We start from the raw sequence: 71,887 nt of genomic DNA on the forward strand, positions 1-71,887 counted from the left end.
GACACACGAATGAGCCCTGAACATCCACGAAGTGAGAGAAGCCAATCTCTAAAGATCACGTATGGTACAATGCCCCTCCTAAGATGTCCAGAATCGGCCACTCCTTAGATACATAAAGTAGAGGGGCGGCTGCCTAGGGCAAGTGGGTTTGGGGAGAGATGGAGAATGATGGCTAATGAGTAAGAGGTTTCTCTTTGGGGCGATGAGAATGTTATAACACTGACTGCAGTGATGGTTGCCCAACTCTGAGAATACAGTAAAAATCTGACATTTGGGATCTATGCCTCAGCATATGCTTCATAACTGAGACTCGTTTTAAGAACGCCTGATTCACTGAATTGTCAAATCCAAGTGAAAGTTAACCGATTTCAAAGCTCTAAATTAACACTTTCGGAATGACGGTTACGATAAATGATCAATAAGCTTTGGCCCCGCTCTCCGCCTCTGGTGCCCCCGGCCCTGTCCCGGGGAGCGCCGGTGTCGGCGTGGGGAGAATCCCTGCTTGCCTCGCAGAAGGGCGCTCCGCGAGCCGTTTTGGGCCCTCCCGGCTTCCGCCTTCCGCGCGGTCACGTGCCCCGGCTCACGTGACCGGCGCTCCTGTCATTCCGCCGCTGCCGCTCCGGCTTCCTCCAGCCTGTGCCGCCCTCAACGTCTCCTCGGTGCGGGACCACTCCCGCCGCCGCCGCCCAGGCCTCCGGACCGGGAGGACCCCCGACTCGGCTGTGACTCGGCTCCCGGACCGTCGCGTCCTCCTGCCTCCTTTGGGTGCGTCGGGGGGTCCCGCGGTTCGCAGGGTGAGGCTGCTCTCGGGTCGTTCCGGCTGCGGCCCCGGCTCTGCGAGCCTGCGGTTTCTCCGCGTCCCTGCCGCGCGCTGGCTTCCTCCTCTGCCCAGGCGCCCCCGGCCCTCCTCCAGCCCTCCTCCAGCCCCGGGTTCCCGGGTGTCTTTCCTTCCTGGTCTCAGCGGCGTTTGCGGAACCGCAGAGCCTCCCCCGCAGGGAAGGGCAGGATAGAGCGTGGACGGGCGAGAGGTGCTTTCCCCGGGTCGGGGCCGCGGCTGTGGCCGGCGTGGGGTTCGGGTTGTTCAGGGCCTAGGTGACCGCCCGCCCGCAGGCACCGTCGCCCGCCGCGGGAGGGCCAGCCGAGGCTGGGCCCGCTCGATTCCGCGGTCCCAGTTTGGCCCGAGCGGAGCCTGTTTATACTTGGGCCCGGCCGGTCCGCAGTGCCTGTTTGTTTAGACAGCAAATCCTCAGATGTAGAGATTCCTTCCAGACTGACTTAAGGTCGTTGGGACCCTGGAGAAGAATTTGGGTTGTGGTTTTAGCTTGTTTTTGGTCATAACTAACTGTGAGCTTTTATTTTGTAAACTGGATCTTATATTTTGTGTCGTGATACAATCAGGCTTAAGCTTTTATCTTTAAGTTTAGGAGTCAGAATTACTTAAAAGCCCATTATTGTGCATTCATATCATCAGATCAGTCTCCCATTGTTGACTGAGCCTAAAATGTAATCTCTGTTTCAAAAAATTATCTCAATATTGATTTTGAAACTGCTATTAATTTTGATTGAAAAAAGAAAGCTCTGCCTTCTAAGATCTTACATTCCCACTTTGAATCTCTTAATTTGAATAACGTTATAAAAAGACATGTAGGTTTTTCATGTCACTTCAAAATGGTACTTAGTAAATGTAAAGAAAATAGTTGGTTCTATCTATATTATGCAAGTTCTTATTTTTAAGTTGATCTCAACCGAGTATCAGAGAAAGCAGTGGCACCCCACTCCAGTACTCTTGCATGGAAAATCCCATGGATGGAGGAGCCTGGTGGGCTGCAGTCCATGGGGTCGAACAGAGTCAGACAGGACTGAAGTGACTTAGCAGCAGCAGCAGCAACTATATAGATTTAAAATACTTTATCTTGTATGCCTATTCTAGTAAGTATGATTTCTGAATTTAATATCTTATGAAAGTGAAAGTCGCTCAATCCTATCTGACTTTTTGTGACCCCCATGGATTATACAGTCCATGGAATCCTCCAGGCTAGAATACTGGGGTGGGTAGCCTTTCCCTTCTCCAGGGCATCTTCCCAACCCAGGGATAAAACCCAGGTCTTGCGTATTGCAGGCGGATTCTTTACCATCTGAGCCACAAGGGAAGCCCAATATCTTATGATTACTTTTAAAATGTTACTGCGGTATTAGTGCCAACAAATGGAAAACATTTCCTGGAAAAGTGAAAACCTATAGAGAACACTTTTATGGAGTAGTGCATAACTGGACAAGATTTGAAATATAATGATGTTAATGTTCAGGCTTTTTAATGTTTGTGATGAATGCTCCTAGAGATTATGGTGATAATGATGCTATTGATGATAATAGTAGCAGTTGTTAAAAAACAATCACACCTTGTATTCTGGTTTTGCCTTGCATGCAAATTGAAGATCGGTAGAACAGTCAAGATCATAAGTTTAGATGACCAAGATGGATATCCGGGGCGCTGTGGATGCTGCTGTTCCCACCAACATCATTGCCGCCAAGGCTGCGGAAGTCCGTGCGAACAAAGTGAACTGGCAGTCCTACCTCCAGTAAGTGCTGGTTCGCTGTGAATCAGGGCTGTCATGTGCCTGTGCTTTGTCCTTCTTCATGGTCATGCTTCTGTGAGAGGAACACTGGAAAAAGCCTAACAAATATGGAAGAAAACACTTCCTCCTTAGAACTGTTAGCTGTCACCCAGCTTAGTGTGATGGAAACAGCTTGGGGCTCCAGTGGGTAGGCTGTGCTGCTCACAGTGCTTAAAAAATTTTTTTTATTAAAAATATAAGTACTTATTTTTGGCTGTGCTTGGTCTTTATCGCTTTGCTTGGGCTTTCTCCTGTTGTGTCCAGCAGGGGCTACTCTAGTTGCAGCGCACCGGCTTCTCATTGCAGTGGCTTCTCTTGTTATGGAACATGGGCTGCAGAGTGTGAGGGCTCAGAAGATGTGGTGCACGGACTTAGCTGCCTCACGTCATGTGGGATCTTCCTGGGCCAGGGATCAAACTGGGGTCCCCTGCATTGGCAGGTGGATTCTTTATCACTGCATCATCAGGGAAGCCTCTCATAAAGGTTTTAATTTGTCAACTGACTTGAAAAGGACTTTTGTTAAAAGTTTTTGCTTAGGTGTTAGGTAGAACTGCCTTTTAGATTCATAGTCTGACCAGGTGAAAGGAGTAAATGTGCAGTCAGATGTGCGCTTGACAGAACTGCAGGGTCAGAGGGGTGTGGAGGAGGGTGGAATTGGAAGCAGGAAGCCCACTGGGCTGTGGCCATGGGGCTGAGCCACCCCCGAGGGGCATAGAGGAAGGTGTGATTGGAAGCCAGAAGCCTGCTGCGCTGTGGCCATGGGATTGAGCCCCCCGAGAGGCAGGTAACTAGGGAGCAGAGTGAGGTCAGGAGGAAGAATTGTCAGGACTGCCTGACTGGGCTGGCTGTCACAGAAGGGGCCAGAGCTGCTGACCTGTTGGGTTGGCTTGGGTGGGGACAGGCTGAGACCTGGCTAGTGCCCAGAGGTGGTATTTTATCGAGTTTCGGGGGACCAGGCCTGTGCTGACCACCTCATGTGAATTGTTTCATCTTCAGTCCAGCCCTTTAAAGACAATGTGGTTCTTGTTCACATCTTGTGGGTCAGTGAGCTCAGATCCTGGGAGGCCCCTGACCAGGAGGTGGTGCAGCTAAACTCTGAAGACAGGTCTGTGGGTGCTGGGCCTGGGGTCAGTGCTCGCAGAGAGAGGAGAGAAGCAAGCATTCTGTATCACTAGCTCATAGGGACCCTTCAGTCCTTACTGAACAGAAACCCCATTCTTTCTTTCTAGGGGGCAGATGATTTCTTCTGAAGACTGCGAGTTCATTCAAAGATTTGAGATGAAAAGAAGTCCTGAGGAGAAGCAGGAGATGCTTCAGACTGAAGGCAGTCAGGTGATCGGTACAGAGAGCAGACCACGAGCCCTGCCCTGGGTTGTTAGACATTCTAGAGATTTTCTCAGTGATTCTTTGACATTCCTCTTAAGCAAATGTCATAGTTTTACTAAAAATTCTCTTTTGTTGGAAGGCATTTGAGTGATTTCTAGTTTTCTTTGTTAATTTTGGAAAAAATGTCATACTGAGTGTGTATATGTTCCTCCGTCCTTTCCAGCATTTTCTGAAACTTTTGTTTTTTTGAAATAGGGTACATTGCTGGCGTGGAAATTCCTGTTTCAAAGTATACAGTATTTTTAAAGTTGCTTAACTTTTTTTTTTTTGTTAAGAAAATTCTTTGTCTACTTTGTATTCTCACTAGAACAACATCTAACTCTGCCACCCATCAGAATTTCTGAATTGGGGCCCTGAAGGGCTGAAGGATCTGGTGCACAGGCTAGCCCAAATGTACAATCCTGGGAAGTGTGGGAGGAGGCATGTTATGAGTGCCAGTCTTGTTGAATTCTAGAGCGATCGTGACTCAGTTATTAAATTGTAGGATGGAAACTTCTGATTGCAGCACCTGAACTGAATTTTTGTACTTTTACTGTTTTGGTATTCTGCTTCCTCATAAATGCATAAGCCTTCCCAAAAGACCAAAAAAATCCAAACATCAAAACAAAATTTAAAATTAGATTGTCTATGTAACTTCTTCTTTATGGTATCAAGCGTTGATGATGGCTAGGTCTATCTATTTTAAAATAGTAAACATTTGACATGATTAGAAATTATAAAAAATCTGATGTGAGTATGGCCCTCCTGTACTTGGTCACATATGTGTGAAAGGATGCATTTTCTATAATTGCATCCTCATTTAGGCAAGAGAATAATATTTTACTGAAATTCCATTAGAGCATTGTGTCTGCAGTTGAAAACAGTGATTAATGTTCATGTTCTCTCTCTTTTTTTTTTTTTTAAGTGTGCCAAGACATTTATAAATCTGATGACTCATATTTCCAAAGAGCAGACAGTTCAGTACATACTCACCCTGGTGGATGATACGCTGCAGGTGGGTGTCTTCCTTAGCAGACATGTTCAGTCCTTACCTTGTGTTTTCCCAGGAGTAGCATTTCTGTAAGGTTTCACTTAAGCACTTGTTTGCTTTCAGGGTGTGATGGTGTGTTTTTCTTCACCGTGGGAGTTGTCATTTGCTTATCGTGGTGAAGATGGGGCTGTCCCCACACTGGCCGTTGTGGTTTTCAGGATTTTGGGGGACTGGTGTGTCTTTTTTCCGCATTTCCTCTGAGTTCTGTGCTGAACACGGCAGTGCTTGATGTACCCCCACAGGCTTTCTGGATGCTCTGCGTACTCACAGATGACACGGCTTCTTCTCCTTCAGTCTTTCTACAGATTTCAGCATCCTTGTGTCCTGGACCCGTGCCGGGTACTGGGAGCTCAGTGATGACTGTAGGCAAGGTGTTTGCCCTCAGAAGCACGGTGTGTTTGGAGAATATTTTGCTCATCATTTGGGACCTTTCCAGTGGCTTACAGTTTCTATTTAGTGCTCTGTTGTCCCTCAACACAGAGACTCCCTTATTCACAGTATTGTATTTTTATACCCAAGTATAATCTAGGTTTAGATTGTTGGCATCCAGAGTAATCCTTTTTGAAACAGGCCAACCGGCTACAAAATCCATGGCCTGTCGATGTTAATGATGACCTACTTGGACTTACAGTTTTTTGATGAAGTCATTACCATGACTATTTCAGTTCTAGACTCTAATGATGTGTTACTGAAGGAGATAGTTTTCTACTCTTCAAAAACATAACTGGTATTATAAACCAAAATGAAAATCCTTGGGGATTTCCCTGGTGGTCCAGTGTCTCCCAGTGCAGGGGGCATGGAGTCTATCCCTGGTCAGGGAACTAAAATCCCAAATGCTGCAACTAAGACCTAGTGCGGCCAAGTGAATACATATTAAAAAAACCACAGTGTATATATTTATTTTGGCCCTATTGTGCAACATGTGGGTTCCTAGTTCTCCAACAAATGTTCTGACCTGACTACCCTGTGTCGGAAGCACAGGATCTTAACTACTGAGTCACCAGGGAAGTCTCAAAACCATTGCATTTAAAAAGATTTATTGATCTGAGAATTAGAATGAGTGTTGATGTGTTTATTTGCGTCATTGCCAAATACTGCTTCTTAACCACTGTATTCACTTAGTGAATCAGGTAGTGGATTTCAGCCATCGATACACAGAGAACATTTCAGTGAGAGGTAGAGCTTGTATTATTTGAACTGAGAAACTAAGAATTAATTGTTCCTCAGATCTGTCTGCTGGTATGTGCTGGTTTTTGCTGTCTACACCTGCCCTGATTTTTCTAACACAACACGCTAGGAGTAACCATGAACATTCGAGATTTCTTAAATTCCCTGTTTCCCCTGCCTGCCTGGAAATAGCTTGAGGTGCTTCCCGTGGATCCTTCCATCTAGACCTAAACTGGCATCTTTCTGCCTCCTCCCGACTTTGTTTGTGTGGATGGAGGGCGAAGGTGTCCGGACAGCAGTGGGAGGGGCAGGTCAGGAGCGGGGCAGGCTGAGGAGAAGTGCAGGCATCTGTTAGCATGGCTTACTACAGTTAAATTAATCATAATACATTAGAGGTGATTTTTATTTAACGATAACTACCCCTGTCCCCGTCACCACCCCCTGCTCCACTGTAGTAATAATGGGGGGACAGATCTCATACAGACTGGAAAAAAACACACTGATTGAGGGAACGGAGAACGAAAGGCTGAGAAGCGGTGCATAATTGTCATGTTCTTTGACAAAATGCATTCTGATCAGTGATTGTTCTTTCTAAGGAAAATCACCAGCGTGTTAGCATTTTCTTTGACTATGCTAAACGTAGCAAGAACACCGCCTGGTCCTACTTCCTGCCGATGCTGAATCGCCAGGATCTCTTTACTGTTCATATGGTGAGTTTTGAATTGATCACGTTTCTGATTTCAGGAAGAACATCAGTTATGATTAGGTGACCTCCCAGTTGCCAGAGGAGTGGCTGCTCTGACGCTGATTTTTCAGAGCTCCATTTCCTTACTGGTGGTTAGTGACAGGGGTGTTGGGGGTGGGGGTGGGGGCCTTGGGAATGGGGCTGGGTGCTCAGAGGAGGCGGGATTGCCCTGATACAGTTCAGATTTTGCAGAGCATTCCATGAGTTTATTGACATAAAAGCCTGGAATTTTGAAACACTGACTTGCTTATAAAAAGTACTCAAAGAATGAAGCAGTATTTTATACTGCCTTTTTCTCCCTGTCTATATCTGTCAATCTCCAGGTTTATTGATGTGTAACTGGCAAAACTGTAAGATACTTGAAGTATACATGATGATTTGATGAACATATAATGCCTATTTAATAAAAAAATTCATGATTTGTTTTATAGCTTGAAGAAAATTGAGAAGTTTTTGATTGAGGAGAAAAGAGTATTTGTTTCCATTGCAAGAAATGACTATTTCATACCTAGGATATATTTTGTATCAAGATATAGATAAAGTGTGAGACTTGCAGGGGTTTGAATGAGTGAGGTGGTGCTGGCATTGTGTTGTGGAGATGGCTCAGGACTCTGGCAAGTGGTTTGGTGAGAGTCTCTAAGGACTTTGGTGTTCTTTTGATCTTTGCTGGTCTTGTAATGAATCCCAGTCTTACTTTTAAAACTCAGAATAAGGTAGGGAATGTCCTGAAATTCTTAACATACAACTGATTTTGGTTCACTTTAATGGAAATATTTAAAACTACATTTGACCTTATTAAAATATTTTAAAAAATGAAATATAATTTGTTATGTTGGGACAAGTTGAGAGCTAAAAGAAGTCATGCTACAAAATGGTTATAAGTCCTGCTTTTTAGGGTTGATGTTGTGATTTTTAGAATAATATTCAAATGCAGTTCTTGTTTTTCAGGCAGCAAGAATTATTGCCAAGTTAGCAGCTTGGGGAAAAGAACTGATGGAAGGCAGCGACTTGAATTACTATTTCAATTGGATAAAGACTCAACTGAGTTCACAGGTAAGAGACACTCCTCTTAGTATTCTTAAACGAATGTAGCGTCTGGTTCTCTAAAGCTACTTAAGATATTTATGTGAAGTTGCAGAAACTCTGTGTTAAACTAGAGCCATCTTGAACTCTTTGACTCAGCCATGCTGCTCACAGGTCTGATAGGGGCTTTACCTTTTCTCTCTCTGACTGGCTTCCACTCAGACCTTCCTGTCTCTTCTGCCACTCGGGATTTTCCCATCTTGCATTTCTGCAAGTGGGGAGGATTGCCCTTCCCAGAAGGCGGCTGCCAAGGTCACATGGATTGGAGGATTGGAAGGACTCACACAGCTTCAAAAGACACACTCTGGGTGGCCTGGGGCTGCTGTCTCTAGCTTGAGATGCTGTCTCACGCAGCAGCTGCCTCTCTGGATCCACCATGTCCTCCTGGGATTGAGTTTACAGCCACAGGGAAACAGGTGGCCTGCTTGCAGGTTGTCTTGCTGCTGTCAGGCCTCTTGAACCTCGCTGCTCTGTGAAGGAAGACAGCTCACGGGTGTGACAGCTGGCAGATGACAAGTTGTCCCTTTTGTCTCCCTGGTTCCCTGGAGCAGGACAGGTGACTGGACACTTCCAGGGGCTGAGCTGAGGGTTTCTTTCCTTTTGGGGGTCCAGTGAGCAAGTGTGAGGTGGTAGGGCACTTGGAGGGAGTAGCCTCAAGGGAGCAGTGAGCCGAACTGGGTGGGGAGGAGATCCATGGAAGGACAGGTAGGAGGCAGGGTCGTGTGTGTGGCGGTGTGGGTGACAGCAAGGGTGAGGCCAGGAGAACCATTGCTGGTAGGTGTGGTGGTGACAGTGTTAGATCACAAATAAAGGTCTACTTGAAATAATGTTTTGGAAAGGTGTCATTTAGACTTTAGGTGGCCTTATGATCTTAATAGAGTTTAATTTGAAGCATGAGAGAGACACCATGACATTTTGCTTGGATTTATTTTTTGTCTTATCCTCCCTTGCCTTCGTTTGGGTGGGGCAGGGGGCGGGTGGAGCCTCATAGTCTTTTCTGTTTGGACAGGGAGATTCTGAAGTGTCTTGAACAAAATCAGTTATTTTCTCTGTCAACAGCATACATTTTTACAGGTTTTGGGCTTAAATTTTAGAAGTATTTTTATACGAGCCACAAGTTTGCAGATTTTATAGAATTGTTGAGGGATTTCAAAAAGAAGATATTTAGAAAGTAAAAAATAGCTATGTGAAGACAAGGTTTAAAATTCATGAGTGTGTACCATTTGGGATGAGAATGTTTAATTACATAGGTAACCCCTCATTCCCATTTCTCCCCCTATTCTGAGGTTAGTTTTCCCTTTGAGCAGACATCATCTTGCTTTGGGGTCAGCTGTGAGGCTGTGTGGTAGCCAGACTCTTAAAACCAGAGTGGGTAGCAGAGATTGCTTGCTGCTGTATGCTTCCAGCACGCTGGGTCATTTCAGCTTAGACTTCTCCTCATGGGAGTAACGTTTGTGTTGTGCCTCACAGGTGATCTGTCCCTGTTAGCACCATTAGCTGCGGTTGTAACCATGGCCAGTGGTTGGGGGGATATTCCTCTAGTCCCTAGTTCAGTTCAGTTCAGTCACTCAGTTGTGTCTGACTCTTTGCGACCCCATGAATTGCAGCACGCCAGGCCTCCCTGTCCATCACCAACTCCCGGAGTTCACTCAGACTCACATGCATCGAGTCGGTTTTGCCATCCAGCCATCTCATCGTCTGTCGTCCCCTTTCCCTCCTGCCCCCAATCCCTCCCAGCATCAGAGTCTTTTCCAATGAGTCAACTCTTCCCATGAGGTGGCCAAAGTACTGGAGTTTCAGCTTTAGCATCATTCCTTCCAAAGAACATCCGGGGCTGATCTCCTTTAGAATGGACTGGTTGGATCTCCTTGCAGTCCAAGGGACTCTCGAGTCTTCTCCAACACCACAGTTCAAAAGTATCAATTCTTCAGTGCTCAGCTTTCTTCACAGTCAAACTCTCACATCCGTATATGACCACTGGAAAAACCATAGCCTTGACTAGATGGACCTTTGTTGGCAAAGTAATGTCTCTGCTTTTGAATATGCTATCTAGCTTGGTCATAACTTTTCTTCCAAGAAGCAAGCATCTTTTAATTTCATGGCTGCAGTCACCATCTGCAGTGATTTTGGAGCCCCCCAAAATAAAGTCTGACACTGTTTCCCTATCTATTTGCCATGAAGTGATAGGACCAGATGCCATGATCTTCGTTTTCTGAATGTTGAGCTTTAAGCCAACTTTTTCACTCTCCTCTTTCACTTTCATCAAGAGGGTTTTTAGTTTCTCTTCACTTTCTGCCATAAGGGTGGTATCATCTGCATATCTGAGGTTATTGACATTTCTCCTGGCAGTCTTGATTCCAGCTTGTGCTTCATCCAGCCCAGTGTTTCTCATGATGTATTCTGCATAAAAGTTAAATAAGCAGGGTGACAATATACAGCCTTGATGTACTCCTTTTCCTATTTGGAACCAGTCTGTTGTTCTATGTCCAGTTCTAACTGTTGCTTCCTGACCTGCATATAGGTTTCTCAAGAGGCAGGTCAGGTGGTCTGGTATTCCCATCTCTTTCAGAATTTTCCACAGTTCATTGTGATCCACACAGTCAAAGGCTTTGGCATAGTCAATAAAGCAGAAATAGATGTTTTTCTGGAACTCTCTTGGTTTTTCGATGATCCAGCGGATGTTGGCAATTTGATCTCTAGTCCCTAGTAGAAGAAGGTATTTCGGTGTTTGGAACAATTTTCATCAGACCCGAGCTTGTTGGTGTGAGGTGAATGTTCTTAGAGACCTTTCTGTGTCTTTCCAGCATGCTGGCTCTGTCTTTTTTAATTGCCAAGTCTCTGGCCTTGCTCAGGTCTAGCTTCTCTGCTTTGCACATCGTGTTCCAGGAAGAGTTTTCAGCCCCATGTGCTCTGAGTCTGGTCACTGCTTCCACTGGGCTGGCTGCTGCCTCTTGCTGTGGGTAGACACTCCTCCCCCAGCCTTTGGTCAGGAGTCAATTACAGCCCTCTTGTCTGAGGAATGAAGTATTGACTTGTTCGGGATTTTTTTTCTTCTTTGCTTAAATGCCATGTGATAACACTGTCTCTGAAGGTCTCTTTTTCTGTATCATAAGCATTTTCTCTCTCATAAAAAAGGACTACACTTTCATGATTCTAATAAAAATAAACTTTTAAAAGTCTGAATTAGGTGCAAATTTGAATATTTTGTTTTTCGACTTCACAGTGACATTTAGGAGCCTTCTTTCTGATAGTTTGAGCATTAATTATACTTGTGTTATAGCGGCTCATGCCTAGCACTTAGTCAGTAATAGTTGTTGAATAAAACAAAAGAAAAATTTCCTTGCAGAAATTCATTATCAATTTTCTCTTGCATACTTAGCTTCTGGCTTTCTACTTTAAATTTCCTTTGCCCATTCCTGTTTAACTTGTGAGGTTCTGATTGTCATTATAGCGTGTTAGCCTTGCTGTGGATAGCCTCATCTTTGAGTCCCGCATAGTATCTTTCCATCATCAGACACTTGTTTTGAAAGCTTCAAAGCAGAACACAGTGTAGATAGTTGGGCTTAAGATGTTGTCTTATTGGAAAAACAGTTCAGGCAGTAAATCCTGAGACTTGGAAATTTTGCACCAGCTTCACTTAAACAATTTAGCTGGAACTTAGTATGTAGTTTATTATTTTAAGATAATTTAGGATAACTTACTGATTAAGATATCTGGAAGAATGTAACAATGTTTAGAATATTTCATGTATCCCCATGCTTTTTATTAGTTGATGATACTCCATTAAATAGGACTAGGAAAATAATGATAAAATTAGTAAGCTGATAAAGTAGGATAAGATTAAAAACAAAACTAAGTAATGAGTTATTTATTTCATAATAGAAACTGCGTGGTAGCGGTGTCGCTGCTGAAACAGGAACAGTCTCTTCAAGCGATGTAAGTACACTCCCTCTTCATTCACTGGCCTCCTCACGCCCCAAGCATAAGTTACTTTGAGCCATAGACAGTTAGCATCCCCTGGATGTAAGTCCACGGATTTGGTGCCGCCTCCACTTTGGTTAGTGGAGTCTTGAACACTGTGCATGAGCCTTCCTAGGCTGTGGGGTCACGTTCTGCTGTCTCTGGATGTGTGACGCCCTCTTCCTGTTGCGTTCCCCTTCAGGCGGCTGTATCTCGGGCCTGAGAGTCAGAGCGACTCGAGTGAGTTCACCAGAGCTGCTGTCTTCAGACCCTAATGTCCGACAGATCCATGAGCCCCGTGTCAGGCAGCTGGAGACAGTTCAGTTCCCTGCTAGTCCGAAGACCCACTATTTGCCCTTGTTGCTCAGGATTTTCTGGAGGCCTATGGTGGGGGCAGATCCCCCCTTTTCAGGCCAGACATGCCCCACGTTTCTGTAGAGCCCAAAGGTTAAATGTTAAAACTATAATCATATCTCCCCAAATTCCTTTCCTGGTTAGAATAATCATCCCTGGTTGGGAATGGTTTGATTTCACTGTATTCAGAAGAGTTCAAGAATTGGCAATAAATGTGGATAAGTAGGAGCTGGCACAGTAAGTGCCAGTTGAGAGAGAGGTGGGGAAAGAGTTAAAAATATAGAAGAGTTGTGTCTACATTCCCACCTGCCTGTGATAGGCCTCAGCCAAGTTCAGGGGGAGCCACATGGGATCCGTGTTCATAATCTGCAGCAAACACCCCATATGTGTGCTCGCAGACTAGGGAGGGCAACAGAATCCATTTCAGAGCCAAGAGGGGTGCTTCTCTTGGGGTGTGGGTGGAGGGACTTGACCTCTTAACCCTAGGTTGGGTGTGTTAGGCCAGAAATCAGCACAAGCCTTCTGCGGTGGAATCAGAACAAGGTGTAGAACCAGGTGAGCAGTTTGGGGGCTGGGTGGGGAAGGAGGAGGTAGGCTCCAAGTCTAGATGCTCAACCACAAGCAGACGTTTAAGTTAGGAATCTTTTTCTTATATGACTTGAGTTTTTTCCTATCAGTTTGAAATTTTGAAAAATTGTTTGGAAAATCATCTGGTTAGATTTATTTGTCAAATTTTTTAAAGGTGTTTTGAATGACACATGTCTATAAACTGAAGTGGTTGTTAAAGGGTCTGGAAGCTATTTAGGCTTCCTCAGTGACTGAGCTCTGGTCACATGACATCCCTTTCTTGCTCTGTTCTGTCACGTGGAACACATGATCCTGTTGACCTGGTGGTGGTCAGTCAAAGTGGGTTGTCTGGTGAACCTGACACGTACATCCCAGCAAAGTTAGTAGCATCGAGGGTGATTCTGGGTGGAGAGAGAATGGCCTTTGATGTCCAGTCTCTTCCCTTTAGTGTCCTGCGCACCTGAACATACTCCGTCTCTTCCTGAAGGGTCCTGCTTCTTCAGAAGGCTCTCCACTTGGAAAGCAGATGAGAGAGGGGTGTTAACACTCCTTTGACGGTTTCATTTTAGTAGGGGGATCGGAATTGGTAACTGGTATTGATGGAGCTCCTACTATATGCCTGGCACTGTTTCAGTCACCCGGCATTTACATCTCCTTGAATATTCACAGCTCGTCTTTGATGTGGGTCTTACCATAAGCCACATTTCAGGGATGAGCAGTGAGGCCGCTGAAAAGGCACACTGGCTTGCCTGAGGTCATCCACTTGCCCATGGTCATCTGGTCATGGCAAAACCGCCATGGAGACAGTGTCCTTCCCAAGAGGGGTTCTAAGACCTGTGGACTGAACCTGGAGCTTTAGACATTCTCCAAGTTGCCTCACCTACTCAGACTTTTAAAAAATAGCCATGTTACATCTTAAAATCCGTTTAGGGTTTCAGGCAGTGTACAAATGGGGTTGGGTAAACTGCGTTCCCTACTGCTGCCACTTGATGTCAGTATAAGACAAGCAGGGCACAGCTCTGCACTGCAATATGAGAAGCAGGATGCCTCAGTCTTGGCTTCTGAAATGGCACAGAAGTGACATCCCAAATTATGAGTGGACCCGTGTAGACATTTTTATTTAAATTATGTTCAATAGATGAACTTTGCTTAAAATGCATATGTTGTTTTTACCTGAATGGGAAGATCATGAATGACTTCAGATTTCTCGTACTTAGGCTGACTGATGTTCTACTGTCATTCAGCTCTTTGCTGACTCCTGCATGTGGATTATTAGTTTTCGGTTTTTTCAAGGAAATCGTATAGCCTTGGCATTGATTGCTGTGCTGATGCCCTGACAGAAAGAGGAACCCTGTGATATCTCCCAGCCTTTGGAGGAGTTAGAAGAGTCTGGACATCCTTTTCCCTTTGTCCAGCTTCTTCCATGCCTGTGTGCAAGGGAGCAAGGGGACTGCCTGCTCCCTGTCTGGCCATGTCCTTTTCTCTGGCCATCTCTGCTGTAGACCCAGCTCAGCCCTGGTTATTGCTGGATGGACGTAGTTTCATTGGCAATAAGTAACACAGTCAAGTTGCCAGGTTCTCTTGTCACTTATTCTGTCTTGCCATTTAATATTTTGGAGCAGGTCTGTCCAGTGGAACTTGTCATGATGATGGAAGTGTTGTTCTTCATATTCTCATTGTCTACTCTGGGAGCCCCTCGCACACATGGCTCCTGAGCCCAGAAATGTGGCAAGTGTGAGTGAGCAGATCAGCTTTCCATTTTATGCAGGCTTTTTGGTTGCTTTGTTTGCAACTTTATCAAAGTATGTTTCTCATATTATATAGTCCTTCCACTTGCAATTCAGATTTTCATATTTTTACGGGGTTGTACAACCATTGCCACAATCTCGTTTTGTAGCATTTTCAATACCCCAGGAAGAAAACGTGTTCTCATCAACAGTCACCCCCATCCTAACCCCCTGCCTGCCTCTGGCAAGCATTCACCTGCTTTCTGTCTCTGGACTTGCATCTTACAGCCATTTCATGTGAGTGAGTCATGTGATACATGGTTATCTGTGACAGGCTTCTCTCACCTAAAAGTGTAATGTTTTTAGTAACAGCATTTTAGAATGAAAGGGGAAAAGAAACCTTAGCATTTTTGACTTTTGGCCAAATTCCTTAAATTGTATTTTCTGGCGGTTCCACTAGTTTTATAGCTTTGATTCTATTTTAAATTTAAGGCTATGTTTTTTTTTTTTTTTTATAAATTTATTTATTTCACTTTTGGCTGTGCTGGGTCTTCGCTGCTGTACAAGGGCTCTCTCTTGCTGTGTGTGCAGGCTCCTCGTTGCGGTGCCTCTTGTTGCAGAGCACGGGCCCTAGGGTGCAGGCTTCAGTAGTTGTGGTGTACAGGTTTAGTGGCTGTACAGGATGAGGGATCTTCCCTGACCAGGGATTGAACCCGCGTCCCTTGCATTGGCAGGTGGATTCTTAACCATTGGGTCGCCAAGAAAGCCCAGCTGTGTTTTTAATTTAAGACTTTTTCAGTCTTTCAGAGGAGGTGGCAAACTTTCATGATTTGCTTCTTTAACGTCTGTCGATGAGTTTGTCAGAAGTGCTGCCCAGTAGCAGATGTGAGTGAGCTGCGTTAGACACCTGGATAGGGCAGGCTTATTATTAACTGCAGTCCCCTCTCTCTGGTGACTTGTCAAGTCTGTGAGGACCTCAAGAAGTTCACGACCAATTATGTGTCTTTGTGCAGGTTTCCAGAGCATTACTATTTACCAGAAGCACTTCCTGGATCATTTTCATTGTTGAATTGCCTTTTATTTTCTTGTCATAAAATTAGTATGTTTTAAACATTGAGGATCATTAAAGTATATGCAAAGAATGAGTGTTACAAAAAGGAGAACAGATAAGAAGCTATCAATTTTGCTATTCTGATCAGATGTTTGGAAGGATTGTGTATATTCTAGCAATGCAAAAGGAAATTAAATGGTAAAGTATTTCAGTGCCAGGCTTTCCTTTACATAACGTTTGTTACCATGGCTATATATTATCATAATAAGGTAACCTAATATTGTATTTCAAATATGTTCTTGGAATTGCATACAAAGCTGTCATTTATAAAGTAAATCATATTTTCTGAAGTCCACAATAATTTTTCCCTACAATAAAGGATCCCAGTAGTCATGTAATTAAATTACGTGACTAAGCAAATTAGATTGGAAGCAGTACTTGAAGGAGATTTATAAATTTGTAAATTAATAGTGAAATTACTTTTTTGGTAAGACTTAAATCTAAGATGAAATTATTTTAATTTAGGTATTAATTTAATATTGGTATTTTATGAATGTTGACTGGAGAGTCTCTCTTAATAACCCAACTTCAAGAGAATTCTTGTGCTGCGTGTGTTTTAGTTCCTGAATATGAGGTAATTTTAGTGATGATGTACATTGTAATGTTTTGTGTTTAATGGAAACTGATGTCAGTTTAGATTTGAGTAGCAGAGGTTTGTTGTTTCTTAATTTGGTGGGCTGGTATTGCTTTCTTGTATTGATGAGACAACAATTTTGAAGAGTTTCAGTGATATGCCAGAGATAATTTAGCAAAACTTCTGATTGCTAAAGCCTCTCTCCCTCTTTGCCTCCTTTCCTTTCTTTGGTCACATTTTTTTCATGTCATAACTTTTTGGGGAGGAAAAAACGACCCTTTCCTTTTTCTGGGTTATTTTGACTGGTCAGAGAATTAAATTGATATGAGACAGAGGAACAGGAGAAAATCAAATTTAATTACATATATACAGGGTTATGTCATTGTACATGGCTTTTGGTAGATGTAACCACTCATGCCTGGAGCACTTGATTTTTGGAATGGAGTTGCCAGGGCACAGGGTACATGTGAATTTAGATCCAGCAGTCCAGTCACTTTTCTAAACCAGTTTGCACATCCGTCAGCAAAGGGAGACGGTTCCAATTTCCTCCTGACACTAACATTGTCCTGCATTACTCTCTAAAGTGAATGTCGTGATAGAAGCAAAAACTACACGTGCACACTTGTGTGTGTGTGAGGTGTCCACACTGACTTTTAAGCTCTATGAGAAAAGATTGTTTCCTAGTCATGAAACATTGAGTGCTTTGGGGGTGGGCTAATCACCAGTCCTGGAGGATTTCATTTACAGCTGGCTTCTGGGGTTTATTTTGGTTGGTTGTGTGCTTGATAGGTTCAGCTCTGTGCTTCACTGATGCCACCAGACACACGTGTGTTTCCAATATCTCTAGACAGCTGTTCTTCTCTGCACTGCAGACTTTTTCTTTTTTTTAAGTGCCCACGATTGCAAAATTTAGAGGAATATTATCTTTTAGTTTGCACTTAAATCCCTGCGTTAGGGAGACGGGTGTTGAAAAGTAGTCTGTAAACACTGTAGCAGCTCTAGTGTAACTTCTGGCACAATGTCTCTGCAGTTCCTATGTGTATCTTTTGTTGCCTTCCTGCTTTATCATTCCTCGCTCCTTGAATTATTTTTAATTCTCCAGAATATGGATCTGAGGGCCCCTCTTGAATTCTGCCAGTTGCACCATAATGTAGGAGAATTCCATTGTCAGCCATATTGGAGAGTGTATTTGATGATCTTCTCTTAAATGTATTGCGAAGTCAAGTTGCTTTTTCTCTACCAGGGAGGCTTGTGCACATTGTAGCTGGATCTTTGCTTAGCCTGTCACATGTTAGCTAGTGAGATTATCCCACACCCTACGGGATGTGCCCTGTTATTCCCCCACTTTATTGGTGGGAAGCTCACTCAGGGACCCGAGACTTGGAGGTGGCCAAGTATGGCAGGCTGGTCCCAGAGCCTTTGTTCTTAACTGCGATACTCTGTTACTGCCTTTCTTTCCTGGTGGAGGAGTAGATGTGTGAGCCCGTGGGTCAGTTCATCTGGAGAGAGGAGGGGCTGGAGTTCTGGGAGGTAACTGGAGGTGGAGATCTGGTCCTCAATGGGGAAAGTAACTGTTGGACCTGGCACTTGAAGGTCACTGCTGACCCTAGCAGTTGCCATGTAGGTGGGGTGGTAAGATGGAAGAGAAGTAAGAACCTGGTGATGGACCTTTCACGAAACCGTCATGTATTAGGAGGAAGAGAGATGCAGAGGTTGGTACTGCATTTAGGGATAACGTGAAGGTGAGAAAGATAGGGTATATTTAGGTGGTGAGTAGAGGAAACCAACAGACACTGGAGCTACATGTTGCGCTGTGAGAGAGGAGTGGGCTGCAGGCCTCCTGGGGCTGCGGGGCCTGGACAGCAAGTACTGCCAGCCTCTGCTGGACGAGAGGCATGTGGGAATGGACGTAGGTATAGTGCCATGTAGGGTGTGGTGTTGGCAGCTGAGCGGCTCTCTGGCTGCTGAAATGAGGGAGGAAGGCAGGGCAGGAGGGTGGGGGTGATGGTAGAGGTGAGAGCATGGGCATGGCTCTGGGGGGCATGGGCGTGGCTCTGGGGAGGGTGTGGGTGATGGTAGAGGTGAGAGCATGGGTGTGGCTCTGGGGAGGGTGTGGGTGATGGTAGAGGTGAGAGCATGGGCGTGGCTCTGGGGAGGGTGTGGGTGATGGTAGAGATGAGAGCTTGGGTGTGGCTCTGGGGAGGGTGTGGGTGATGGTAGAGGTGAGAGCATGGGTGTGGCTCTGGGGAGGGTGTGGGTGTGGCTCTGGGGAGGGTGGGGGTGATGGTAGAGGTAGAGCTTGGGCGTGGCTCTGGGGAGGGCTGAGAGCAGCCTGAGCACCAGGTGGTGGTGCAGGTCTCCAGCAGGGCCTGGATTGTGTCTGTGTGGGAGCAGAGGCGATGACTCACTGCAATGATTGAAGGCTGATTACTCTCTTTAAAAATAAGTCATTGAATAATTTTATACATGACACTAAATAGGATGATGTGAGAGAAAGCTAAGGAAGTGATATAGTTTCCTTTGTTTAACTGAAGGCGGTTATTCAGTTGTCTGTCAGCATTTCGTTCACTGAAAATAATTTCTGAGCTGGTGTTGGACTGCCTCGTGGTGCATCACAGGAGAGAGTGCGGTTTTAGAAGCAACATCTTTTATCTGCTCGTTTATGTGTGAATGCTGAAGCTGTAACTAGCAACAGAGAAGCCATTTTAAAAATGTGTCGTGTATTGCAGTATAGAATGGTAAATGGACCCGGAAAAAGACAGCGAACCAAGAAATTTTTGTGTTGAGATTGATGATAAGTGGAAAAGGAGAGTGTGCCCTAGGCTGCCTTTTTGTTCATTATTGGAGAAAGCTTGCCCAGACTCTTTCTCTCAACAAGAAAGACGGAATTCTGCTTTCGTGAAGGGCTACTTACCTGCTGACCTTATTGGAAAAATACATACATATTTTCTCCCATTATGGAAGATTGTTTTAGAACTGAAAATTTAGGTCATTAATTTTTGCTAACATTTTGAGTTTTTAGGCAACTTATGTTAGTACTATTAGATATATTGTGCTTTGGGTAACTATGTTCACTACTTTCTAGGTAAAACCTAAGATAACCTTTCCCTGATGAGTTTTGATTATTCTACCAAATATACTTATATCATTGTGTTTCCGTGTTTGAGTGCCTGGAATTTCTTTGACGTGTCAGCTTTTAACAAGCTTAGTTTAAATTGAAACGTAGAGCTTCAATAGCATCATGTGTGTTAGGTTTCGTGTATTTATATGACATCCACTGTCCTCTCCTTTCTTTTTTCTTTCCGTTAGCATGCTCTTTAAGGCCAGAGTCTGAAATTTGCCCTTGTTCCTTCATTTTTTACAGATGTAAAGCTCATGGTAAATATTTAGGGAGAAGCCCAGGCCAGATGTCACAACAGCTTTTCTAAGATGGAGGTGCCTGCAACTTCTTGGGGATTATTTACTCATATTTATTTCAAGCTTCAGATTTAACCTCAGTTTCTCTAAGAAACTGCCGCTGAACTGATAGTTTTAAAAAGTCATAATCTTTGTCACATGTTTAATTAGGTTTTATATGCTATATAGTTTTTTTTATTTTTTATTGAGTTTCTATGAAATGTCTGAACTCTGTGCTGTATGAACTACTTTACTTAATCCTAAGAGTACCCTTTCAGAGTGCTTAGCAGTGTCATCCTTACTAAGGATGGTTCAGCAACCAGCTTCATATCATTCAGATATGGGCCCATCTCAGAGACTACACTTCTGTCTTTTTCATTTTATTGTTGATCTTTGATATTTATATAATTATGAAGAGCAGTATTGTCTGTATCATGCCTCTCTTCAGGGGTAAGTGAAACACTGCAGGATAATAAGCTGTTTATCAAACCATATCAAAGACATAATTACTGTGTTCCTTGATTTCCCTGATTAGATGTAGGCTTGAACCATGTAGGCTTAATTTCACAAAAGAATTCAGCTTCATTTCTAAGAGTCAGAGAGGAAAGTGAAAAGGAGAATTGACTTTTGAAAAAACAAGAGACTTTTGGATGTTCTGATATTACCATCAGAAACCCTAGTAAACAAATTCTAGACCCTGGCATCTGTGCAACCTGGTGACCTGAGGTGCTTTCTCCCACGCAGAGTTCCCAGTATGTGCAGTGCGTGGCCGGGTGTCTGCAGCTGATGCTCCGAGTCAATGAGTACCGCTTCGCCTGGGTGGAGGCAGATGGGGTGAACTGGTGAGCCCTCACTTGCCATGTGGGGTAACGTTTAATCACTGAAATGAAGGTGTTTTTTAAAAAAAAATTTTTTTTTCAAATGTCTTGTGTGATGTTTTTCCCCAGGAAACATGCTGGAGACTCAGGGCCCCTGGTTTTCATTGTTAGTGTGTCAGGTTGGTGCTCGCCACCTTGCCCGAAGCAACATTCCAGACTCCAGAGGGAAAGCAGGCCTTCAGCATAGACATAGCATCTTGTTTGTGTACACAGTTTAGTCCCTGGTGCCTCAGTGGTAAATAGTCCTCCTGCCAATGAAGGAGATACAGGTTCGATCCCTGGGTCAGGAAGATCCCCTGGAGGAGGAAATGGCAACCCACTCCAGTCTTCTTGCCTGGGAAGTCTGACAGACAGAGGAGCCTGGCGGACTACAGTCCATGGGGTCACAAAAGAGACACAAGTTAGCAACTGAACAACAACAACAACATCTTCTAGGCAAAGTTCTATTTCTGTGTAGGGGGCTGATCACCAGTCATGTTCCCAGAGGCCAGCCAGGGGCCTGGTGTGCAGGCAACCCACTTCTTAGGACAGCTGTCTCACGTGTTAGCTCTCCTCCGCACAGAAACCTGAAGGGGACTACGCAGGTGGTGTTTCTGGTCTGTTTATCTTCTTCAAAGTGATGTGAAATTTGGGGCAGTGCAATAAGAAAGGATAATTATTCATTTTACTATTATATCATCTTCTAGGTGATTTCATCATCCATTTTTTAAAAATAACTTTTGTCTTTACTATTTTTTTTATCATACTCGAGAATAATGAGTGATTAATGATAAAATAAGATCTAGGATGGTGAAATAGTGTGATTCTTCAAATTATAGTTAACAAACTCACAGTATCAGTTCAGTTCAGTTCAGTTGCTCAGTCGTGTCTGACTCTTTGCAACCCCATGAATCGCAGCACGCCAGGCCTCCCTGTCCATCACCAACTCCTGGAGTTCACTCAAACTCATGTCCATCGAGTTGGTGATGCCATCCAGCCATCTCATCCTCTGTCGTCCCCTTTTCCTCCTGCCCCCAACCCCTCCCAGTATATCTTAGGTTATAAATGGGTCCAATAGGCCTATATTGTAACTGTAAGATATATTGAAAGAAAGAAAGAAAGAAAGTGAAGTCGCTCAGTAGTGTCCGACTCTTTGCGATCCCATAGACTGTAGTCTACCAGGCTTCTCTGTCCATGAGATTTTCTAGGCAAGAGTACTGGAGTGGGTTGCCATTTCCTTCTTCAGGGGATCTTTCTGACCCAGGGATCAAACCCAGGTCTCCTGCATTGCAGGTGGACAATTTACCCTCTGAGCCACTAGGGAAGCCCAAGATATATTGAATTTTATCCTATTAAACAAAAAGTGCATTTTCTTTTTGTTCTTTGAAAGACCTGTAAGAAAGAATAAAAGTTATGAAACAGCTGTTTCTAAAAATAGTTATAATTGCTCAAAAGAAAAACTCAAACACCTAAAGTTTGGTCTAGTGGACCCTAACAGCACACAGAGAGGCTAACCAGATGCTCTTTTCTAGTTATTGGTACTAGTATTTTGGAGTATGGTAATGTCAAAGCCTTTGACTGTGTGGATTACAATAAACTGTGGAAAATTCTTCAAGAGATGGGACTACCAGACCACCTAACCTGCCTCCTGAGAAATCTGTTTGCAGGTCAAGGAGCAACAGTTAGAACTGGACATGGAACAACAGACTGGTCCCAAATCAGGAAAGGAGTACGTGAAGGCTGTATATTGTCATCCTCCTTATTTAACTTATATGCAGGGTACATCGTGAGAAACGCTGCGCTAGATGAAGCACAAGCTGGAATCAAGATTGCCAGGAGAAATATCAATAACCTCAGATATGCAGATGACATCACCCTTAAGAAGAACTAAAGAACCTCTTGATGAACGTGAAAGAGGAGAGTGAAAAAGTTGGCTTTAAACTCAACATTCAGAAAACTGAGATCATGGCATCTGGTCCCATCCCTTCATGGCAAATATATGGGGAAATAGTGGAAACAGTGACAGACTTAATTTTCTTGGGCTCCAAAATCACTGCAGATGGTGACTGCAGTGATTAAATTAAAAGATGCTTGCTCCTTGGAAGAAAAACTATGACCCATCTAGACAGTATATTAAAAAGCGGAGACATTATTTTGCCAACAAAGGTCCATCTAGTCAAGGCTATGGTTTTTCCAGTAGTCATATATGGATATGAGAGTTGGAATCTACAGAAAGCTGAGTGCCGAAGAATTGATGCTTTTGAGCTGTGGTGTTGGAGAAGACTCTTGAGAGTCCCTTGGACTGCAAGGAGATCCAACCAGTCCATCCTAAAGGAGATCAGTCCTGAGTATTCATTCGAAGGACTGATGTTGAAGCTCAAAACTCCAATACTTTGGCCACCTAATGTGAAAAACTGACTCATTTGAAAAGACCCTGATGCTGGGAAGGATTGATGGTGGGAGAAGAAGGGGACAACAGAAGATGAGATGGTTGGATGGCATCACTAACTTGATGGACATGAATTTGAGTAAACTCCGGGAGTTGGTAATGGACAGGGAAGCCTGGCATGTTGTAGTCCTTGGGGTCTCAGAGTCAGACATGACTGCGACTGAAATGAACTGAACCAGTGTTAACTATTCAGTTTAGCAATAAGAAAGGGCATAAATAGAATCTAGAATATGTCATGTCCAACCTACACTCTTTGGTATGGTAATACCCACCAACAAGGTTAGTTGTAATCAAATTAATGCAGAGACTTTTAAGTTGAGAACAAGCATTAATAAAGGTAGAATATGTTAACTTGCTGAGAGTGGGACACTTTAGAAAAGTCATTAAATTTTTTCATTTTTTAAAGAAAGAAAACATGTACTTTTACTCTGCCATTTCTTTTGTTTAGGATTGAAGATTTTCTTTTTTTCCTTTTTGGTGCTCCTCAGATCACAAGCAGGGATCCTGGGAAGAGAAAAAATTGTGAGCATAGCCTGCTTGAGGAGAGTGGAAGGGGACTGTGGTTTAAGAGCCCAGGACCTGTTTTCTCTGTGTAGTTTCCTTTTCAGTTACATGAATGGCACACACTATTTTTGAAAGTTTATGTGCCTGTATAAGACCAAGAATACACTCTTATATTACTGGAAAGTCTGGAGGTCAGCGCTGACTTTTTAACTACTGGAGCTAAAGCGGGCGGGCTTCCGCTGAAGTAATTGCTTCCCCTCACCCCCCATGGCCCATTAAACTGCCCTTTGTGAACATTTGTACTATGACATTTGAAGTATTTTTAAAGTATATAGTAATATAAAGTAGCATATAAGTGAAAGGTAAGATTAAAAAGGAAATTGTGTGCTGAGGTGCAAGGGTCACGTTCTGAATGCTGGTCAGGCCCTCCTGCTGTTCACTGTGTGAATGCGCGCCCTGGAGCAAGGGGGCAGCATCCTGAGACTCCAGCAGTGTGGACTGGCCCTTTGAGAGCAGGGGTCTGGCTCGCTCCCTCCTGCAGGCAGAAAGGAGACGACATGATTCTGAGAGACTGGCGCACTGGGGCAGAAAGAGCAGTCAGTTATTTCTACTTCCGGTTGCACTGTCCTATTACTAAAAGTCCTCTCCACCTGTGTTCCTTTCAGCATCATGGGCGTTCTGAGTAACAAGTGTGGCTTTCAGCTCCAGTATCAGATGATCTTTTCTGTGTGGCTCCTGGCTTTCAGCCCGCAGATGTGTGAACACCTGAGGCGCTACAACATCATCCCTGTCCTGTCCGACATCCTGCAGGAGTCGGTCAAAGAGAAGGTGACAAGGATCATCCTCGCGGCGTTCCGTGTAAGCATTTTGTGGGGAATGTGTCCTGTGGGGTGTGTGTGTGTTCTGTGGGGTTGTGTATATGTGGTGTTCTGGTGTGTGTGTGTTCTGTGAGGTGTGTGTATGTAGGGTGTGTTCTGTGGGGTGTGTGTGTGGTGTTCTGTAGTGTATGCTGTGTGTGTGGTGTGCGTGGAGTGTGTTCAGTGGGGTGTGTATTTTCTATGGGGTGTGTGTGTGTGGGATGTGTATGGTGTTCTGTAGAGTGTGATGTGTGTGTGGTGTGCGTGTGGTATATTCAGTGGTGTTCTGTGGTGTGTGTGTGTGGTGTGTTCTGTGTAATTGTGTGTGTGTGTGGTGTGTTCTGTTGGGGGTGTGTGTGATGTGTGTGTGTGAGAGGCATTTTTTGTGCAGCCTGAGGCCTTTCAGCAGGTGCAAATGTTGCTTGTTCTCCCAGTGGTCATGGAGCTATGGATTCTTGGTGAGCTTAGACTGAAATATCACAGATTGTATTTATGGCAGGAGAGGGGTCCAGGGAGGAAGCTGTCTATATGGATGATATGTGAGGATTGCAGACGCTTGTTGGGAGTGTGATAGTGCTATATTCAGGTGGCCTTGTTTTCCAGGAGGCTATTTGAGGTTCTTTTTTCTGTCCTGGGCCCTTCTTTTAGAATGGAGTTGTATTTCTGATCCTGGGTCTGCTGACCAGCAGTCATTTCTAAGACAGCTTTAGAGATCAATAGTTACTTTGAGCAGTGATTTGTCCTCTTAGGATGTTAGGATTTTGGCCATGACCTCAGTCAGCAATCTTCCCTTAAACAGACCGGGAAGTTGAGGGTGCGGGGGGCAATGCTGGACTCTGCAGAAGTCACAACGTTCAAAAAGTCACAGGAAGTGTACAGCCAGACTGAGATTCTTTGTTTTCTTTGGCCCTGATTTGGGAGCACTCCAGATTGTTGATCAGCTTTTTATGGACGTCTTAGAAGTAGGCTAATGTAGCTCTTTTCTAGTTTTCCTTTCGACGTGGTGTGTTAGCAAGAGTGTTGGCTCTGGAGTGGACAGACCTGGAGTGAGTCCCAGCATGGCTGGATGGGAGGGTGGTATGAGCTCTCAGAGCTGATTCCTCCGTCTATAGAAAGTGTTGAGTGAAACTTAACTCACTTCAGCATTGGGTAAGGATTCAGTGAAGTAACAGACAAAGGGCCTGGCAATAGTAAATATACAGGAAATAATTCTCTTCCTCCCTTTCTGTCCATAAAAGCACAAAATAATAACCATCTGCCTCTTTAACCCCCACCTCTATGAATTGTATTCTAGGTTAATGTGGCACCTAGGCAGAGGTCAAGAGCTATTCTGTTAGATTTAGAAGAGGCAGCACAAATGTTTTACTAATATTTAGCAAGATTTAACAGTCTTATTTAAATTTTATTTGCAGATTTATATTTTTTTACCCACACACAATGCATGGAACTTTATGTTAATTTTTGGGCTTCTGTTGTCCAATTTGAATTTCAGAGTATTTAAAATAGACCCAATCTATTGACAAGTATATTAGTTTTTTAGACTCCCCTTACTAAAGTGGAACAATATAGTCATTGTATGGTTAGACTAAAGACTGAATATCAGAAAAACATCCTTAGACATCCAAAACTTTGATGTACGTAACCGAGTTAAAATTGAGCCATTAATAAGGACATAGTAAAGCCATTTGATTTAGACCATCAAAGAGGTGAAAAAAATGACAATGGCATGTTCTTTTTTTTGTTTTTATCATTCTCAAATTCCTATAACCTTTAATAAAGATTTCACTGATGAGGTTGTTTGAGGATCATCTAATTATACATTTCTCCACACATCCTGAGGAAGAAAATTTTTATGCTGAAGACTTTAGGAAGCTTGCTGAGCTGCTGTGAGCTGAAGAAATATAGCAGCTGTTTTTTTTTTTTTTTTTCCTTCATTTGGCTGGGTGAAATTTTATTTTTGAAAATGTCAGTCTCACTTATTCATAGCAGGTGCTGAACTCCAGGTCTCCATAAATGTTATTCCATCGGATAACTTGATATGTCAGTCTTTTGTTCCTAAAATAAATTAGAATGTTCTGAGGCTTGTGACTGAGAAAGACACTCGGGGCTGTATTTGTTTTCTAGAGTTCTTCATCTGTTGTGAATTTCTTTCTCTTTTTTGGCTCTCCTTAGTCCAGACCCTACCTAATATGTCAGATAATAAGATAAATTATATTTTATGACTGCATGAAAGCTTGGGAAGAAATACCACCCAGTTGAATTTGGATTTATATTAGCTGTGTTAACTATGATGTTTAATTCACACCCACATACGTATGCACACACACAGACACAGACAGGCACAGCCTTGCATATTCTCTACAGATAGTTCACAGTCATAACCCCTTCAGAGAGGCCCTCTGTTCTGTTTCATTGGTCTGTGTATCTGTTTTATGCTAGTGCCATCCTGTTTTGATCACTATAGCCTTGTGATTTAGTTTGAAATCAGGAAGTGTGACCTTTCCAGCTTTGTTCTTCTTTCTCAAGATTGCTGTGGACATTTGGAGGCTTTTGTGTTTCCAACCAGATTTCAGGATTGTTTTTCTGTTTCTGTGAAAAACATCATTAGAGTTCTGGTAGGGATGAATCTTACTGATTGTCATAGGCTAAGCCAAAGCTTCTCTGCATTTATTTAGCATAATTGTTAGAAATGTAACATCCTTGCAGAAATAAAGAAGATTAAAATTTTGGTACAGTTGATTTAGAATTGTTGTTGCAGGATTTGTGTGGGAGCATGGGGGAGGGGATTAGACAGCCCTTCCTTGCCAACTTTGTTGAAGTGGCTTTCTTGAGAGCTTGTTTGTCCTTATTCCAGACCTGAGCATGGGCATGATCCTTGCTTAGAAACATTGGTTAATTCAGTGAACAGTTTATCTTTAGAAATACTTAGATTCTTTTGCTGCTTTCGTAAGTACTCCTAAAAACAGAAAATTGCTTCTGATAATTGTTGAAGCAATATTGCTGTCCTGTGTGCACTGATAGGTTGATGTGGGGGAGAGAAAGGTCACCGATTAAGAACTAGGGGATACTGAGAAAGCAGTCTTTCTTAGCATCCTACGGGCTTTGTGTGGCTGATGAACAGAGCGTTCATAGTGGTGCCCCCAGGAGCAGGGCTGTGACCAAAGATGGGGATGGCCCTGTTGTTAATGTGTGCAGGGTTTTGAGGCTTGTCTGGGGGAATAATTTAAAATGTTTAGTGAGCCAGTAGAGAAAGAAGGAATCAGAAGAATGCTCCTGAGGTGGGACAGGTGCTCAGGAAGAAGTCAGAGTTTGTGACGCAGGCATCCACTTAAGGTGATGGGTACCCTCAGAACAGGTGGAGGAGAGAGGGTGGGAAGGCAGGTGCAGACAACATCACATAACAGGTTACATCATTTCTCATCGTGTCTCCGTCTAACCCAGAACTTCTTAGAGAAGTCAACTGAACGAGAAACTCGCCAAGAGTATGCCCTGGCGATGATTCAGTGCAAAGTCCTGAAACAGCTGGAGAACTTGGAGCAGCAGAAGTACGACGATGAAGACATCAGTGAGGATATAAAGTTCCTCTTGGAGAAACTCGGTGAGAGTGTCCAGGATCTCAGGTGTGCTGTCCTCTTTGATTCTCATGGGCTGGGTATCCTGGGCTGTTGCCTGGCCTCGTATTTTAAGGAAGTCTCAGTTTGTTACTAACTGCGAACTCAGAAGATCATGCTAAAACATGGTGTCTTTTGTTGAAAACTGAGGGACGTGGAAACACTGGCTCATCACCGTGGGGACTATTGGTCAGAGCTGTGTGTGCTCTCTCCTCTTCTGGGGGAGAACCCACCAATCTCTGTTGTCTGAAATCCCAGCCACTGTTCTCCCTCAGGTTGTGGATGCCACCCTCGGAGAATCTGCCGGTTTAGAATCCTTTTTTAAGTAGCAGTCATTTCATTTATGGAGGAGGTTTGCTCATATAGGGAAAGAATATTTTTTTCGTGCTTTTTTTTAAAGTTTCTGTTGCTTTATTGTTTCTATTAAAAAATTATGCAAGTGATGTACATGCAGTAGAAAGAAAAATCCCTCCCTTATTACAGTCCAGAAGGGACTCCAGGTCACTTCCCCATCTTCCCCACCTCATCCACCTATGCTCTGATTTCTAAACACCTTCTAGCCCCCACCCCCAACACACAAATGCAAATGGGTTCCACATATTCTTCTGGTCTTCGTTCTTTTTTGTGTAATAATAGTTTGACAGTTTTCCCCATTAACCCATGCATTCTTTGTTTTTCAAGTACTGACACATTCTGGAAAGAGAGTTATATACTAAGAAGAGTTGGGGTTTGGGGTTTGAATTATTAGGCTACTTTGTCCACGTGTGGCCTTGAACAAGTTTCTTGACATTTTGAAGTCTCAGTTTTCCTTTTGATAAAATAGTGATAAAGGTTCTAATCTTATAGGATTTAACGTGAGGTGTCCAGCACATGCCTTCAGTGTAATGTGTGCTCTGGGAATGTATTTACTGAATAACTCAGTGCAGTCCATAGTCTGAAGGCCCAAATGCCTGTGTTGAGGTGGGAGCTGTCACCTGCATCAGTGGTTTATACAGAGTTTTATAAAAGAAAGCCAAATGAGTTTTCTCTTTGTAGTATAATAGGCCAGCCATGGGCTTGCAGTTTATATAAATTCCATTTTATTATGTTTATTTTTAAAAATTATCATTAGTTCTTCTGTAATAATGATTTGAGATCCTTTTAAAAAATAAATAAGATTAATAATAGCTTTCTAAATTATTTAATCCATGCTAGCCAATTTTTACTACTTACTGATTCTTCTGACTGAAAGCCACAGTCACAGAAAACTAACCCATCTAATCACATGGACCACACAGCCTTGTCTAACTTAGTGAAACTATGAGCCATGCCGTGTAGGGCCACCCAAGACGGGTGGGTCATGGTGAAGAGTTCTGACAAAATGTGGTCCACTGGAGAAGGGAATGGCACACCACTTCAGTATTCTTGTCTTGAGAACCCTATGAACAGTATGAAAAGGCAAAAACATAGGACACTGAAAGATGAACTCCCCAGGTCGATAGGTGCCCAGTATGTTACTGGAGATCAGTGGAGAAATAACTCCAGAAAGAATGAAGAGACGGAGCCAAAGAGAAAACAACAATCCCATGGACAGGAGCCTGGTGGGCTATAGTCCATAGGGTCTGAAAGAGTCAGGCACAACTGAAGCAACTTAGCACATAGGCATAGTGAATAATTTTTGAATTAAAATGCATTTCAATTTGTTCCATGTACAGAGGTTTTGTTTCTATTATTAATCTATAGTGGGCTAATTCAATTAGTGGATTATCTCTACATTGTTGGTAATCACAGTTAAAAATATTGTCCTGAGGTATGTGTTCTTATTTTTGTAGTGCCATTTCATAGTTTGACAGTTAAAGTATAATAGAATATACTACTTTATTTTATGTTAAAGTAATACACTGTTTACATAAATGTATCCTACCATATTGAGTGGTCTGTTAAATACAGTATTTTAAGTGGCATGGTAGAAACAATGCTAAATTATCAGATATTTCAGTGACATATATTCATGTGTATATTAGAGTAAAGATTTTGGAAACAAGTGCTCCTTTTAACATCTCATGACGAGCATTCAAATTTGACAGAAACGTTGGACCTCAGTGCTCTGAATCAGTTTCCTGTGGCTTACTGAAGATGATTTAAGCTGTTTAAACTTTGTTTAGGGATAATATGTAGAGGATGCTCAGTCTCTATAGTTCAGTCATTAGTGAAGATGTGCTACGTTTTTTACATTTTGGAGTATCTCTCAGAGATTTATAAACTTGAATTTTTTCAAAATTTTTATAGCTCATTTGATGAATACAGTTCAGAACTTAAGTCTGGAAGGTTGGAGTGGAGTCCTGTGCACAAATCTGAGAAATTTTGGAGAGAGAATGCTGCGAGGTTAAATGAAAAGAATTATGAGCTCTTGAAGTAAGTTTCACATTCAGTTAATTCCAGTTTACATGCTAAATAAACTCCGTCATTCCACATACTCATGGACATATTTTTGTCTTTCTTTAAGTTTTTAGATAGTCCATGGTTTTAACATATATTTTCTTGCTTACTAATGTGGTTGAATACCTTTTCATATGCTTATTGGCCATTTGGGTTATCGTTTTTCCCGGGAGAAATGCCCGTTCAGGTTTTGTTGTTGTTCGTTTGTTTCCCCATTTTGTAGGAATTCTGTAAGTATTCTAAACATGTTCTGTGTGATGTGGAAGTGTTTCACTGCCCTGAAATCTCCCCGTGTGCCCCCTGCAGCTTTCCCTCCCACTCTCCCCCTGATACTGTGGGACTCGCGGGCAGTGGACATTACGAATCTGAAAGTGACCTGTTATGCGTGTTTAAAAGGTCTGAAGGCTGCTAACTTATGTACAATAAATGATGTGCAGTGTACTGTGTGTAGTAGTGAACTTGTAGAAAATACGGTTATATTTGTAAATGTACATTTTTGAGAAAGTATCAGTATTATACCTGTGTTCTCTTGTGCTCTAGAAAAGAATCAGAAATCAGTCTCCCTTTGAATTAAATTTATTTCAGAATTTTGACCAAACTTCTGGAGGTGTCCGATGATCCCCAAGTCTTAGCTGTTGCGGCCCATGACGTTGGGGAGTATGTGCGCCATTACCCACGAGGCAAACGGTAAGGGAGGAACCTGGTTACCTCAGGGATGGTCAGCAAGGGTCCTAACTCACACACTTCTGTAAAGTAGAGTCATTCAGCTGGGAGCTGATGGAGTAAGTGGAATCAAGGTGACCATAATGCTAGGAATCATGGTAAATGATAAGCCTAATTAAAAATGAGTGGTATAAGAATAGAAGCACATGTGTGGAACACAACTGTGCCTTAGCCAGTAGAGAGCTCTCTAGAAAATTCACGTTCAGGATTTTCTTTGGTTTATATGATGTAATTTAAAAGCCATTTCATGAGTACTGGTGATTTTTTGATTATTACTGTTATTTGTTATAATATTGAATTGTTATTGAACTGAGTAGGATGAATGAATGTGATGGAAGAAGTTCTTTTGGGGGGAAAATAATCACATCAGCTTCCTATCCTTCAGTCCCCACATCAGTACCACAAATGGGGGTTCCTTGTCCTCTGGCAGGAAAGAATTTGCTAGATTCAACGACTGAGTTACTATAATGTAGTTGATAGAGGACTGAGCTGATGTGTTAGGTAAGGTGGTGTTCTAATCCATAGTACCTGGCATGGGACAAGCACTCATAAAAACTGGATATAATTTTACTACACGTTTCTTTTTTCTCAATACAGTACATTAAAAAAAAAAAAAAACCATGTTCTAAAAGTAACATACAAGGTCTCCAGGTGAAGTCTCTCTGTCATCCCAACCTGTGAGCTCCTCTCTAGGTTGTCTTGCACCACCAGCAGCCTCACTGCACTGAGGCATCCCAGCCACTGACTGTGTGGTGGTGTTGGCCACCAGGCACCCACACTGCTTGCCTGGACTTTAGACACCCACTGGCTCTTTGCAGGGCCCTGCCCTGGCAGACAAACAGGGACCTTTCTTCCATTTGAGATGCAATAACTATTTACACTTTGCTTTTGTGTCTGTAGTAACTGGATTTTTCAGGGTGTTGCAGGGGGGCAGCAACAGCGGTGTGATTGTCAGTCCTCTTGGTGCTTTTGTCAAGAGGAATCTCTCATCTCTTTTACTGCCCAGCAGGTCATAATGGCATACTCCATCATTGCAGAAAAGGGCAGATATCTTAATAAATCGAGTCTTTCTCAGGAAATTAACATGGCTCCTATGAAGTGTTTTTTTTTTTTTTTATGAGGTGTTTTTTAACCTCGTGTTCACTGCCGCCTGCTTCTGAGCCTGCATCTGGCTCCCAGAATGGCAGCCACTGGGCTTATTATTGATCTGATATTACTTCAGCTGTTAGGTTGTATGCAGTATACTAATTTTTAAGCAAGCCACAAATGCTGGTAATAAAGAACTTAATATTCAGCTGCCTGGAACACTATAATCTAGATTACCCTAGCAGTCCAAATTGAGCATATTTGCCCACATGAGGAAATGAGGATAACAATTGGATTTATCATTAGGAGTTCAAGAGAAAATGTAGGAATGCTTCAAATCTGTGATTTGGGAGATATGATATTTAAAAAAGATATGTGTTGTTAACTTACCAGTATGGTAACTTCTCTTTGTGAAACTCCTGGGTGGCTGGGGGCTGGGGCTCTCTGTGACTAACAGCAGGCATTGGAAAGTCAACTGCCACATGTTCACTGTGCGGCTTCTGTCCTGCAGGGTCATCGAACAGCTGGGTGGGAAGCAGCTGGTGATGAACCACATGCACCACGAGGACCAGCAGGTGCGCTACAACGCCCTCCTGGCTGTACAGAAGCTCATGGTGCACAACTGGTAGGTGTCCCCTGGCCCCCTCGTCCCCATCCACATGTTCTTATGGAAACGCTTTCATGAGTGCTGGTTTTTAGAAGCAGTGATTTAGATTAATACCTAGAAGTAGATTTTAGCCATTCAGAGCAGTGATGTGGTAGTTTAGGAAACAGCTGCATTAATGTTCTCAAAAAATGCATATGCAAAGTACTTTGTTGTTCAGTCGATGTCTGTTGAGTTGGTGATGCCATCCAACCGTCCCATCCTCTGTCAGGTTCAGTAGGGTTGCTGAAGTATAATTCTTGTCTTGTTAATAAAAATTTCATTTGAATAGTTATTTCTCTTGAAAAGTTTATTGTTCAGTGTTTTCATTTTTTAAATGTGCATTTATGATGTGAAAAAAAGCTGAGTATGGCGTAGGATAACTAGAATGTTCCCTTTGGCAGTGGAGAAAATTTTTTGGTTGAGAATTTTATTGTTCAAATGATCATGCATTAAAGATGAAACATTTAAAATTTGAAAACTTTGCCTTGAATTTAGGAATTTGATTTAGTTTCACAGTAAATTTTTTGATGTAGGATTACAAAAGGAAAAGTAAATTTTTTTAGGGCCAGTGACTGGTGTATTTGCTCTTTATTATTGACTAGCCAATTAGATAATATGCATCCTTTCTCTCCCTTTTCTCTAGTTACGTGCTAAAATATTTTAGCTTTAGTGTTTTAATTATGATAGATCCTCTTTAGTGGAGAAGCTTAGCCTGAGCATTTCCTGTACTTTCTTTATTAAAAGAGTTTTCATATGAAGATTAGAATCCAGTTAGAAAGAATTCTAACTGTGGATTACACAGTTGATTAGACTGTAGCGTTTGTTGTGACAGACACATTTCTATGGCACTTTGTGCCAGAGGATGTAAACTGTTCCAGTAATAGCAAGTTATTCAACATCAAATTGGTGTGAGACCAAATAGAATGTCATTTGGAAGGAAAACCTTTGGCAGCATTATTTCCAAATGTAAAAGGATTTTGAATCAGTATTTTTATGCAGGTAACCAAGCTGGTAAAGCCTACTGCTCTACTTTCCTAAAATAGAGGCTTTTTAACTAAACCATGGTACTGGTGTTTAGAAGATGTTTCACTCCAAATAAAACCTGAAAACATAATTGATTTGGTTTCCTCTGAGCATTTAGTTTATCTTGGTTTCATGAAAACAAAATTTTAGAAGTGGTGTATTTTAGTATAACACAGTAACAGAAATATTGAAAATAATTAAAATACAGCTATGGGTAAAATACGAGTCTGTCTGAATGGCGGCAGCAGCAGCGTTTCCTGACAGGATCGAGCATGTTTTCTCTGTTACTGCTTTGCTCTGAGGCCCGGTTTCCAGATTTCCAGCACTCTCCAGGTTTACTGTTTGACTTTTCTACCATAAATCATTTTTAGGTTTTTGGTGTTTCATTATTCCCAAGATTTCTGTTGATTAGACTAAATCATAATTGTGGATTTAGTAAAGTTAGAATTTCTTTTTTACTGCGGAGAATGGTTTTTTGGTTTTTAGTCTAAAATTACATTATGAGTATAAACTAGAAACTTAGGAAATCATGGACCTGGATTATCTCTGGTTCTCAATTCGGATTCTGCTCTGAGGCATCCAGTTCACTTTTCTTGTTGATGCAAAGATGGATTTACCCCTGGTTTATGGAAAATGGAGTGTAGAGTTTTACAGTATCATGTGAAAATACTGCTCACTTCTTTGTCAAGAGTTTATGACTGATTTCTGGATTATTTCTGTGACTTGCAGGACATAGAATAGCCAGCATTTCCCCCTCCACTGGACACCTGTGTGTATGGAATAATGGGTTACATGTAGCCCCAACTGATGTGGGTGGGGTGTCAGGGGTAGAATGGAGGGAGGGGACAGTAGGCACACACTGGGGTCCCTGTAGTTCAGGGAGCCTTGAATGGTCCAGTCCCAGCCATGGCCCTGCTGAGTGGATGTGCAGGCTCTGGCCTTCTCGTCCCCACATGCATTTCCTGGTATATCCCTCGTTCTTTTGAACAAGACTGGATTTTTATATTCATGAATTTGGCAAAATATAAACAATGACAACTTAGTCTAGAGAACTTTTGTATAGACCCTCAGCTTCTGCATTAATAATCTAACGTCATACAATGTCATCGTTTCTCTCCTACAGAATGATTTTAAATGTAATCAGCCTCTAATTCAGAAGCAGCCATATGTGCATATGGACAGCTCAGGACTTCAGGAAAGAAACACTGAATTTTGTAGGTAGAGGATCTTGTGTAGAACTTTCTCTTTGTTTCTAGATTCTTTTTCAACCTATTTTCAAGCAGAATAATAAGTTAAGAGTGTTAGACTCTCTAGTTCTTTTATGTGTAGGTAAATAATATAACAGAGAGACCTCACAAAGCCAAGGGTGTGGGTGATGCTGCTTTTATTCTTCAATCTTTACATCTGACTGGGGTATTTTAGTTATTCTGTAAGTACATAGCCATAAATGAAGTGATTAAAAGAGTTACTTATGAACAGAATTGAAGGGAAAAACCCCTTAGTAAGTTTTAATTTCTTAGCCTTAACAATCATGTTACTATAACAGTCCATGTGATTTTATTTTATTTTTAAAAAATAAATTTATTCATTTTAATTGGAGGCTAATTACTTTATAATATTGCAGTGGTTTCACCATACATTGACATGAATCAACCATTGGTGTACATGTGTTCCCCATAACATAAGACATTTCTGAATTTAACATGTTCCAAAATTAATTTAGAAAATTGTGGTCTGTCTTGGGCTGCTGGAATTTTCCACATTATTCTTATGACATTTTTAGTGGAGGAATTCTCAGGTAAGACTATTTATTACATTCTAAATATAATTCAAGTAAAAGGAGTCTACAATAAGCCCTGAATATGGACTTTGCTCCCATTCTGTCCCCTTAATAAGAGTGCTTGTAGCGGCATATGACATGTTGCATAACTAGATTTGTATGTGCTGTGGTCATTTCAGGTGTATTTGCATTGTACTAATTGCTTTTGGTTATAACTACTTGATCTGGAACCAGCATTTAAAGTGAAAAGGAGGGAATTCTGGTTCTGGTTCTACAGGTATGGAGCTTTAAGTCTCCACTCCATCTGAACAAGTAAACAGCTGAACAGACTGAAAAATCAAGCAACCCTTGTTGAACCCACAGGAGAGAACAGTATACACTTTGCAGCCAAGACTGAAGAAGCATGTGAATGCAGAGTTGCTGCTCAGGGGAGCAGGACTCAGACCAGGGGACAGTGAGGGACCAGCACCTGGAGGAGGCTGGACTATGGCTGGTGAATCACAGGAGGTGCAGTATGCACAAGGCTAGGGGATCTAGACGGGGGGTTGGGGAGTGGGCCAATACAGTGAGAATTCTCTCCAGAAGCCAGACCAGTGTCTCACAGTAAATAGTTAAGAAGAACTCCCACGGCCTTTTGTCAGAAAGGGGAGAGGAACCATTCTGAAACAGCCCAGAGCTCTTGTTCTTAACCAGGCCTGTACTCAGTGGAGATTCATTAACCCAGCCTGCCACGGTGTCATCAGAGTCTGACTGACCTGGGGAAGAGAAATGACCAGTTCCAGCAGACTCTGACCATCCTTTCCTACCCAGAAGGGTAGAAAAACCCCAAGACTTGTGAAGGTCACAGTCTCAGGGTCCAGGTTCAGTGAAGACTGAGACCAGATCATAGGACTCCAGAAAGCTTCCTTTCACCCTGCCTCACCACCATGTTACTTAAGATTTATTTATAACAGTTTCTTTTACCCAGCACACCAAATCCAACTATTAAGAAAATACTGCAAAGCATACCAAAAAGAAAAAAAAAAAAAAGTAAGCATCAGAACAAGCCATGGCGAGAATGTTGGGGGAGGAAGGAAAGTTATGACAAACCTAGATAGCATATTGAAAAGCAGAGACATTACTTTGCCAACAAAGGTCCGTCTAGTCAAGGCTATGGTTTTTCCAGTGATCATGTTTGGATGTGAGAGTTGGACTGTGAAGAAAGCTGAGCGCCAAAGAATTGATGCTTTTGAACTGTGGTGTTGGAGAAGACTTTTGAGAGTCCCTTGGACTGCAAGGAGATCCAACCAGTCCATTCTGAAGGAGATCAGCCCTGGGATTTCTTTGGAGGGAATGATGCTGCAGCTGAAACTCCAGTACTTTGGCCACCTCATGCAAAGAGTTGACTCATTGGAAAAGACTCCGATGCTGGGAGGGATTGGGGGCAGGAGGAAAAGAGGAAGACAGAGGATGAGATGGCTGGATGGCATCACTGACTCGATGGACATGAGTCTGAGTGAACTGCGGGAGTTGGTGATGGACAGGGAGGCCTGGCGTGCTGCAATTCATGCCCGCACATGACTGAGCGACTGAACTGAACTGAACTGAAGCATCAGAACAAGCCATGGCAAGAACGTTGGGAGATCAGGCTGTAAACTTTAAGCAACCATGATTAACATACTTAGGACCTTAATGGATGAAGTTGACAGCATGCAAGAACAGATGAACAAGTTAAACAGAGAGAAATCCTAAGAAAGGACCAAAAAGAAATATTAGAGGTCGAAAGTCCTGTAGCAGAAGTGAAGAATGCCTTTGATAGACTTATTAGTAGACTGGACACAGCTGTCTACAGAAAACACCAGGCCTACTTGGGTTCACCATTGAATTCTACCAAACATTTAAGGAAGAAATGTTAGATCAATTCTTTGCAATCTTTTTAAGAGGTTAGAAGCAGAGGGAATACTTCCTAACTCATTTTGTGAGGCCAGCATTGCCTAATACCAAAACCAGACAAAGACATTATGAGAAAACCATAGACCAGAATCTTTTATGAACATAGATACAAAAATCCTCAACGAAATATTAACACACTGAATCCAACAACATATAAAAAGAATCATACACCAAAACCAAGTGAAATTTATTCCAGATGTGCAAGGCTGGTTAGACATTTGAGAATCAGTTAATATAATCCATCACATCAACAAAAAGAAGAAAAATCGCATGATTTTAACCCATCAGTTCAGTTCAGTCACTCAGCTGTGTCCGACTCTTTGCGATCCCATGGACTGCAGCGTGCCAGGCTTCCCTGTCCATCACCAACTCCTGGAGGTTGCACCAACTCTTGAATTATAACTATAGATGCAGAAAACGCATCTGACAAAATAAAACACCTGTTCATGATAAAAACTTTCAGCAAAGTAAGAATAGAGTTCTTTCTCAATATGATAAATAATATCTATTTTTTAAAAACCCTTCAGCTAACATACTTATTGCTGAAAAACTGGAATCTTTCCCACAAAGATCCGGTACAAAACATAGAGGTCTCCTCTCACAACTTCTTTGTACTGGAAGTTCTAGCCAAAGCATTAAGACAAGAAAAAATAAATGGTATCCAGATTGAAAAGGAAGACATGAAACAGTCTTTGCTCCTAGATGACATGATCATCCATGTAGAAAATCCTAGAGGCTTGACAAAAAAAGAGTCTTCCTGGTACTAATAAGCAATTATAGCAAAGCTGCAGGAAATAAGGTTAATACACAAAAGTCAATCACTTTCCTATGTACCAGCAAGGGACGTAGGACTTGAAGACTTCGTATAAGACTGCAGTAATAAAGATAGTATGGTATCGGTGAAAGAGTAGACAAACAGATCAATGGAACAGAATAGAAAGCCCAGAAATAGGGCCCCTTAAATATAATCAGCTGATCTCTGCCAGAGGAGTGAAGATAATGCAGTGAAATAAAAGTAGTCTTTTCAACAGATCGCGCTGGAACAACTGCACATCCACATGACAAAAAAAAAAAAAAAAGGACCTGGACACAGACCTTACAACCTTTACGAAAGCTAACTCAAAATGGATCGTGGACCGAACACAAAAACTCCTAGAAGATAATGTAGACAATCCAGGTGAACTTGGACATGGTGATGTCTTTTTAGATACACCACCAAAGGCCTGATTCATGAAAGAAATAATTGAGAAGTTGGACTTCATTAAAATTAAGAAGTTCTGCTCTGTGAATGACAGTGTCAAGAGAATAAACCACAGACTGGGATAAAATGTTTGCAAAAGGTGTATTTGATAAAGGACTGTTATCGGAAATACACAAAGAACTTTTATTTTTTATTTGTTTGTCCATGCCATGCAGCTTGTGGGATCTTAGTTCCTCAACCAGGGATTGAATTTGGGCCCCTGACAGTGAAAGCGCAAAGTCCTAAACACTGAACCACTGGGAATTCCCTGCAAAGAACTCCAGAAACTCAACAATAAGAAAACAACTTGAGTACAAAATGAGCCAAAGACTGGTGGCTCAGAAGGTAAAGCGTCTGTCTACAATGTGAGAGACCTGGGTGTGATCCCTGGGTTGGGAAGATTCCCTGGAGAAGAAATGGCAACCCACTCCAGTATTCTTGCCTTGAGAATCCTGTGGACGGAGGAGCTTGGTGCAGGCTACTGTCCATGGGGTTGCAAAGAGTCGGGCACGACTGAGCAACTTCGCTTTCACTTTCTTTCTTTCACCAAAGAAGATATACTGATGGTAAGATTAAGAAAAGATGCTCCACATCTAATGTCATCAGGGGAATGCCGATTAAAACAAAAGCTAAATAACACCACACACCTATTAGATTGGCTGAAATCTGGAACAGTGGCAGCACCAAGTGCTGGTGAGGGTGTGGAGCAGCAGGAATCCTCATGTGTTGCTGGTGGGGATGCCACATGGGGCAGCTGCTTTGCAAGACAGTTGGTATTTTCTTACAAAACTGAACATATTCTTAAATATTCTGTGATCCAGCAGTTGTATGCCTTGGTATTAACCCACAGGGTTTGAAAACTCACATCCTCACAAAAACCCAGCACATGGATGTCTGTAGCAGACATTTTGGAAGCTACCAAGATGTCTTTCCTTGAGGGAATGGATAAGCAGACTGTGATATGTCCAGACAGTGGACCGTTATTGAGTGTTAAAAAGGAATGAGCTATCAAGTCATGGAAAGGCACTGAGAAACTCTAAAGGCATGTGATTTAAGTGACAGAGGGCTTCCCAGGCGGCTCAGTGGTAAAGAGTCCGCCTGTGATGCAGGAGACCCAGGTTCAGTGCCTGTGTTGGGAAGATCCCCTGGAGAAAGAAATGGCAACCCACTCCAGTATTCTTGGAGTGGGAGAATCCCATGGACAGAGGAGCCTGGCAGGCTACAGTTCCTGGGGTTGTAAGAGTCGGACATGACTTAGCAACTAAACAACTGAAAAAAGCCAATCTGAAAAGGCTACATACTGTATGATTCCAATATACGGCATCTAGAAAAAGCAGAACTGTGGAGACAGTGAAAAGATCAATCGGGAGACTCAGGGAAAGGATGAACAGGCAGAGCACAGGGGAATATTAGGACATTGAAAATACTGTGTGAAATTATCATTATGGACATGCGTCATTATACATTTGTCCAAGCATTTGTTACCAAGCGTGAGCCGAGGCTAACACATCTTAACCACTCAGAGTCCTAGCACACCTGGGGGCTCACTCTGGATGGTGTACAAATGTAAGCTAGGCAAGCTAAGACTCTGGGTGATTAATATGTTGCAGTGTCAGTTCATGCTTGGTAACAAATAATACCCTCTGATGTGGGGTGTTCATGGTGGGGGAGGCTCCATGTTTGTGGGGACTAGGTATATCTGGGAAATCTCTGTGTCTTTCTCTCGATTGTTTTGTGAATCTAAAACTCCTCTAAAAAAAGGAAAAGGGGCGTTTGCTGCCAATCCTAATGCTTTGAGTGGACCAATGCATGGCACATCATACTGTGTGTGAGAAAAACGATGAAGTGCCTAAGACTGCTGCTCTGTCGATAACAGAAGGTAGAGGTGATGGGTAAGGAGGGACTGGACTGTTCTGAACATAAGCTGGAGTTGAAGAAACTCTGGATTTGGCTAATGATATTTAGATTTTATAACTAGTTTGTGAAGGTTTGATTGCTTGAATTCCTATGGGAAAGATATCTTTGTTATTGTGAATTTTGCCCAAGTTGCTTTCAAAATAGACTGTAATACAACTGCTATTAAAACTTATGTTTTTGTTTCTTAGGACCAGAATTCATGTAAATAGAGAGTCTACTTTTAGAATCACTGAATTTTTTTTTTTTTAAATTCTGTGGATCACCTTTTTAGGGATACTGCTAATTTGTTTAGTCTTTGAATTTAAATGCTATTAGAAAATGAAATAGCTAATGATGATGAAAATATATTTGAGAAAATAGGTTGAGGACTCATGCTGTGATGTTCTTAAACTGTTTATTCTCACATCTACACAATAACATGTCTTCAGCCACCAGGAGCTGAAGTAATGTTCCATGAAGCAGTGCTATTTAGGGATGAAGACTCTGAGGTTTAAATCAGACAGACTTGGGTTTACATACCCTACATGCTGCTAAGCAGCCTCACATTACAACATGTCATTTAATGTGCTAAACTCCAGCTCCTCATCTGAAAAACGGGCTCCACTGTAGCTTCTGTGGATGTTACTGGAAGAGTAGGGATGAGGATGCACGTCCAGTAGGCAGCGCTGGGCTCTGGAAGAGGCAGATGTTGGAGATGGCACAGGTGACCTTGGTCGCGGCTTTTCCCAGGCTGGGACTTTAAAGTGCTGTGAAAACAGTTTCCCTGGGCTTCCCTGGTGGCTCAGATGGTAGAGAATCTGCCTGCAGTGCAGGAGACCCAGGTTTGATCCCTCGATTGGGAAGATCCTCTGGGGAAGGAAATGGTAACCCACTCTAGTATTCTTGCCTGGAAAGTCCCATGGACAGAGCAGCCTGGCGGGCTACAGTCCATGGAATCACAAAGAGCTGGACACGACTGAGCGACTGACACACACACACACTTAAGTTTGCAGTTTAAATGTGTTCCTGTCAGTTAGATACAGATGAGGGAGAGCACTATGCTTTTTTACATGGTTCATAAAACATAATTTGCTTTCTGTATAATACTCAAAATCATCATAAAAGCTGGATGAATAACTCCAGCTGAGTAAACTGTAGTGAATTTGCATGAAAGGAAAAACAGAACTATATATAACATATTTGAAATTTAGTTTTTGTCTTTACTAAGTAGAAGTCTGTACTGGAAACAGGTATAAAGTCTATATATTCAAAAATGAATTGTTTTTATACATTCAGAAAAGAATATTTCCTATATGATTTATACCTGATTGTTTTCCAAAACAGAGTTGGTAAAGATTAAGAGAAATGTAATTATGACTCAGTTGTAGTTTTAATCATTATTATGATAAAGATGTGGGATGAAGAATTCTAGGTTCATTATCATTTTAGTTATGAAAATGTACATACCAAAATGAAGACTAGAGAAAATAGTTCAAAAATGATAGTAAAAGTACATTTTCTACTGACCTTCTTGGAAGCCAAGGCAAAAAGGAAAATAAATGAGACCATAGTTTTCTCAGATTAATATGTTTGTCAGGAGACAGTTCAGTCTTTTCCCTGGCACTAAATTACATAGCTGAAGTTACCATGCTTTTAAATCATATAGTCATAGGTATACCTATGGCTGATTCATGCTGATGTTTGGCAGAAACCAATAGAATACTGTAAAGCAGTTACCCTTCAATTAAAAGTAAATAAATTAAAATTATATAGTCAGTGTCTTCAACTACAGTTTTAAAGAATGAATAAAAGTGTTTGAATATTTAAACAACCCTAAGTACAGTGAGGGTTTGGCCCTTAATCGTAATACAGTGCAGGCCTCGTGTTGCTCTTGGAGTTAGTGTAAGTCAGGCCAGGTCAGTACTTCTCGGTGCCCTGGGGCTGGCATCACCCTCAGACCCTCAGACCCTCTTTCAGATTTGAGCTGTCTCAAGGGGTGCTCACAGCAACTGGGAAGCCGTTTGTTAGGATCGTGGATGCTGAGATGTAGATCTTTTATACCCCTGACAAGAGAACGAAATTTGTGTTTCTTAACCACATGTGAGCTCTCTCTCAGCATTCAACATAATGTCTTATGTGGGCTGTTTCTTACCTGGACTTTTTTAAAGGGAAATATGTCTTCACACTCCCCATTTTTTCAGTTTTCAGAAGTGCTGACATCTGAAGAGATGTTAAGATTTTGGAAAAAGACAAAAATTGCCCTCTGCCTTTCTAGGTTCTTTTAGCTGGTCTAAGAATTTGACATGAGACAGATTAACAGGAGAAACTCAGATTTAATCACATATACACAGGGGCCTGTCCTAGGAGGCTTCCATGGCATCTGAGAGGAGGAAGAGAAGGGGGTGGACATGGGGACTTCAGCAGGCAGGAGGCAGTTCACACGGAGACAGACAAGCAGGTGTTTGGAGAACAGATGTTTGTGGGGACTTGCTGGGATGGTGGGACACAGAGAGGACTCTTCTTCAGGCCCCATCCAGCTCCCCACACCCGGCCTGTGCTCTTTGTAGATCTCCCAGGATAGTGCTCTTCTGGGCCAGGCACTTCATCTGAGGTCTGTAGACAGGTAAGGGGCAGGTGAAAGGAAAGACTTCACGAACTGTGTGTTTCTTAAAAATAATTGTCATAAAATAATCCTCATGTTGAAGAGATATTCTGTGGGGTGGCAGATTTTGTTTCCCTACAAACTTACGGATGACGTTAAAGAAGGAAGTATTACACATCTCAAATTTTGCTTTTGGGGCTGTAGAAGTTAATGGTTTAATGTCCACTCCCGTGGATTGCTGGTACAAATCAGATGCCCTTTGAGTGAACTGTGAGTTGAAATGGTGTATTAATCTTCATGTGTAGAGAGACTGACTCGATACTCAGATAACTCATTTAGATAGCTCTGAAGTCCTGTTGGAGATGTGTTTTCATCCCTTGAAGTGAAGTCTGTAGTCACTTTTCCTCTTGCCTGACGGTAATGTAGCCTTAACCCAAAGGCATGGTAGCTCAGCTGGTAAAGAATCCGCCGGCAATGCAGGAGACCCAGGTTTGTTTCATGGGTCAGGAAGATCTACTGGAGAAGGTATAGGCTACCCACCCCAGTATTCTTGGGCTTCCCTTGTGGCTCAGCTGGTAAAGAATCTGCCTATGATGTGGGAGACCTGGGTTCAATCCCTGGTTTGGGAAGATCCTCTCCCTCGTAGCTCAGTTGGTACAGAATCTGCCTGCAGTGCAGGAGACCTGGGTTCGATCTTGGGTCAGGAAGATCCCCTGGAGAAGGAGATGGCAACCCACTCCAGTATTCTTTCCTAGCGAGTCCCATGGACAGAGGAGCCTGGCAGGCAATGGGGTTTGCAAGAGTCCAAGAGTCAGACACAACTTAGCAACTAAACCACCGCCACCACTCACTCCTCTATTCTGGCTGGGAGAATTCCAGGGACTGTCTAGTCCATGGGGTTGCAAAGAGTTGGCATGACTGAGCGACTTTTACTTACTCACTATTATTGTTGTTGTTGTTGTTGTTATTATCATCATCTACTATAAAGATGGAACAGTATCTGCCCTCTGCACCCTCTTTTATTGGAGACCAGGCAGCCTCTCAGTAGAGAGAGGAACGGGCCTGTGCCCTGGCAGTTCACCTGCGTGCTCTGCCCTGAGCAGGTAGTCACAGCTTCCCCGCACCCCCATAGGTGGAGATGAGACACCCGCTCCCAGGTGCTGCAGAGAGGAGACATACGGGCACACTTGTGCTCAGGTCTCCACGGTGGCCTCTAACTGACTGTGGGTGGGGCAACCTCTGTGTGTTCCCAGGCGCAGGCCCCTGCTGTCAGGACTGCCGTGTGCCCGGTGGCACACAGGACTTGCAGGTAGCTTGGGTGATGCTCAGGAGTGTTAGAATTGACCACACTGGGTGTCAGGATAGCAGATCACCATGCTTTCCAGGCCTAGCCCAGGGAATCGATTTTTCTCCAGAACTCTGTTGACTGGGTCCCTGATGTGTAGGGTAGGCTCTTGTTACTCCATTCAATCCTGAATTGTGTTTGTTCGAGGACCTAGTGTGGCTTCAAATCCCTGGCCGCTCGAGCCCTTCACAGATGATCCTCTGTGTCCATGGGTCATCTGGGAGGAGTGTTCTCCTGCTGTTGCTGGTTGAATCTGCAGACAAGGATGCTGCGGGTGTGGAGGGCAGACTGTGTACCTGAGGTCTGGGGATTCTGCAGTAAGCATTGTACTCCCCAGCCCCCTTCTACCTAAACCTCACAGACCTATGCAGCCACAAGTGCTCCCTGGTTGGAATCTTCCTCAGGGCGCTGGCATTGACTGTGACCATAAACTCTTTTATTTTCTAATAAAATTTGTAGGCTTCTCTTTTGACCTTTGCATAAATTAAAACTTAGCTGTTGGTTGAAGAAAAGATCCCTATTGTCTGTGTTAGGGTGGTTATTCTCATTAATACAGTAATAGATTATGTGCTTTGGATGAAACCCAGAACGAGTCAGTGGTAAGAACTTTCCTACTGGGATAAAAAGATAAACCCATAAGTCATTGGCACACTTCAGGAAGTTCAGTCAGGCTCGCATGTTTAAACCACAGCCTCCTCCGAGCCCTGTGGAGTTCTCTCCCCTCACTTGCCATGCTCTCCCTGTCTGGGTTCTGTGTTGTTTCACAGGCATCTTCATGCAGGGATGGCTTTGGGCTGAGGCTGTGATGGGAGAGGGTGGACAGTGCAGGGGCCGAGACTCACCGCATCCCTGGGTTCTGTGCCTGTGCAGGATGGCAGGTCACCTTGGCCTGTGGATCCTTTGGGGCCCCCAAAGGCTGCTTAATAGAGGTGCTAAGACCAGGGGAGGTGGAGCGGTGGCTGAGGGCTGGAAACGCTGACCCCTGCACCCACTGAGCCACCTTCACACTCATGCCTCAGCCAGCCCCCCAGTGAACACCGAGAACCCGCTCTCCACCAAGTGATCAGCTGGAGTGTGAATCTGATCTCTAGTCCGAAACTCAAGATTTTTCCCTCGTTATAGGAGGAATCTTGTAAAAGTTCTTAAAAAAACCTTTTTCTTGTCCTTATTAGTTACTTCAGAAACAATAGGCAAGTCCTTTGTCAGAAGATAGGGAAAGGTTCTCTGTCCTGGAATCACAGTGGTACCCATCTGCAGTTCAGAGCTGAGTATACACAGACTGTGAGCTTCCGAGGTGGTGCTAGTGGTAAAGAACTTGACTGCTAGTGCAGGAGACGTAAGAGATGCGGGTTCAATCCCTGCAGGGGTTGGGAAGATCCCCTGGTGGAGGGCATGGCAGCCCACTCCAGTGTTCTTGCCTGGAAAATCCCGTGGACAGAGGAGCCTGGTGGGCTACAGTCCATGGGGTTGCAGAGTCAGATACAACGGAGCAACTTTGCACAGCACGTACGCTGACTGGGTGCTTGTCCAGTTGATTTTCTGAAGGAGAGAATGTCACCTGAAACATTTGGAGACCGCCTCTCTAAGCCACAGTTTGCTTCCTCTATAAAATGAGATCACTTTTCGCCTCTTGTGATTGTCCTGTGGGTTCAGCAGTACCATCTTGGCGAAGGTTTCAGATTCCACCAGTGTAGACGGAGTGAGCGCTAAGTAACAAGCGGCTCCGATTAACTGTCGGATCCTGGAGGTTACTTCCAGTGGCTGTTTTCACATGTGCCTGTGTCAGTCTCTAGGCACAGACAGCTTGTATTTCCTAATGTCAGGAGGCTTCTCATGTGTCGGTCCTACTTGGATTTGTACGTAGGTTGATTTTGAACTTGTTAGGTTGCAAAAGAGCGCAGCAGACGAGACTTGACAGGAAGGCAAACGTTGCTTGTGGTCGGATGCAGAATTACTCGTTTACGTGGGTCACACCTTGTCTGTACATGGTAGATGGAGTGTTTAAAATTCGTGCAGTACTGGTACTTTTGAATTTAGGCAAGATCAGTTTTCCAGGGCTAGTTTTTAGATGTCAAAGTGAGTAGAGACGACAGTGTATGTTGTGCTTCAGTTTTGAAAAGGACTCTTTACTGATTCAGTTCTAACCTCCCTTGCTGTTTCCTTCCTGTATTTCAGGGAATATCTTGGTAAACAACTCCAGTCTGAACAGCCGCAGACTGCAGCTGCCCGGAGCTGAATGGGCTCAGGGCTTCTGTTGGATCTCCAGCCGCCCTCTCACCTGGGGTAGAAGACCTGGAGTGGGTCTCAGTAACTGCGGTCAAGCTCAAACCATTCCTCATTTTATGTGTCATTTCTTCTTTGTGTAGCTTTTCCCAATGCTGATTTCCCGTTAATTTGTCTTAAAGTAGGTGCTTTCTGTATCTGAGGAAAATATTACTGTTACATATACTGCTCGTAATTTCTGTATTTATTGTTCTCTGGAATGAATATAGGGTTATTAAAACATTCTCACTCCAAATACATTTTTTCTCTTTCCTTGTTCCTGACTTGAACTATTATAACAAAAGTACCTTTCGTCCCAACCGAATTGGGAGAATTGTATTTGCAGGGTAGTGAATGGTAAATAAATGTTTTGAATTCATACGAAGTTTTGTCTTGCATCCATCCGCCCGCCCATCCACACATGCACATTGCAGCAATCTTCTGCTAATATTGAGAAAACCTTAAAATGTTAAATGAACTCTTACCATGACGCTGTCGTCTAAAAGACTTGTTTATAGAAGCAGTGAGGAATTTTAGCTATAGGTTATTTTCACTGATTTCTTATTTACTCTTGGATTTTAGTTTAAGTCTATTTTCTTTTAATGCTTTCTGGTATAAATATTGCCAATAGCTATTTTATTTCTACCTCCCACCTTTTGTTCTGGAACTCCCAGCCTTCACAGGGGCATCCATGGCCTGGAGGTTTACCTCCCCCAGATCTGAGCCTTTTGTTTTTAACCTCATTGCCTGGTCTGAGTCTCATTTTTGTTTCATTTTCACTTTTCATTCTGAGCAGTTCTCTGATTGTAAAGATGGTAAGGCTAATAGTTTATATGGTAAGTTTTCTTCTATAGAAAGACACTCCTAGCACCATCTCCTGTTTAAGGATAAAAGATTGAAAAGGTTGGCTTGACCACCTTCATCCAATTCCCAGTTCTCCCACCCCATGCTTCTGGCAACCACAAATCTGATCGCTTTTTGAATTAATGTTTTCATTTCCTTCGGATAAATACCCGGAAGTGAAATTGCTGGATTGTATGGTAGCTCTATTTTTAACTTTTTGAGGAACCTCCATACTGTTTTTCCCCAGTAGTTGTGCCAATTCACATTCCCACCAACAGTGCACAAGGGATCCCTTTTTGCCACATCCTTGCCAACACTTGTTACCTCCTCTTGCTGATGATAGCTTCTCACAGCTGTGAGGTGACGTCTTATTGTGGCTTTGAGTTGCAGTTATCTGGTGATTATTGTTCAGCATCTCTCCACGTGCCTGTTTGCCATCTGTATGTCTTTGGAAAAATACCTCTTCAAGTCGTCTGCCCGTTTAAAAATTATTTTTAACTACTTTTATTGTTTTAAAATTCTTTTTTGTGGTGGGAAACTTCTTTTTTGTGTCTTGTCGACCTTCATATTTTAGAAGATATGTGGAAAGGGCCTTCCCATTGGCAGGTAAAGCTTATTCCCACACATTGTACCTGGACAGTCACAAGTACCTGTTTTATTATAAAAGACCTGGTTAGAATGTTTCTGGCTTTGAGACAGTACCAGTTTCTAGTGATTTTCAACATTTGGGCCAAGGTCTACGTTTGGAATAACACAGAACAAGTCTTATCCTTAAGATTCTACTTTTTAGAAGCACGTTCATTCTAGAATAGTGTTGCTTTATCTTCATCATGTTTCTATTTGAACGCTGGACGCCTCAGACCACGTTTTGACAGAGCAAGGTGAAACAGACGTGCGTCACGTGATGTGTCAATGGTGAGATAAGACCTTCCTTCCTGGGTAGCCTGACATCAGGAGAAACTTGAAAAAGTGAGAGTTTTTGCTCTGAAGAGAGCAGCAATGCCTGTAATCCCCCAGGGCAGGGGTCCTGACTGGGGCTTGCAGACGCACTGCCTTGCTCGTGCCCTGCCTCCTATTGCTCCCACACAGCTCAGCATGGGAGCCTGACCCACAGGCAGCGAGTCTGGAGATGACAGCCCCAGGGGGGTGGGCCCAGGAGGAGACACGCTCACCAGGATGTCTTGTTTGGGATGTTGACATGAAGCATGGATGAAAGTAACTGGCAGTGAGATGACACACGTGGAAGAGATACCTAGAGATGAAAGGCTGTAAAACCCTGAGTAAAAATCCCTGAGGCAGAGAGGAGAGTGGCAGGTGAGCTGCGTGACAGCCGGGTGAGAAGGACAGGGTCATTGGTGCCCAGTCACCAGACTTGTGGGAGGCAGAGGACAAGAGCCGCTGCCCAAGACCAGTGGGTGGGCCATCATTGAATACAAGGTCCACATGTGAAAAACACTTCTCTGGGCTAGCAACCAACAATTGGAAATTTAAAATAGTGTAAAAACACTTCAAAAATTTAACAAGAGTATAAGATCTGTGCACTGAAAACTAAGGTTCCTGAGGCAAATGAAAAAAGATGACACACAGGAGGAGATATGTTCTGACCATGGATTGGGAGATGCACATGGTTAGGGTGTCAGTTCTGGGTTGGTCCATAGGTTCCATGTAGTCCCAACAGCGGTACCATCTGGCTTCGATGTAGAAATAAACAAGCTGATTTGAAAGTTTGCATGGAGATGCAAACGACCTGGTAGAGCTGAAACAGTTTTGAAAGGATTTAAAGTTGGAGGCATTAACAATACTTGGCTTTAAATAGAGCCAGGGTGGAACTGGCATAAATATCAGTGTATAAACCAGGGACAGGATAGAGTCCAGGAACAGAGCTTGATGGAATCAGCGTAAATGAGCGAGGACTAATTTGGGAGATTAAAAACAAGATAGGATGAAAATACTGCACATGATAGAATGTGAGCTGTGAAGACCATGATCAGACTTTGTGTGGAGGGCCTGCCCCAAGTCCTATGAATGCTTTTCCTCGTCTGAATCTTGCAACAGCCCTCTTGTGAGGCTACGGCTGTTACCCCTGTTTTAAAAAGGTGGAGGGCCCGAGTGAGGTCAAGTGACTTAGCCAACTTAGTGGGGTTTGTCCTCAGCTTTAACACCCGGTTGACACAAGGAAAATCAGGGGTAGCTGCCTATCAGAGATATTCTAAAGTCAAAACAAGCACCCAATTTACTACCTAAGCAACTAGATGACTGAGCAGTAGAACTCTATTGAAAATGAGTGGAGGGATTTCCCTGGATCTTGGATGTGGTACCTGAGAGGGGCTCCCACAGGCCCATCTGCCTGGACAGGCCCAGCTTCAGGCTGAGCCGTGTGAGGTAAACCCTCCTATCGTATCTGTAACATTCCAAGCATGTTAAAATTCAGGTGGCATCCCGAGTGAAAACTAACCCAGGCACTGCACTCTAAAAGACATGTTGTGCATAACCAAGCTTCAAAGGGATGCTTAATAAGCATATGATTAATGTCTGGTGCAGAGTTACTCAAATTACGTTTTATTTTGAGGTGAAAACATGACACTGAGATGGAAATAAATGATTAGCCACAGAGTTTCTGTATCACCACCGTATAATCAGACCATCCATCAGTATTTATTTGAAAAAAAATCTTAGCAAATTTTTTGATGTATGGTACATTAATTTAATTCAAATCAACCAAGTTGTTAAAAACTACTGTGACCTGACCTAAGTAGCTATTGTGGCCAGGAGTGTGTGTTGTTTTAGGTTTGTGTGTGTCCATGTGTGTTTGTTTCCACGTGTGTGTGTTCAGGTGTATATGTGTATATAAAAGAATGTGTAAGAGATGCTACTTCTGTCTTTGAAGAATTTATAATATAGGAAGAGAGAGGAATCACAGTTTTAATATAGGGCAAATGTGCTTAATTCTAAAAGAAAAATTAAAAATGTCTCATGTGGTTGCCAGGAATGACGTACTGCTTTGGTTTAGAGAAATGCGAAAAAATTACAAATGAGGAGATGAGACTTGAGGTCTGTGTCGCTTTTCCCAGGGGCGTTTCCTAAGGCCTCAGTCACTTGGCTTCTTCTGAGCTCCGCCAGCAGGACTGCGCTCCTCACCTGACCACTGACATCCCTGTGGCCAGATGGGGTAGGTCCAAGTCAGTCCCCACCTGACAGACTTCACAGCGCTGGCTGTTCTTCAGCAGCCCTGCTGTCTCTGAGGGTGATCTGTTTGCAGCTTTGACTGATCCTGGTGGGATGAGACGTGACCCACCTACTCAGCAGAGAGGGAGCTCAGGTCATCACCAGGCACAGCCACACTTGGGACCATCTTGCAAAGATGCACTTACTAAAATTGGCACCTGGAAAGTTGAGCATTCCAGAGAAGAGACCAAACTGTCTGGGCGTGCACACCATGGGAGCCCACAGAGAGGACCACGCTGAACTGACAGCCAGTGAGAGGTCATCACCTGTCCATGGGGAAGGAAACAGATGACGGTTTCATCATCCATCGGCATCTCTTTTGACAGCATCCTCCCCGTGGGCTGTGCCTTGAGGTCATGACTGCTCCTCGCTGGCTCTTTTTTCCACTTCACAAAACAAGAACAATCTGAAGTATTGGTCTTGGTGAACCTTTTTATCCAAGTTCCATAAACCCATGTGGGGTTTTCTCCACCTTAAATATGGTAGATTGCTGTTGAGTGAAGATAACCTTAGAAATTGTATTTTGGTCAATCCTGCGATGTTGCAAATGCAGAGTGGGGCTGGGTGAGAATCCCACTTTCTATTTGGTGCCTTCATTTCCATGCCCTGATCCCTGGGAGCAGTGCATCCACCTTCAGGGCAAACCCTCTGAACATGGAGTCTCATGAAGGCCTGAGGTCATGGCATTTTATCCGGATAGAAGCTCACACTTTCCATCTTGGGGCAAGAAGGGGCTGTGAGAAACTTGGTTGTCTTTCCCACTGCTCAGGACTGTGGATTTGGGAACAGGGACCCTTTCTGGACTCAGCAGAATCTTCATTCCCTCCTGCATTCTTCTTCCCCAGCATGTAGAGAGTCTTTATTAAGTCTTTTCTCTCTATGTCACGCATAAATCTGTTGTTTACCTGCCACATCTATTTAAGGCAAATCACCCCATTTGGTAAAGACAAAGAATTTGTGGCTCTAAATCAATCTCACTGTTCTGTGGTTTCAGAGACCCTGTAAGAAATCATGAATTTTATGAAAATGCACACACTCATGATGGGATGTATTTAAAATTTTTTAAAAAATTTTCTATTTGAAGGACGATTGCTTTACAGGATTTTGTTGGTTTCTGCAAAACATCAACAATGGGGTGTTTCGTGAACTTTTTGAAGCTGAGGTTTTCATGTCCTTGATGCTAACTTCTGGCCTTGCAAAAGCAGAAATTCCGTTCCCCGAATTTCCAGCACACAAAAGACTCTCAAGTCAAATGTACTAAAAACAGTACTTGAGAATCAAGTACCGAGAGCCAAGAACAGAGGGTGTTAAGAAAGCCTTCCAGCTGCCTTCACTGCAACCTTGAAGAATCCCCCAGACAGTGGGCAGTTGGGGTCCGGGTCACTCGGCCGCTGCAGGTGAGGACCCAGGTGTGTGAGCGCCTTCCTCTGTCACATGAGCCTCCCAGAGGGAGCAACCTGGTCTCCCATCAGGCAGCAGGGTGCATTGTCACCAGCTAGGTCACCTGGACTGGGTATGAGCCCAAAGCCAGCCCATAGGCTTTCTCTTATGAGAGAAACACAACTAGAAACTAACTAGCCAACCAAATATCTAAGTAGCCAACTAACCAAATGATTAACTAACCAACTAGCCAACCAACCAACCAATCAACTAATTAACTAGCCAGTGAACCAACTAATTAACTAGATAACTAGCCAATCAACCAACAACTAATTAGCTAGCCAACTAATTAGATAACTAGCCAACCAAGCAACCAACTAGCCAACTAATTAACTAGATAATGAGCCAATTAACTCCATCCTCTCTTCCCTCCCTCCTTCCTCTTAAGTTTTTCTTTCCCTCTGTTCTTCTCTTGCTTTCTCTCCTGGTTTTCATGTTTTCTTTCCCTCTTTTTTTGTTCCTGCTTTTGTTCCTCCACAAGCTGAGTGTGGCTCTGGCCCAGAGTTTTCCCAGCGTTGGGGTCAGGATGTCTGGGAGGAGGCAGTGTTGCTGAGACAGGGTGGGGGTTAAGGGCCTTTGCTATAAGTCACCAGCTCTGAGGGCTGCAAGGGGAGGCTGTCTGGATGGAGACGGACGATGAGCTGGGACTGGGGCTGCCCCTGGGCAGGCCGGGCCATCCCGCAGTCAGGGCTGAGACCTGGCTGATTCCTGGGGTCTGATGACATCACGCCCCTGGTAGACGCCCCTCAACAGGCAGCCTAGTCTCAGCTGAGTTATGCCAGCTCTCTGAAGGTCTGTGGTGCTGGAAGTGGGGGAGGGAGGTTCAGGCTGCTTGGTGAGCGCTTTCGGCCCCCCAGAACCACCCTTAGCCTTGCCTCAGGACATGTCATCCTTTTTTTTTTTTTCATGTCATCCTTTATTCCCGGAAAAGACAGAGAGTTGATGGTGCGTCAGGGAAGAAGCTGGAGCAGGTATGGAAAAGTAGCTAAATAGATTTTACAACATTTGAGCACAGTATCAGCAGGGACCTGGAAGGGGCGGTCAGGGTGGACCGCCCGCTCAGGGTACTGTCAGCACAGAGAGTGACCAGCAGTACCGGGGAGAGACGGTGCCACTAAGGTCCAGCTTGGCTAGAAAACATCCTGAGTGCAGGCTGAAGGTCACGCCCTAGGCGTCTCAGGAATGGAAGGCCGAGGAAGGAAGAGAAGGCAGGAGAAGAGTGATTGGATGTTCACTAAGGGGATGGAGGGGTAGTTAGTGATCCTTTAAATCATTCATTAATTATTTTTTGGCTGTGTCACAAAGCTTACAGGGTCTTAGCTCCCTGACCTGGGACTGAATCCTGGCCCCAGCAGCTCCAAGCTCTAACCACTGGACTACCGGGGAATTCCCTCAGTGACCCTTCTTAGAAGGCAACACAGCAATAGGTTTCAAGATCTTTGAAAATGCTAGCACCATTGGATTCTGTCACTCCGGTTATAGGAGTCTAAGGAAATCATAACCGACGCTCCCTGAAATTCATCACAGCTATTCATGGAATAGCTATTCTAATGGTTTAAAAAAATCCAAACCATTAACAGGGAAGTTAATGTTAATGCATCAGTCAAGAAACATCTGTATGTGAGGACATTACACTGCTGCTGCTGCTGCTGCTAAGTCGCTTCAGTTGTGTCTGACTCTGTGCGACTCCATAGACAGCAGCCCACCAGACTCCTCTGTCTCTGGGATTCTCCAGGCAAGAGCACTGGAGTGGGTTGCCATTTCCTTCTCCAATGCATGAAAGTGAAAAGCGAAAGTGAAGTCGCTCAGTTGTGCCCGACTCTTAGCGACCCCATGGACTGCAGCCTACCAGGCTCCTCCGTCCATGGGATTTTCCAGGCAAGAGTACTGGAATGGGGTGCCATTTCCTTCTCCAGAGGACATTACACAGCCACTGGTAATTTGTTGAAGAATTCTCAGTGATACAAGGCAACCTTTTGTATTTTAAGTAAAAAAAAAAAAAAGAACAAAAATATACAGATAATTTCAATTATGTGAGTTGATACATGCCTATATATATAGATTTATTTTTTTAAAAGCCCAGATTTTGTGTTGTATTTATAATTTGGATCTGCTGTGATCACAGTTTATTTTTGTATGTACAATTTATGTGATGAAGAAAGAAACCTTAAGAATGATTTTTCATAACCCTAAGAAAATTTATACACCTTTTTCTGTTATCTGGGTCAATTAAAACAAAGCCAGTTCTGTCAAAGTTGAATTAACTACCACGTTTGGTAAGTAACATAAGCCTTGATAACATCCATACCATAAATAAAATTCCTCACAAGTAGAACAGTATTAGAGTCTCAAGATCAAACGTTTTACAACAGTTAACCATTTTGATTAGACTATAAGCTCACAGGAGTGTCTATTGTGTATTACTCCATTTCTTGGTGAAAAATACAAAGTAATCCTGACTGCAGAGAATCTTCACCTGTCTTGAGGCATCACCAGCTGATCTGCTGCTCTGTTCCCTGGGTTCTCTCAGCTCCGCCAGCAAATCCCCAAGATTATAAAGCATCCATTTGATTGTTTCTGGAACTTGTGGCCTTTGGTTTGTTAAAAGACAGCTGAGGCACAGAGAAGAGTTTAAGAGTTTATTTGAGCAACAGTTGATGGGAACCAGGCAGCACAATGAAGAAGGAGGTGCTGGAGGTCAAGGGAGGCTGGAGCCTGGAGAGATGCTCCTGGGGGAGGAGGAGACGGAGGGAGAAAGGAGGCTGTTCACTGGTGGAGCTCAGCATGGCTGGCCAGTTGTGATGGTACTTAGGTGCAATTTCCTAGTGGGAGGCAGTCACAGTTTGAGGTTTTATTTTGGTTTGTTTTCCTGTGCTATGAAGCCATCAGAGCCTTGTCAGTTTGATGGCCTCCTTACTGAGTTAACTTACAGGTTTTAATGATGGTTAATACTGATTAATAATTAATATAGGTTAATAATGATAATGATGATTTAATGATGATAACTAAGGCTGAATAAGAGTATTAGAGCACATATTTTCCTCTGTATACATGTCTGCATCCCTCTCAGTTGACCTACGCAGCACAGCCTACATCCCAGGCTTCTCTAGACTCCCATCCCTGCCATCCCTGCCACAGTGGGGCCCGATGCTGGGAGAGGGTTCTCCCCACCCCACTCCTTGGGGATCAGTCCCAGCTGCCCCCCAGAGCTTCCTCCAGGTGCCTCTGGCTTGTCTCTGGTGACACCCCTGGTTCCTCCCGTTCTCCTCATAGGCTCCTCAGAGCCTGGGGCCTTCCTCAAGAGGCTTCCTGAGCCCAGTCTCCCCCACCGATCCCCAAGGTTGTGAGCACCCTGAAAGCACAGCGTGTTGGTATCCCTGCCCTGCACCCAGCCCCTCACTCAGGGCGGTAAACAGTAGGTGCTCAATTTGGATGTGAACTATTCACAGAAGAAGTGAGTGAAAGTGAAAGTGAATGTTGCTCAGTCATGTCCAACTCTTTGTAACTCCATGGACTATACAGTCCATGGAATTTTCCAGGCCAGAATAGTGGAGTGGGTAGCCTTTCCCTTCTCCATGGGATCTTCCCAATCCAGGGATTGAACCCAGGTCTCCCGCATTGCAGGCAGATTCTTTACCAGCTGAGCCACAAGGGAAGAGGTGAGGGATGCTCACTAAAAGCCTATGGAAGAGTAGGTGGTTACAGTTCAAGGGCCCTTACTCTGTTTTGCTCTGTTCCTTTCTCAGGCAGGAGGGCTGTGGGGACCAGTGTTTGGCTGGTGGGATGTCTCCTATGAAAGATGGTAATTAGCATCCAGATATCCGGGAGTGCAAAGTCAAGTGGGCCTTAGGAAGCATCACTATAAACAAGGTAGTGGAGGTGAGGGAATTCCAGCTAAGCTATTTCAAATCTTAAATTCCAATCCCAAAGAAAGGCAATGCCAAAGAATGTTCAAACTACCACACAATTGCACTCATCTCACATACTAGCAAATAAATGCTCCAAATTCTCCAAGCTAGGCTTCAACAGTGTGTGAACCCAGAACTTTCAGATGTTCAAGCTGGATTTAGAAAAGGCAGAGGAACCAGAGATCAAATTTCCAATATCCGTTGGATCATAGAAAAAGCAAGATAATTTCAGAAAAACCTCTGCTTTGTCTTCATTGACTGTGCCAAAGTCTTTGACTGTGTGAATCACAACAAACTGGAAAATTCTTCAAGAAATGAGAATACCAGACCTCCTGACCTACCTCCTGAGAAATCTGTATGCAGGTCAAGAAGCAACAGTTAGAACTGTACATGGAACAACAGACTGGTTCCAAATTGGGAAAGGAGTATACTGTATATTGTTATCCTGCTTATTTACTTATATGCAGACTACATCATGCAAAATGCCAGACTGGATGAAGCACAAGCTGGAATGAAGACTGCAGGGAGAAATATCAATAACCTCAGATAAGCAGATGATACCACCCTTATGGCAAAAAGCGAAGAAGAACTAAAGAGTCTCTTGTTGAAAGTGAAAGAGGAGAGTGAAAAAGTTGGCTTAAAACTCAGCATTCAGAAAACTAAGATCATGGCATCTGGTCCCATCACTTCATGGGAAATAGATGGAGAAATAGTGGAAACAGTGACAGACTTTATTTTTCTGGGTTCCAAAATCATTGCAGTTGGTGACTGCAGCCATGAAATTAAAAGACGTTTACTCCTTGGAAGAAAAGCTATGACCAACCTAGACAGCATATTAAAAGGCAGAGACATTACTTTGCCAACAAAGGTCCATCTAGTCAAGACTATGGTTTTTCCAGTGGTCACATATGGATGTGAGAGTTGGACTATAAAGAGAGAGTTGGACTAGAGTTGGACTATAGTTGGACTAAAAAGATAGTTGGACTACAAAGCGCCGAAGAATTGATGCTTTTGAACTGTGGTGTTGGAGAAGACTCTTGAGAGTCCCTTGGACTGCAAGGAGACCCAACTAGTCCATCCTAAAGGAAATCAGTCCTGAATATTCATTGGAAGAACTGATGCTGAAGGTGAAGCTCCAATACTTTGGCCACCTGATGCAAATAACTGACTCACTGGAAATGACCCTGATGCTGGGAAAGATTGAAGGCAGGAGAAGGAGATGGCAGAGAATGAGATGGTTGGATGGCATCACCGACTTGATGGACATGAGTTTGACCAAGCTCTGAGAGTTGGTGATAGACAGGGAAGCCTGGCGGGCTGCAGTCCACAGGGTCGCAAAGAGTCGAAAAAGACTGAGCAATTGAAGTAAACTGAGTTAGCATTCCATTTCCTGGGGCTAAACAACTGGATGTGCAGCTTTCCATCCATAGAATGGTGTCAATTGTGCTATTTGATGGCATTGTTATGAAGATGAAATGAGGTCAGGAATTTGCAAGAATGGCTTCTTTAAGGTCCTGACACAGAGTCTGTACTTAGTGACTTCCCCCAGTAACCAGGAGGAAGTCTGTGGGATGGACTCCTTATCAGAGAGAGGCTCACCAGGTTGGAGAGCCCTCTGTAACACTCGTGCACATTCAATTTAGAATCAAATTTGGGATCCATTGTCCAGAGCACTTATGGGTCTGTAACTGTTCTCTGTACTTGCTCGCGACCTGAATTCCCAAGCCGCCTGATTGTTTTCCTAGCTACCTGCCAACATCCGCTTTTTCAATACCACTCAGCCATTACCTTGGTGATGCTAATTTTGGTGAATAAAACACAGATAGATTCTTTTTAAAATTTCCATGAATGCAAATGGGTTTTTGGACTTGAATATCATGACCTTGTTTTGGTCCCTGATTCACGGTGGGTGTCGTGAGATGTCATTTCAATAGAGGGTTTGTTTTTGCGAGAACCTTGACCTCCCAATGAAGTTTCTGCTCCTCCTTTCAGGGAGGCAGACAATGGCAGTGATGCCCTGTACCGTAGCCTGCTGGCTTTTACGTGCTCATCTGGGCACACGGCAAGCCGAGTGGAGAGCAGCACTTTCTTATACTTCTCAAAGGTGCAGGGAGGATCAAGATCACCAGAACCGTCAAGTCAGTCCTCACAATAGAGGAAGAGACATTGTGAGCGGTGCAGAGGAAAAATGGGGCGAACAGACAAAAACGCGTATGTGCTGGGGCTGAGCCACGGCCCTGCCCTTCAGGTCTTTACGTGAGACACACAAGGATGAGGATCGCAGCACTGGAGGGAAGGGTGGTCCTCACCTGAGACACAGGAGGACAGACAGTGCTGGAGGGAAGGGCCTCGGGTTCTGGCTCAAGAGTCTCTGATGTTGCCCAGAGAACAGTTTTCCCACTCTCCTCCTCAGTAGCTCTGTGACCTTGAGCAAGTGACAACATCTCTGTGTCACTCCTCCTATAAAATGGTGATAGGAAGGGTACTCGACTCATAGGACTATGATTAGCAACACATGTGATAACATTCATGTGACCTTAGGTAGCGCTTGTGTTAAAGAAATCCCACCCATTAGTGCCTGATGACCCTGCCAGTTTTCAGATGAGCTGTACGTAAAGAAGGCTGAGTGCCGGAGAACTGATGCTTTTGAACTGTGGTGTTGGATGTCGTGGTCCAAGCGCGGGTTGGAAAAGAATTTCCAGACATGAGACAGAATGAGAGGGAAATAAGGTTCATTAGAATAGGAGATGCTGTTAGAACAGTGGGTCAGCTCAGGGGAGAACTGACGTTGAACGGGGTCCTTTGTCCCCTTTTATAGCCAGGGTACAAGGAGAGGGATAGGGGTCTTGCAGGTCATTTGCTATTTGGATGAGGCATGTATACTGGGTTGGGGGAAGAGTAAGGCAAATACCTTCTCCCTGTGGGGTAGGAGGGGAGACAGGTTATACTGGTCAGGAGGACCTGAAATTCATTAACAGTTATAGAATTGGGGATGGGAGGGAAGGTCGATAAGGGTCTGGTTTTTCTGTTCCTGTATTACAAGACCCTCCTTGGTTTCATCTTCTCTTTCATCTTTCTTGGGTCACCACATGGAGAAGACTCTTGAGAGTCCCTTGGACTGCAAGGAGATCAAACCAGTCAATCCTAAAGGAAATCAACCCTGAATATACATTGGAAAGACCGATACTGAAGCTGAAACTCCAATACTTTGGCCACTTGATGCGAAGAACTGACTCACTGGAAAAGACCCTGATGCTGGGAAAGATTGAAGGCAGGAGGAGAAGGGGACAACAGGGGATGAGATTGTTGGATGGCATGACCGACTCGATGGCCATGAGTTTGAGCAAGCTCCTGGAGATACTGAAGGACAAGGAAGCCCGGTATGCTGTAATCCATGGGGTCACAAACAGCCCAACACAACTTAGTGATTGAACAACAACAAACACACAATATCCTTGATAAGCTGACACTTGCTGCTCGAATTACCTGTGAGCAGCCCTGGCTGAAAATCTGAAGACTTGATCCAATAGATAAGAAAGACTTTGTTCCTTTTTCATTCAGTCCCAGAATGCAGGGCTGAATTCCCATCGCCAAGTATGCGGTCCATTGCTTTTTTGTTTTGTAAAGTAAGAAAACAGTATTTATTTATTTATTTATTCACTCCCAAATAAATATTAAATGCCTGTCATCTGAGGGATGGTAGGATCTGGAATCTAAAATTAAATGACCTTGTCTGTGCCCCCGAGAGGTTCGAAGATGGTTGATTTTGCCTGGTGGCCCACCTTGCAATACTAGGTTCGGACTCCACCTTAAATATTAAGGACACTGGTTCCATCCTTGATCAGGGGACTATGATCCCACATGCCGTGGAGCAACTAAGCCCATACACCGCAACTAGAGACCCGGAGTGCTGAAGCTAAGTCCCGATGCAGTCAAATAAGTAAATGCATATCTCTTAAAACAGAATTTTAAAGATAGTCAACAAATAAGTGACTAAAATGCACTGTGGACAAAGTTAGTCCCAGGCACTGCAATCCTGGTGGGAGAGTGTAGGCTAGGAATCAGGAAACACACCAGGATCTTGAATTCTGTGTTCAGCATCCCCTGCTTTCCTTCATGGTTTAGTGCAGGTGAGTCCTTAATCTACACTCAGTTTTGCGTGCTTTTTACATTGTTATATGAACATGCTCACATGGTAAGAATTCTGCAGCATAGTTTTCAAATATCAGTATTTTCCAAAGATTCATCCTCATTGATGAATATAACTGCTGTGTTCCTTATTGTTTTAGCCTCTACCATATAAGGCTGCCCTGGATGGAGAACCACAGTTTGCTGACCTTTTCTCATTGGCCATTGGGTTTGGCTACATTTTCTGGCTCCTAAGGCCAGTATGGCCATGGCTTGCTTCCAGAACTCTGGTGCTCTGGGCAGTAGTTTCTCCAAGGTGGAAGTTCTCAAACTTTTTGTTCTAGAAACTATTGATAAAAGGGCCTTTGTTTGGATGGATTATATTTATTAATGTTTACCATATCAAAAATTAATAGTGAATGGTTTAAAAGGTTAATTCATTTAAAAATAACTGTAGTCTACCTGTTAGCATGGATACACGGATAACATGGTAACATGGATAGCATTTTAATGAAAATGATTATATTTTCCAAAGGAAAAAAGAAGTATCTATAAAAATCCCCAAAGTACAGGGTTGGAGAGCATCTGGCTGGTGAAGACACTTATATGCCAGAGGGTAGCCCACCTCAACTCCATGGGGACAGGAATCCTGTGTCCAGAACCTTCTGACCCATGTGTATCATAGGTGGGTCATCCTTCATCATACAAAAGTGAAGTGAAGTGTTAGTCACTCAATCATGTCCAACTCTTTGTGACCCTATGGACTGTAGCCTACAAGGTTCCACTCTCCGTGGAATTCTCCAGGCAAGAATACTGGAGTGGGTAGCCATTCCTTCTCCAGGGGATCTTCTCGACCCCAGGTCTCCTGCACTGCAGGCAGATTCTTTACTGTCTGAGCCACCAGGAATCACTTTCAGTTTATTATATAATGTACTGGTAAATATAAGCAAGCCTTTCTCTGAGTTTTATGAGCTGCTCTAGCAAATGATTGAGCCTGAAAGAGAGAGTAATGGGGACCCTGGGTTAAAGGTGAGTTGGACAGAAGTGTGGGTGACCTGGGCACCCCGCTACTTGACACTGGCATTGAATTGCGTGGGCACTCATGGGACTGAGCCCTCGGCCGGTGGGATCTGACACTGGCTCCAGGCAGGCCGTGGGGAAGAACCCCACCCATTTGATGTCAGAAGCGTTGAGTCAGCACAAAAGCTGTGTTTCTTTTCACAGAGCCTGCTGGGAAAGTGAACCAATACTGGGTACCATCCGGTGTGGTGCAATGTGCAATCTGCTCCGTAGGGGCTGGCTTAGAAAGAAGAGACAAGAAGAGGACAAGAGGCTGCGAAGTTTGTTTTTATATAAAAGGCTGTCACCAATTCTTCTTCTTTTTTTTTTTTCATGGTTCAATCTCTCTTTTTTAGAATAATGTTATTTAGCTTTTTATTTTATATTGGAGTACAGGGTAAAGAATCTACCTTCTAATGCAGAATATGTGGGTTCTATCCCTGGGTGGGGAAGATCCCCTGGAGAAGGGAATGACAACACACTCCAATATTCTTGCCTGAGAAATCCCATGGATGGAGGAGTCTGGTGGGCTACAGTCTATGGGGTGGCAATGAGTTGGAAACTTCTTAGCAACTAAACAACAACAGTCGATTAACAATGTAGTATTAATTTCAGGCACACAACAAAATAATTTAATTATACACATATATGGATATCCTTTTTCAAATTCTTTTCCCAGTTAGGTTGTTACAGAATATTGAGCAGAGTTCTCTGTACTACACAGTAGGACCTTGTTGGTCCTACCACTTTAAATATAAATAAAGATATAAATATATATAAATAATGCCTCCTGCTTTAAAAGTACATTAAATCCTGAGCTGCCCAGGATTTAAATCATCCTCTCCTAGAAAAGCCCCAGGCCCTGAGTGGTCAGGGGTTGGAGGAGATAGACAAAAAGAGCATCAAGTTCTTATCTGCATGTATTGTCTTGACAAGTTAATAAACCATCCAGAATGACTAATCATAATCTTTTCACATTATAAAGTATATATCTCCTAGCTGTGGTCATTAATGCCAAATGAAATGAAGGCTAAATAGGGATTTTAGCTATAATCCCATTGTAGAGTTCCTTGGGGATCACATTATACTTTAATAGAGCAGTAACTTATGAGAATTTCTTATTGCAGTGAATTTTGGTGTGGTATTATTGCTTTAGAGAAAACCCAATTCTAAAAATCTTATTTCCCATTCAGAGAGCTGAAAATATGTTTAAATTTATTGCTTTTATTCTCAGATTTGGTTATCAGCTTTTAATTATTGTCGTCATTAGCCTTCTCCCTAAAAACGAATACTTCATGTGTACCTCAGGGTCTCTGTAATTTCTCTATCTTTTGGCTGTGTCACGCGGCTTGTGGGACCTTAGTTTCCTGACCAGGGGTTGAACCCATGCCCACGGCAGTGGAAGTGCAAAATCTTAACCACTGGAAGTCCCCATGTCTCTGTTCTTGAACTCCAGCCCTTGGGGACAACCTCCCCATTAATACCTAAACAAAATAATTGAGCCCTTATCTAACAGGACTGCTGCAAGCTCCATCCTCAAGTCCCAAAGCGTGAGTCTGAAGATTCTGGGCTGCTGTCAGGGTTTCTCCTGACTCTTACTTATTCCCTCTTACAGAAGTGACTTCAAGCTGTTTGCCTTCCATCTCTGGCCATGCACCATGTTGCTGTGTCTGTGAATCCCTCCATCTGTATTATGTCCCACCCCACCAACAGGTCCTACCCCCTTAGTCCACAAAACAGAGCAGGTGAGCATAAGGCTGGTGTGAAGGTTGGGAGGGGACCCAGCTCAGTTGTAACCTGGAACAGGTGATGGTTGACACGCTCTGTCCCCATAGTCATTGCCTGCACTTCACAATCCTTCCCCACTGACTCTGATACCTTCTCACGGGTGGCAGGTCTGGGAGATGGATCTCCTAGCTGTGTCTTCCCCCAACAGATCACCAGGACTGCAGACTCCCTGATTATAGCTCTGTCAGTGGGAAACTGAAAGCTCTCACCTCGTGCCCATCCCTACAGAGACGCATTCTGCCACCACAGAGATAACTTTTCCATATTTACTCATAATAAAATGGACATCGTTGGAAGCATCTGTATTTTGGATTTCTTCAGCAATGTTCAAGACCAGTCTAGACTTACGCGTAGGAGCAAAACTGCTCATAAAAATGGTCCACCCCAGGACACAGATGGAGTCACCCCAAGAATAAATTTCAGCTTCTAACCCAGATAATTAACAACAGAGGTTTTAAAAGTAGCACATTTTAGGGACTTCCCTGGTGGTCCAGTGGCTAAGACACCATGCTCTGAATGCAGGGGGTCCGGTTCAACCCCTAGTCAGGGAACTAGATCCCCCATGCCACCATTAAGACCTGGGGCAGCCAAATGCATTTTTTTTTAAGTAGCACATTTTGGAAGATTATACACCTGTTTATCTATCTACTTGTGTCCCAAAGAAGCAGGGTTAACAGAGACTTCATCCAGGTGAGGGCAGCAGCGTAGGCCATTATTGTTGTTGCTGAGCCACTTCAGTTCAGTTCAGTTCAGTTCAATTCAGTCGCTCAGTCATGTCTGACTCTTTACTACCTCAGGAACTGCAGTACGCCAGGCCTTCCTGTCCATCACCAACTCCCGGGTTTCACTCAGACTCACGTCCATCGAGTTGGTGATGCCATCCAGCCATCTCATCCTCGGTCGTCCCCTTCTCCTCCTGCCCTCAATCCCTCCCAGCATCAGGGTCTTTTCCAATGAGTCAACTCTTCGTATGAGGTGGCCAAAGTACTAGAGTTTCAGCTTTAGCATCAGTCCTTCCAATGAACACCGAGGACTGATATCCTTCAGAATGGACTGGTTGGATCTCCTTGCAGTCTGAGGGACTCTCAAGAGTCTTCTCCAACACCACAGTTCAAAAGCATCAATTCTTCGGAGCTCAGCTTTCTTCACAGTCCACTCTCACATCCATACATGAATACTGGAAAAACCATAGCCTTGACCAGACGGACCTTTGTTGGCAAAGTAATGTCTCTGCTTTTGAATATGCTGTCTAGGTTGGTCATAACTTTTCTTCCAAGGAGTAAGCATCTTTTAATTTCATGGCTGCAATCATCATCTGCAGTGATTTTTGGAGCCCAAAAAAATAAAGTCTGACACTGTTTCCACTGTTTCCCCATATATTTCCCATGGAGTGATGGAACCAGATGCCATGATCTTCGTTTCTGAATGTTGAGCTTTAAGCCAACTTTTTCACTCTCCTCTTTCACTTTCATCAAGAGGCTTTTTAGTTCCTCTTCACTTTCTGCCATAAGGGTGGTGTCATCTGCATATCCGAGATTATTGATATTTCTCCCGGCAATCTTGATTCCAGCCTGTTTCTTCCAGCTCAGCGTTTCTCATGATGAACTCTGCATATAAGTTAAATAAGCAGGGTGACAATATACAGCCTTGACATGCTCCTTTTCCTATTTGGAACCAGCCTGTTGTTCCATGTCCAGTTCTAACTGTTGCTTCCTGACCTGCATATAGGTTTCTCAAGAGGCAGGTCAGGTGGTCTGGTATTCCCATCTCTTTCAGAATTTTCCACAGTTCATTGTGATCCACACAGTCAAAGGCTTTGGCATAGTCAATAAAGCAGAAATAGATGTTTTTCTGGAACTCTCTTGCTTTTTCCATGATCCAGCGGATGTTGGCAATTTGATCTCTGGTTCCTCTGCCTTTCCTAAAACCTGCTTGAACATCTGGAAGTTCACAGTTCACGTATTGCTGAAGCCTGGCTTGGGGAATTTTGAGCATTACTTTACCAGCGTGTGAGATGAGTGCAATTGTGTGGTAGTTTGAGCATTCTTTGGCATTGCTTTTCTTTGGGATTGGAATGAAAACTGACCTTTTCCAGTCCTGTGGTCACTGCTGAGTTTTCCAAATTTGCTGGCATATTGAGTGCAGCCCTTTCACAGCATCATCTTCCAGGATTTGAAATAGCTCAGCTGGAATTCTATCACCTCCACTAGCTTTGTTCTTAGTGATACTTTCTAAGGCTCACTTGACTTCACATTCTAGGATGTCTGGCTCTAGGTTGAGCGATCACACCATCATGATTATCTGGGTCATGAAGCTCTTCTTTGTACAGTTCTCCTGTGTATTCTTGCCACCTCTTCTCAACATCTTCTGCTTCTGTCAGGTCCATACCATTTCTGACCTTTATCGAACCCATCTTTGCCTGAAATGTTCCCTTGGTATCTCTAATTTTCTTGAAGAGATCTCTAGTCTTTCCCATTCTGTTCTTTCCCTCTATTTCTTTGCATTGATTGTTGAGGAAGGCTTTCTTATCTCTACTTGCTATTCTTTGGATCTCTGCATTCAGATGCTTATATCTTTCCTTTTCTCCTTTGCTTTTGCCTCTCTTCTTTTCACAGCTATTTGTAAGGTCTCCTCAGACAGCCATTTTGCTTTTTTTGCATTTCTTTTCCATGGGGATGGTCTTGATCCCTGTCTCCTGTACAATGTCATGAATCTTCGTCCATAGTTTATCAGGCACTCTATCAGATCTAGTCCCTTAAATCTATTTCTCACTTCCACTGTATAATCATAAAGAATTTGATTTAGGTCATACCTGAATGCTCTAGTGGTTTTCCCTACTTTCTTCAATTTAAGTCTGAATTTGGCAATAAGGAGTTCATGATCTGAGCCACAGTCAGCTCTTGGTCTTGTTTTTGTTGACTGTATAGAGCTTCTCCATTTTTGGCTGCAAAGAATATAATCAATCTGATTTCGGTGTTGACCATATGGTGATGTCCATGTGTAGAGTCTTCTCTTGTGTTGATGGAAGAGGGTGTTTGCTATGACCAGTGCATTCTCTTGGGCAAAACTCTATTAGCCTTTGTCCTGCTTCATTCCATACTCCAAGGCCAAATTTGCCTTGAGCCACTTCGGTCGTGTCCAATTCTTTGTGACCCTATGGACTGTAGCCCACCAGCCTCCTTTGTCCGTGGGGTTTCCCAGAGTTGCCATTTTCTCCTCCAGGGGATCTTCTGGACCCAAGAATCAAATACAGGTCTCCTGCATTGGCAGGTGGATTCTTTACTACTGAGCCACCAGGGAAATCCTTTAGCACGAGCAGTGCCCACTCCCAAGAACAGTGGTGTGAGTGTGGGGGCTCCCAGCAAAGGGTCCTGAGCCTGGTGTTGGGGATGGTGTCCGGGCAGACAGTGGCTGTGGGGAGGTCTCCACAGTGATAGTTGCTAGCATGATTTTGAGCTGTTTGGCTGTGTAACCTCGGCCACTGGTCCTCCAGCTTCTAAGAGATATTTTGAGCCACTCAATAACATTTACTGAATTCCTGCTGAATTAGTCAAAGTTGATTTCTATAATTTCCAAATGATTTAGGAAGTCATATGAAAGTGAGCCTGTAAATTGTTTGTGATGTATTGAATTTGCTTCTGTGGGTGTCTGTATATTGGATAAGGAAGGCATTCCAGAGGCATTCTGGTGTCTTAGGGAAGAACTCATAAAGACAGAGCATGATCGGATGAAAATGCAGCTGAGGGAGCCACATGCGGCAGGGGGTATGTGTTCATGGGACAGACGGCCCAGACGGCCCAGACCACTGAGAATGATTGATGAAGGAAACAAAGGCAGGAGTCTGGTCTCAAGGTAGATGGACACATTAGTGCCAGTAATGCCTAACTCGCATTACTGACGCATGAGAATTGTTCATTCTCTTGGCAATCTCTTGATTAAGGACCGACTATCTCCTACATTGACAGTAAGTTTTGCACCCATTTCAATAGAAAGAGTGGAGAAGAAATTCCTTCAGGTAGAAGGCCATGTGGTCCTGGCTTCTGTGCAAAGCAGATGGATTTCTGGCTGGAAAATTTAGAGAGAAAGAGAGTGTGTGAGAGTTCTTTTAAAATCGATAAGCTGAATGTTTTCAGTGCTCTTGAAGCACACAAAAATTATTTCTCTCACTGCAGATATATTTTCTCTGTTGATTGCTGGAGTTACAATAGTCCTTTAGCTCCCTATCTTCAACATTCACGTGGCCCTGATATACTAACGGTGAGCTTTTCCATCTTTTGTGAGTTTATCAGCATTCACAAGGTTAATCATTTCTGCAAAGACCTCAGAGAGGACAATGAGAGAAGAGAGCAGAAGAGTAACTGTAATGCTTGGAATAGCTCTCTGCTCTCTATTTTACGTAACTTTGAAATGTCTGTAGTGAACTTCAGTTTTTCTCATGCGGAGTCAACAGAGAAAGTGCTAGATGCAAGCCTACATGGTAACACAATCACATGTTCAAATGAAAACTTCTCGACCTTGAGCTTGGCCAACACCTGTCATCTCTCACATTTGTTGTCATTGTTCAGTCACTCAGTCTGACTCAGCAACCCAGTGGACTGAAGCAAGCCAGGCTTCCCAGTCCTTCACTACCTTTCCGAGTTTGCTCAGACTCATGTCCACTAAGTTGATAATGCTATCAAATCATCTCACCCCCTGCTACTCCTCCTCCTCCCTCAGTCTTTCCCAGCATGAGAGTCTTTTCCAATGAATTGGCTCTTTGCATCAGGTGGCCAAAGTTTTGGAGCTTCAGCATCAGTCCTTCCAATGAACTTCAAGGTTGATTTACTTCAGGATTGACTGGTTTGATCTTCTTGCTGTCCAAGGGACTCTCAAGAGTCTTCTCCAGCACCACAATTTGAGAGCATCAATTCTTTGGTGCTTAGCCTTCTTTATGGGATAACCAGATAAATAAAACTTTTTTAAAAATGAGAAAAACAGAACTTAAAGACAGTATATCAACAAGGAATCTTTGTGAGTGGATAAGCAAGCCTGAGGAAAGTGTTTGAACCAATTTCTGTGAAAACAAGGGAATCCTAACAGCCCTGCAAAATTTATGGTTCCCAGTGGAGAACACACACACACACCCTCTCACCTCTCTATATATGTAAATCTATGTCATATAATACAGAGAGGGGAAGTCTCACGCTCAGTTGTGTCCGACTCTTTGCGACCCCATGGACTGTAGCCTGCCAGGTACTGGAGTGGGTTGCCGTTCCCTTCTCCAGGGGATCTTCCTCACCCAGGGATCGAACCCAGGCCCCCCGTATTGCAGGCAGATTCTTTACCACTGAGTCACATGGGGAAATACAACCAATAGGCTCTGATTTTCTTGGGGATCCTGACTAATACATGCTCACTCTTTTCTGGTCATTTTCTTAGTGTTTTCATTTACTAACTCATCTCACTATCAGGGATCTGCAACCTTCTAGACCAAATGTTGAGTTGGAGGACCCAGGCCTCCGTGGAACGGGTTAGTAGCACCTGGGAGTATCTTCCCTTAGATGAATTCCTGGCCTGGGGCTTGGCCACCCAGATTAATTAGAAGTCCAAGTCCCTGGGCAACAATCAGATTATGCATCCAATTATATGCATCTCCTTTCTTTTCTTTCAAACATCTGTGAGTCTGGCATTGTGATTAACGTTTTCTGTATGAAGAAACAGAGGCTTAAAGTTTACATGTGGATGGATCCTGATTAAGGTAACAAGGCAGCCGGAACAGATGCTGATCAATTATGCTCTGCTCTCCTGCCCAACTTCTACTTTATTTCCCCTTGTTGCAAATAATGTAAAATTTACTGTTTTAACCAGTTGTAAGTAAACATTCCTCCATATATACATATGGAGTGATATTGAATATATGGTGATAGTGAATGTTTTCTTTGGAAATATAAAAATGTCTCCTCACATTAAAAGGAACTAAATTACATAAAATAGGATTTGAAAGTCCAAGCAGTAATTGTATTACAAGTCAGTAATTCTCAGGATTATTATTAAGTAGTCGAACCAGGTTATTGTTTAGAGCCTGTGTCTAGTGTTGAGCTTCCTTGGTGGCTGAGTGGTAAACAATTTATCTGCTATTGCAGGAGACAAGGATTCGATCCCTGGGTTGGGAAGATCCCTTGGGGAAGGAAATGGCATCCCACTCCAGTATTCTTGCCTGGAAAATTCCGTGGACAGAGGAGACTGGCGTGTTGCAGTCCATGGGGGTCACAAAGAGTCAGACACAACTGAGTACAAATACATACATCTGGTGTTTAGATATTGTAGGTGAACAAGTGAATATATTTACAATGTCTCTGTGTCTAGAACTATAGTAAAGAGTGGATTTCCTCTATGGCAAGTGAAATGAGGTTGACAATAAGCCATTTACTCTTTCAGAGGAAATGAATCCATTAGCATGTATAACCATAAATTGCTCAGTCATGTCCAACTCTTTGTGACCCCATGGACTGTAGCCTGTCAGGCCCCTCTGTGCATGGAATTCTCCAGGCAAGAATACTGGAGTGAGTAGCCTTTCCCTTCTTCAGGGGATCTTCCCAATTCAGGGACTGAACCCAGGTCTCCCACCTTGGCTGATTCTTTGCCATCTGAGGCACCAGGGAAGCTGGAAATACTTAAATGACGTGAATTCATGTCAACCACAGCTAGTGGATGTTGCTTTCTGATCAACTTAGACTTATTAATTGTCAGATGATAAAGAGATTTCAGGTCCTGTGTCAACTTAAATGGGTTGATAGAGGCTGCCTGGAGTACTGCATTGAATGGGTTTCTGAGGTCAGGACTGCCCATTCAGTCCTGACCACAAGTATTTAATTGAACACCAACTAAGTTCAGGCAGTGAGTTAGATATTGAGGACTGGGTGGCGGACGAGATCATCCCAGCTCCTGCCTCAGAGAACTGAGAGCCTTACAAGGAAGGCAGTGAACCTCATGATTGCATTGGGGGTGGCTGTTCTGTGGGTGGACAAGTGTGGGCAAAGGTGAAGCAGCCACCTGGGTGGGGGGCTGTGAGCAGCCCCCTGTAGGTAGCAGTGGTTGAACAGGTTTGTGGGGGTGGAGAGAAGATGAACAGATGGTGTTTGCACTCATTAAAGCAATGATGTCCTCTGCCTGCTCAGTACTCCGTGTCCAACTCTGAGATTTTTCTGTTTTCTTTCCTACCATCCTTTTATTTCTTCAAGAATTCCAGCTAGGGTGGTGACACTCTGGGCGTTCAGTCCCCTTGGATCTGTGGATGGAAGCCCAAAGCAGCCACCTAAACTAATCACGGTGGCTCCTGGAGCCAGGGATGCATCATTCTAATGAAGCTCTCCTTTATAATTCACTTCTGATTCATTTATTGCATCATTTCATCTTTATCTTGACTTTTTTCAAGAACCACTTATTGAAGATAAAAGTGCTCGAATCTTATCTTTTGTTCTGCACATTTAAAAGTACAATCAAGGAAAATAGAATTTATTCTCTTATCTTATGCAGCAGTTTTCTCACCAAGGAATGGTGTGTGTGTGCGTGTGTGTGTGTGTGTGTGTGTGAGAGAGATAGAGAGAGACAGAGACAGAGAGGCAGAGATTCTCAGTTCACAGTGCTGATCAGGGACTGGTTAAACAGACTTGGGCTCCAAAGGCCCGCAATGCTAAGCCCCCCAGTGTGGGCAGGGTCTATGGTCTGGGTGGGAACAGTGCTGCGAAGAGCCTAGCCTCTTGCTCCTTGGAGACCCCTCCTCATGGTGCCTGAGAGCCCCAGGGCTTTAAAAATCAGGTTGGTCATTTTAAAGTCACAGCAGCCACCAGTGTTGTGTTGTGCTTAGTTGCTTAGTCGTGTCTGACTCTCTGCAACCCCATGGATTGCAGCACGCCAGGGTTCCCTGTCCTTCACCATCTCCTGGAGTTTGCTCAAACTCATGTCCATTGAGAAACTCATGAGCAGTATGGAGAGCAGGGGTGAGCACCACAGATAGGGGTGGCCCGGGGTGAGGAAGCTGCAAGCTGACAGAGACATCTGGGTGTGACATGTGACGTCACCACGCTTTCTTGGGAGCTGAGAATTGTTCGTCTGGAGTAATAGATTGCCTGAGGCTGAGGTTGGAACCAGGGCGAATTTGCATCTCAAACTGTGTTATAGTGCTATGTCACTCCAAAGTGCTGAGTTCCTAGGGTCAGTGTTTGAACTGAGGGGGTGAAGGAGCAGAGGATCCCTCCTCCCAGGTAGAGATCTGGGCTGTCAGCCACCTCTCACTCTTGCTTTTCCAAGGGAGATAATAAATCCTGTCTCAGCTCCCTCTTTTTTGGGCTTCACAGATGGCTCAGTGGTAAAGAATCCGCCTGCCAATGCAGGAGACTCACGTTCAATCCCTGGGTCTGGAAGATCTCCTGGAGGAGGAAATGACAACTCACTCCAGTATTCTTGCCTGGAGAATCCCATGGACAGAGGAAGCTGGCGGGCTACAGTCCATGGGGTTGCAGGGGGTTGGACATGACTGAACAGGCACAGGCCCCTCACCTCCCACTGGAA

General features: G+C 43.5%; 1 protein-coding gene across 3 annotated transcripts; it reads left to right on the forward strand.

Moving 5' to 3' along the window:
* ATP6V1H (ATPase H+ transporting V1 subunit H) lies at nt 584–47,325 on the forward strand. 3 transcript variants are annotated; one of them, XM_018058512.1, is made up of 14 exons: nt 584–794; nt 2,436–2,579; nt 3,845–3,947; nt 4,906–4,995; nt 6,795–6,908; nt 7,892–7,996; nt 11,909–11,962; nt 20,460–20,557; nt 24,191–24,383; nt 27,824–28,002; nt 30,262–30,387; nt 30,997–31,098; nt 32,732–32,845; nt 46,860–47,325. In XM_018058512.1, exons 2-14 carry the CDS (start codon nt 2,467–2,469, stop codon nt 46,918–46,920), a joined length of 1,452 nt encoding a protein of 483 aa, XP_017914001.1. In that variant the 5' UTR covers nt 584–794; nt 2,436–2,466; the 3' UTR covers nt 46,921–47,325. The 3 variants fall into 3 exon arrangements, with proteins under 3 accessions (XP_017914001.1, XP_017914000.1, XP_017914002.1); XM_018058511.1 differs by having other exon boundaries at nt 584–765; XM_018058513.1 differs by lacking the exon at nt 11,909–11,962 and having other exon boundaries at nt 584–765.

Source organism: Capra hircus, chromosome 14, assembly GCF_001704415.2.
Source record: "Capra hircus breed San Clemente chromosome 14, ASM170441v1, whole genome shotgun sequence".
NCBI lineage: Eukaryota > Metazoa > Chordata > Mammalia > Artiodactyla > Bovidae > Capra > Capra hircus.

Excerpts from the sequence above, each read along its gene's own strand:
- ATP6V1H (XM_018058512.1), top strand. The coding sequence starts at position 2,467 with ATGACCAAGATGGATATCCGGGGCGCTGTGGATGCTGCTGTTCCCACC. Across the intron at positions 3,948-4,905 it reads TTCAGACTGAAGGCAGTCAG|TGTGCCAAGACATTTATAAA; the intron begins GTGATCGGTACA and ends TTTTTTTTTAAG. Across the intron at positions 11,963-20,459 it reads GAACAGTCTCTTCAAGCGAT|AGTTCCCAGTATGTGCAGTG; the intron begins GTAAGTACACTC and ends TCTCCCACGCAG.